The 72089-nt window shown below is 42.0% G+C and overlaps 2 protein-coding genes, 1 long non-coding RNA gene, 2 other non-coding genes and 1 pseudogene across 5 annotated transcripts; 3 read left to right on the forward strand and 3 right to left on the reverse strand.

Annotated features, from left to right (window-relative positions):
- Positions 1-1477: 1477 nt before the first annotated feature.
- Positions 1478-10354, reverse strand: LOC121968084. The gene is made up of 3 exons (XR_006107926.1): positions 9975-10354; positions 9789-9844; positions 1478-1532 (listed from the first exon to the last, which is right to left on the reverse strand). It is a non-coding gene; the product is annotated as an uncharacterized LOC121968084 (long non-coding RNA).
- Positions 10355-12260: 1906 nt separating this feature from the next.
- On the reverse strand, positions 12261-13378 carry LOC121968085 (serine racemase-like). Its single transcript, XM_042518592.1, has 4 exons — positions 13311-13378; positions 12832-13012; positions 12651-12737; positions 12261-12543 (listed from the first exon to the last, which is right to left on the reverse strand). The coding sequence occupies exons 2-4, from the start codon at positions 13005-13007 to the stop codon at positions 12294-12296; spliced, it is 513 nt and encodes a 170-aa protein (XP_042374526.1). The 5' UTR covers positions 13008-13012; positions 13311-13378; the 3' UTR covers positions 12261-12293.
- A 14130-nt stretch (positions 13379-27508) lies between these two features.
- Positions 27509-27594, forward strand: TRNAM-CAU. Its single transcript is given in 2 exon segments — positions 27509-27546; positions 27559-27594. It is a non-coding gene; the product is annotated as a tRNA-Met (tRNA).
- Positions 27595-27604: 10 nt separating this feature from the next.
- On the forward strand, positions 27605-27687 carry LOC121968978. The gene has a single exon (XR_006108479.1). It is a non-coding gene; the product is annotated as a small nucleolar RNA snoR114 (small nucleolar RNA).
- A 145-nt stretch (positions 27688-27832) lies between these two features.
- LOC122055934 lies at positions 27833-48863 on the forward strand (annotated as a pseudogene).
- Positions 48864-51396: 2533 nt separating this feature from the next.
- On the reverse strand, positions 51397-64570 carry LOC122055935 (peptidyl-prolyl cis-trans isomerase CYP18-2). Its single transcript, XM_042617629.1, has 7 exons — positions 64409-64570; positions 64217-64312; positions 64062-64123; positions 63619-63752; positions 59355-59439; positions 51856-51924; positions 51397-51746 (listed from the first exon to the last, which is right to left on the reverse strand). The coding sequence occupies exons 1-6, from the start codon at positions 64478-64480 to the stop codon at positions 51879-51881; spliced, it is 495 nt and encodes a 164-aa protein (XP_042473563.1). The 5' UTR covers positions 64481-64570; the 3' UTR covers positions 51397-51746; positions 51856-51878.
- Between the last annotated feature and the right edge of the window lie 7519 nt (positions 64571-72089).

The following is a 72089-nucleotide window of genomic DNA, read 5'->3' on the forward strand; positions in this document are numbered from 1 at the left end:
CGGGTGGAGAAGCCTCTTACAACGTTTAAGCACAGAAACATAAGCTCAACTCTAAACTTAAAGCACACAAGCGTTGGAATTACAATTCTTGAATTCGTTGAAAAGCTTCTGGACCAAGGCTATATTTATAGCCTTGGTCGGGGCGTCCTAAGGGTTCCGCGCGCCCTGGGGGGGATAAACTTTATCCCCCACAGTTCAGATCGAGTCAAAACTCGATCCGGTCAAAAAGTCAACTCCGGGCGCCCGGACAGCTCCGGGCGCCGGAACAAAAAAGTCAACTATGTTGACTTTTTCTATCCCGGGTCTTCTGCTCCGGCTCTGTTCGCCTTAAACCGAGTCTTCCGCTCGCTTGGGTGATCTCTGCCATTCAGAATAGGGTTCACCCGAACCCAACTTCCGGTCTTCTCGAGCAGGCTTCCGCTCCGACTTTTCGTCCCTCAGAATTGCCGCATGGTTCCTTCTCGTCCGCCAGCGTACTCATCCGTAGTCTTTGTCCCTCAGTCGCACCCCGTGCCGACCTTCTCGCTAGCTGTGTCTCTTGCTCCTCTAGCAGTCTTTCACTCCGGCTTTTCGTCCCTCGGAACCACCGCACGCTTTCTTCTCGTCCGCCAGCGTACTCTTTCGCAACGCCTCATCCCTCGGACGCACCGCGTGTCGTCCTTCTCGCTAGCTGCATCTTCTGCTTGACTACCTGTGCTCCTAAGCCCCTGCACACATAGACACTAGGTTAGAAACACACAGAACCTAACTTAACTTATTGATCACACCAAAACAACCTTGGGGTTTCAACACTCCTGTTCTCTTCCTCCCGAACGGACGGTCTACTTCGCTCGCGTGCGGCTCGGGCAGGGTCGACACTTCTCCTATGGGGTAGCTGGGGTCACTACAACAAAATCGCTCATAGACATCGGTTTTCCACCGGTGTCTATTTGATTTTCGACTGATGTCTATTAAGCCGATGTTAAAAGTCTGCCATTTTAGACATCGGGTTAAAACCGGTGTAGTATCACTTAACGACACCGGTTTTCGAATCGGTTATTAACCGGTGTAGTATCACTTAACGACACCGTTTCATACACGGTGTAAAACCGATGTAATATAGTATGTTAATAACACCAGTTTTGGCAGCGGTAAATGACGGATGTAATATTACTTTATAACACCGGTTTTACATCGGTGGAAAACCGATGTAATATGTATTTTTTCTAACAGCACAGATTTGATTTTAAAACCGACAATAACAAAAAAAAATACACAAATATTCACAAATTGTACAAATATTCTTCATTCAATAATATCCATAAAATACACAAATATTCACAAATTATATAAATAATCTTCTTACAACAATATCCATAAAATACCCAAACATTCTTTTTACATCAAAAGCTAACTAATAGATATCAAAATCAAAGTATAACATTCTGTTAACACATTAAGGTACAACTGTCTCAAATGTAATCTAGCATGCATTCAGCCCACTCGAACCGCACTTCATCAATTTCAACTCTGGAGTACTTGAGATTTGTAAACTGTAAAAACACATAAATAATATATTAGTAAATCAAGACCAAAAATCATAGTTGAAAAAGTAGTAAGAGCACCAGGTAACAAGATGACTAATTTGAATGCTTAAAAAGAGACCTATTCATCATTTATCTCAACCACATCAATGCTTACTTCAATGCTTGCAATAAGGATCTTCAGTGATTCACAAGGTATCAGAAAGTTGAATTTGCAGTTACAAATGAAGTAAAAGAATCATATTCGGCTGTCAAAAGATAACTAGGTCCATGCTCTTAGAGAGAACCATACAAAACAAAATGAAAGGTTTTGAACATAAAAAAAAAAATGTTAGTCATGCCAAGACTGAGATCACTCATCTATCTATCATTTCAACCTAATAAATTAGTTACTTTGGTTTTATAAAGTCTCTCAATTGTGTAGGAAGATCACAGAAGAATATTCCTGATAAAAGTTAACTTTCTTTAGTAGAAACTGTTAGGATCCTTCGTACGGCTAGAGAGGGGGGGTGTGAATAGCCGACCCCAATTCGTTCGATTCTTTCTACAATGTCGAGTTAGCGCAGCGGAAATAAAACAATAGAAGCGACAAGGAAAGAAATCAAACCTCAAACTCGATGGATGTAACGAGGTTCGGAGATTAGGGCTCCTACTCCTCGGCGTGTCCGTAAGGTGGACGAGTCCGGTCAATCCGTCGGTGGATGAGTCCCCGGAGAACCGGCTAATATAAACTCCTTATGGGTGGAGAAACCTCACCACAATCTTTTGCAACAGCAAACAAAGGAGTACAACAATGGAGAAAACAAACAAGAACAATAGAAATTGTAATACACTTGCTTGCCTCTTGTTGTCGACTGGAACCTTGATGAAGCAGCAGCTTCTCGGATCCAGCAGCTAGCAGGAAACTCACGCAGAGCTTCGACGAGTTCAACAGAACTCAGCACAATGAGAGCTCAACCAAAGCTCAGCAGGAAGCAGAAAAGATTCAGCAGAAGAAGAGAGGAAAAACTTTGGCTCGCAGCCGTAGCCCTCCTTTTATAACCTGCGAAAGCGAAGAAAACGAAGAAATCTAGCCGTTGCGGCGATTCAAAGTACTGAATCGATCGGCCGAGACCGATCAGACCTATTCCGATCGGTCCCGCATCGACTTCTTCACGTAAAGCTGCCCACCTTCGGGTTACGATCGGTGCGTGGACCGATCAAAGATAGCTGGATCGGTCTACGCACCGATCCCAACCTCAGCGACATCGTCTCGATCGGTCCCCGCATCGACCAGATATGGCCTCGATCGGTGGACCGATCACCGCGCCTCTCTTCGCCTCTGTTCTGGCCGATCGGTCACTGGCCGTCGACAAGAACGAAACCTGATTGATGTCGATCGGTCACCGCACCGATCGTAGCAAACAATATCACCGGATCGGTGCGGTGACCGATCCGAGCTTGGGTTTGGCCCAAACCAAGTCCCAAGACTTCAAACCAATATCCGGTCAACCTTGACCTATTGGTACTTCATCCCTAACATCCGGTCACTCCCTTGACTGCTAGAACTCCTCGCCAAGTGTCCGGTCAATCCCTTTGACCTACTTGGACTTTCCAACACCAAGTCCGATCATCCCCGATCCATCTGGATTTTCCCTTGCCTTCACTCACTGGGACTTTCACCGGCTTCACTCACCAGATTTCCACACGCCTAACATCCTAGTTAGGACTTTCTCACCTGGCTTCACTCACTGTGGACTTTCCCACCGCTGGCTTCACTCACCAGGACTTTCCACACCGCCTAACATCCCGCTTAGGACTTTCTCATTCACCTAGCTTCACTCACTAGGATTTTCACCGGCTCACTATTTCCAACTGCTCGGCTTCACTCACGGGACTTTCACTGGCTTCACTCACTGGACTTTCCCTTCGCCACTCACCAGGACTTCCCAACCGCCTAACATCCCAGCTAGGACTTTCCACCGCCTGGCTTCACTCACCAGGACTTTCCAACCGCCTAACATCCAGTTAGGACTTTCCACCGCCTGGCTTCACTCGGACTTCTCCGTGCCAAGTCTCCATACTTGGACTTTTCCCGTGCCAAGTCTCCATACTTGGACTTTTCAGTGCCAAGCTCCCTGCTTGGACTTTTCCATACTTGGACTTTTCCAGTGCTAAGCTCCCTGCTTGGACTTTTCCGATGCCAAGTCTCCATACTTGGACTTTTTCCCGAATCAGGTCAACCAGGTCAACCTAGACCTACGGTTACACCAATAATCTCCCAAACATCTATTCTTGTCCCATATCAAGAATAGAACTCCCTCAGTGTCAACATCAACATGCAACTCAACTAGGTCAACCTTGACCTAAAGTTGCATCAACAATCTTCCCAAGTCAAACATCAAAATACAACTCGAGTCAAGTCAACTCGAGTTGGGTCAACCAGTCAACCTTGACCTAAGGTTGCACCAACAATCTCCCCTTTTGATGTTTGACAAAACCATAATCAAGTTAGGTTAATCCGATAACCTAACTTAGGTTTTCAACCATCTTCCAATGTCCATGTTCTTTCCTTGAACATTCTCGGACATTCTCCCTTAGGTTAACCCGATAACCCAACTTGGGTTCTCAATAATTCTCCCCTTTTTGACACACATCAAAAGTATTCCAATGTTCTTCCTCGAACATTCCTTGACATTCTTCCCTAGCTTAGGTTAACCCGATAACCTAACTTGGGTTTTCAATAATTCTCCCCCTTTTTGCCTCCCTTCTGACACACATCAAAAGAAAAAGAGAGTATCAAGGTCAAGAGTTTCTTCCTAATGAAAGTCCCATACCTTTCATTGAAACTCTTAATTTCCCTCGGTACTAAACTCAACAATCAACTTAGCGATAATCCCATATCACTAATCCTCAAAAATCTTAAGTAAAAACTCCCCTAAAAGTCAACTCCCTTGACTAATAGGTAAAACTCCCCTAATGATCAACTCCCCTTGACCATTGCACCAACAATGTCTTGAGAGTTTCAAACCTTCGAAATTGAAACTCAACTTCAAAACTGAAATTTCGACACCTGAAAATCGGAATCAGACGACCGATCGGTCCCGCACCGATCGAACCCCGGATCGGTCCCTAGACCGATCACTTCTCTGGATCGGTCCGGTGACCGATCCAGACCTATAGAGATTTGATTTCCTTCCGAAATTCAGAAACTCCTAATAAATTCCAGAAAATTCGAAAAATTGTGAAATTTTGAGGATACATTCCTCATATCATACACTATCATGGAAAAATAATTTTCTATGAAAATAGTTTCCATTTTCAAATCTTGATACAAAGTTCAAAAACTTTGAAATAGTTCAAGTTTTAACTCAACTTTGTATCACAATGTTCAATGATGAATGCTATCACTAGGAAAGCTTCATCAAGGTTTTCCAAATCAATTTTAAAATGCTTTTAAAACCATTTGAATTTAGGACCATAATCTTAGGGCTAAATGTACATGACTTGTACACAAGCTTTCCCTATGATCCCTCATTTCTTGAATTAGGCTCATCTAGGTACAAGAACTATGCACCTTGATCCTAACTCATGATCCTAATATCTCACACACATCTAAAGTGTATCAAACACATCCATGTCAATTTTGATGTGAGATATGGGTTTAGGTATCTTAGACTAAGGTCTCATGCATTCTCTAAACACCAATTTGATCTCAATATCAAATTATATGTTTGTCCTTAAATCAATTTCATTGATTATAATGCAAGAGATGATGACATGGCATAAAATGATATGAAAACATGTGCCAATGTCATGATGTCATGGCATAAAGTATGAAACTTAACTAAAACATGACATATAGATAACCTAAGCATTATCATGACATTTCAAATGATCATAAATTAAATATGATGTCATGACATGGCATATGGCAAACAATCATGGTAAGTTAACACAAATAAAATACCTAGATTACCTATCTAAGTATCCTTAATTACTTAGCTAACTTAAATTCTAATCCTAGATTGCCCAAAGTGCTCCAAGAAAATGTCAAAACCCAAATTGGCATTTCTTGATCTCTTGTTTGATTTATACCATTTAAGACTCTACAAGAGTAGCACTTCTAAATTAAGGCCCGGATTGCCTTGATTACCTAAGAGAGTATCAAAATCCCAATTTGATATTTCTCTAGGTTTTTCCAAATTGTGCCAATTGAGATTAAAAATGAGATTTCCAATCTTTAGGCACATTTAACTCTTCAAAGGAGTAAATGATAATTCATTTCATTTTCAAAGGTTCACACAAACCTTGAAAATGCTCCTTGAGTGTCAATTTCCTCAAAGTTGGGTTAACTACCCTTCTTATTGGAGTTGACACTCTCTAACCCATCTATGGGGTAGAGAAGATGCTCCTAGGAACCCAATACCTATTAGAGCTCATTGGGTTCACTAAATATTCACTAGGGATAACTTCCCTAGCAACCCTCCTAATGACCCTCTTAGGCTTTAAAGCCTTGGTCATTTGGGACTCATCAAGATCAACTCTAGGGGTGACTCCCCTTGTGACCTTGGTGATGGTCTTCCTAGCCCTAGGTTTTGTTCCATAATCGAATGGAACATTGTGGTAAGTGGGCTTGACCATTTGGGACTTAGATTTGTGACCCAAACCTTTCTTGTCCTTGGGCTTTGAAATTTGACCCTTAAACCCTAGAGATGACTTCTCCAAGTTCTTAAGAGCCTTTTCCAAAGTATCAAGTCTTGACCTCAAGACTTGATTCTCCTTCTCTAATACCTCAAGTGTTGATTTATCATTCTTTCTTGAGGTGTTCCTAGGCATATGTCTAGTTGTCTTGGGGTTTCTACCTAGGTTCTCCTTAGCCTTAGATGAGTTAATCCTAGAGTTGGCCTTCCTAGTATTATCCTTATCTAAGTTAACATGCTTAGCATCTAAACACATGTATTGATTCCTAAGGTTAACATGCTTATCATTATTGACTAATGCAATAAAATTACTAGCATGTATCCTACTAGAATTGCACGAATGAGCCTTAAAAGATACCTTAGGGTTTGCCTTAGCTCCCCCTATCGATGTGCTCGATCTCTTGTCCTTGCGAGGTTTCCTCCCCTTCGGACATTGGCTCCTATAGTGTCCCCGTTGCTTGCATTGAAAGCACACCACGTGCTTCTTGCCTTTGCGTGTTGGGACTCCGGCTTCCTTGACCTTTGGTGCCGGTGGAGTCTTCCTAACTCTCTTTGGACATTTGCTCTTGTAATGTCCACACTCCCTACACTCAAAGCATATTATATGTAACTTATTTGAAATTGAAATGCTTGAGTTACCTAGGTTTGGGCATGGGTGTGAGCTCTCTTCCTCATCCCTTCCGGAGGTAGATGCCTCTTCTTCTTGCTCCGAACTTGAACAAGAGGAACTCTCCTCCTCTTCTTCCTTGGATGTTGAGTAGCCCTCAACTCCCAATTCGCTCCCTCCATGATGTGAGCTACTTGGCTCACTAGGCTCCTCTTCATGACTTGAAGTGGAACTCTCCTCATGGTACTTGGCCAAGTTATCCCACAACTCCTTGGCATTGTTGTATTCACCTATCTTACGCAAAATATTAGTAGGTAATGAAAATTCAATTGTTTTAGTTACCTCATTGTTGACCGTTGATTGATGGACTTGTTCCTTTGTCCACTTGTTCTTCTCTAGAGGCTCTCCTTCTTTATCCATTGGAGGAGTAAACCCTTCTTGTACACAAAACCAGTTCCACATATTAGTCCTAAGAAAATACATCATCCTTACCTTCCAATATGCGAAGTTGTCGTTGTAGAAGGGTGGAATGGTGATGTCTTCTCCGAATTGATCCATCTCTAGCTTGTGCTCCCACGGGTGTGGATCCGATGAAGAGCGGCCTCGCTCTGATACCACTTGTTAGGATCCTTCGTACTCGGCTAGAGAGGGGGGTGTGAATAGCCGACCCCAATTGCTCGATTCTTTCTACAATGTCGAGTTAGCGCAGCGGAAATAAAACAATAGAAGCGACAAGGAAAGAAATCAAACCTCAAACTCGATGGATGTAACGAGGTTCGGAGATTAGGGCTCCTACTCCTGGCGTGTCAGTAAGGTGGACGAGTCCGGTCAATCCGTCGGTGGATGAGTCCCGGAGAACCGGCTAATATAAACTCCTTATGGGTGGAGAAACCTCACCACAATCTTTACAGCAAAACAAAGGAGTACAACAATGGAGAAAACAAACAAGAACAATAGAAATTGTAATACACTTGCTTGCCTCTTGTTGTCGATTGGAACCTTGATGAAGCGGCTTCTCGGATCCAGCTAGAACACCGGGGAAACTCACGCGAGCTTCGACGAGTTCAGCGAACTCGGCAATGAGAGCTCAACCAAAGCTCGGCGAAGCGAAAAGATTCAAGAAGAGAGGAAAAACTTTGGCTCGCAGCCGTAGCCTTTATAACCTGCGAAGAAAGCGAAGAAAACAGAAGAAATCTGGCGGTTGCGGCGCAGCGGCAGGTACTGAATCGGATCGGGAGACCGATCAGGACCTATTCGATCGGTCCCGGACCGATCACTTTCTTCCTGACTGCCCACCTTCAGCGGGTTCGATCGATGCCGGACCGATCGATAGCCGATCGGTCTGCACCGCAACCTGCGACATTGACGACCGATCGGCAATCGGGGCAAGAGACCGATCGAAGCACCTCTCCGTCTGTTGGCAGATCGAAGGCCGATCGGCACCAAGGGGAAGCACCACCCATGCCGATCTCCGTTCATCGGTCTCGATCCAAACCCCCTCGGAGGATCGATCCAGAGCTTGGTTTTGCCCAAACCAAGTCCCAAGACTTCCAAACCAATATCCGGTCAACCTTGACCTATTGGTACTTCATCCCTAACATCTGGTCACTCCCTTGACTGCTAGAACTCCCCGCCAAGTGTCCGGTCAATCCCTTTGACCTACTTGGACTTTCCAACACCGAAGTCCGATCATCCCCGATCCATCTGGATTTTCCCTCGCGGCTTCACTCACGGGACTTTCACCGGCTTCACTCACCACACTGCCTAACATCCTAGTTAGGACTTTCTCCTTGCCTGGCTTCACTCACCAGACTTTCCACGCTTCACTCACCAGGACTTTCCACACCGCCTAACATCCCGCTTAGGACTTTCTCATTCACCTAGCTTCACTCACTAGGATTTTCACCGCCTCTTCACTCACCAGGATTTCCTGGCTTCACTCACGGGACTTTCCCCTGGCTTCACTCACTGGACTTTCCTTGCTAGCTTCACTCACCAGGACTTCCCAACCGCCTAACATCCAGTTAGGACTTTCCACCGCTTCACTCACCGGACTTTCCAACCGCCTAACATCCAGTTAGGACTTTCCAACGCCTCGCTTCACTCACTGGGACTTCTCCGTGCCAAGTCTCCATACTTGGACTTTTCCCGTGCCAAGTCTCCATACTTGGACTTTTCGCGTGCCAAGCTCCCTGCTTGGACTTTTCCAATGCCAAGTCTCCATACTTGGACTTTTCCAGTGCCAAGCTCCCTGCTTGGACTTTTCCGGTGCCAAGTCTCCATACTTGGACTTTTTCCCGAATCAGGTCAACCAGGTCAACCTAGACCTACGGTTACACCAATAATCTCCCAAACATCTATTCTTGTCCCATATCAAGAATAGAACTCCCTCACGAGTGTCAAACATCAACATGCAACTCAACTAGGTCAACCTTGACCTAAAGTTGCATCAACAATCTTCCCAAGTCAAACATCAAAATACAACTCGAGTCAAGTCAACTCGAGTCGGGTCAACCAGGTCAACCTTGACCTAAGGTTGCACCAACAGAAACAACCAATAGCGCTATAACAAATCCAGGAACAGCAACCAACCATTAGTCACTAATATATGAAGAGATTGCAAATGGAAGTGAACTTAAAGAAACAAAAAGAGCAAATAAAAATAAACTAGACAGCAATGGATCCAACATAAAAAATTGTGCAAAAACTAATAAATAATAATAAGGGTTACAAATCACTCCTACACAATCAGCACTACACTTGCTTCCAACTAAGAGAGCCTATAATTAAACAATCAAAAGTGTACCAATAATTCTCCTTTCTGATAAATAGCTGTAATAATAAATCAAAAGCATAGCATGTTGTGCTCATATAGCTAACAATAAAAGTGAAACAAAAAAATATAGCTCTTGGGAATTAACTGACACGTATGGTAAACATGACCACCAAATCAAAGATGAAGTGTGTGAAAAATACCTTTGGTTTCTCTTCCTCCTTTGGTTTCAGTAGCTCTTCCTTTGAAATAGCTTTCCCTGCAGAAAATAATTCAGTCACTCAGCAGTCAGAAACATGCAAATATAAAACTACAAAACCGGTAGAATCTGGGCTTCCAAATGTACATGAAAAAATTTCAAATTCAATGTTGTGTCAGAGAACTCAAACCTTTTGCATCACGATATACTGGTTCTGCACTTTTACCACTCAAACTAGGATCCAAGGATGCAAATCTGGGACAAAAAAACAAAGAATAGTGAACATATATATACCAGTCGTGAAGGCATACTCAGCCGATGTCGTATCCGTTTCCCAGTCCTTCCATCTGTGTATCTGCCCAAGAGAAGATTATCAATGCAAAGTGGATACTGCAACAGCTAAACTAAATCATCCTCAGGCAATGCTATGGAATTATTCAGAATGATACATAATGTAATCCACTACTCTGTCACTGCAGATTCACCTTTGCTCTTCCAAGGACCATTATAAGAGCACTATTTACCACATGAAACTCAGCCAAAAAGAAGATCAGAATGTGCAACTGGTGCAAGCCTATGGCAGTAATCAGTTGCTCCTTTTCCTACAAGTGATCGCAACTGAACATTTTAGTGAAAGCTTCTTAGATTTTGTTTACAATAGATTATTTTCAACCAAACAATCAGAGAATTGGAAGTTGCTGTGCACTACTCACTGGGGGCATTCAACCACTGAATCACCAGCAGCTAAAATCCTGCGCTTCAGGTGTGACTCCGTCAGCACCAGCGCGAGCAACCGCCTTTTATTTCTGCCAGTTGACTCTGCATCAGGGCGACATGGCAGCATAGAATCTGCAATTGCCTTTGGCACGCAGATTTTCGCGATCTGGTCCTGACTAAATGTCAGCAGCAAGGAGATGAAGCCGAGAATCATCAACTCTGCGAAAACCACAATGGATCACAGAGTTACAGTAATTCATCTATTCCGGATACCATGCACGTCGAAAGAGTGCTCCAATTTAGGTATGAACTTTCTGGTTTTACCGGCTTTCACCTTCTCAAGAACTTCAAAAAGAGTTCTCTTTTTCCTCTTGATAAACCACTGACAACGAAGTCAAAGCAGATGTAACTGTCAGTCATATGAGAAAATGATGCTAATGCAGGACAAGATGGAGTAGCATAATTCTTTTGAAATGAAAAAGATAAGCCATTCAAGGATCTGAAGTATGAAATTATCAGGACAATTTCTCACTTGCAGCCCCAGACATTCCAGAAATTGAAAAATGATTAATCTTTAAGATATAAACTGAGGATTTATAAAACCATGCTTCCTCGTGAAACATGACTGATAACTCGTAAAGAAACTGCTTTCGCTTCATTTAATTTCTTGATGTTACTGATAACTCCCAAAGAAAAGCTAAAAGGTCCTGAACTATGGAATTTGTGAATTTTCAGGTCAGTTGCAATAGCATCAACTAATTTACGAAAACAATTTTTTGAAATTTTGTTTAAACAGACAACATCTAGCAAGGCCAAGACAAAAGAAAAGGTAAATATCACGCATTACTAGTACTAACCTCATTGTCAAAATAACAGATCTTAGCTACCAGTGAAATTCCTGATTATGTTTTTCCTGTGTATAGAAATACACATGATAAAAGTGTTAACTTCGAACACAATTTAGCAGCAAAAAACTGAATATTTACAGATAGCACAAGCTTAAATTCTAAACCATTTGTTCAGGAATGCATATAGGGAGGTACAAATACAATGATGATTTCATCAGGGGAAAAAAAATTGAAGCACACTTCTCTAAAAAGAAATGGCAATACAATATATAGATAGCAGACAATAAATAATCAAACAAAGTTCACAAACTTCTAGAGGTAAATTGGAACATACTAGTAACACAGAAATGAAGCATATTATAATTCAATTATAATCAATTTAAATATGTTTGATGGTGTTAGTCAATAGTTCCCCCGAATTATTTGATCTAGGACAACACCAACTTGTGCCACTATGGTAAATGCCAACATCCTCCGCATCTACACATCTGACGGGAGTAGAATGGAAGGGGCTCCCAAAATCTGAGCATTCACTAGCTTTAACTCAGAGCAAACAATATGAAGGCACATAATAGTGAAGACCTTGTCAGAACTATTCTAAATGACCTTGACAATTGAAGTGATTTATAAAATACTACAGTCAACTCAAAAATCTAAAGTCAACCAATGTGAGTAACTATCCCAATGTCTTATCTTAATTGGAAGAGATCACCGATTACATCATGAACCACAAACCAAACTCAAACTATTGCAGCACGCAAAGCGTAGTTCTTTCCTTTCAATTTCTTCATAGTAATAGTAATGGACACAACGGGGCTTGAAATATCAGTAATAGGAGACATTAAGGAGGTAGTCAAAGAGTTTGACTTTTTACCATGTACAAAGTACAAAATACAATGTACAAAATGTGACACCAAAGTTACAATGGAGATTAGATCAAGTGGTCAATGACAAATACAAAACCTGATGGTGAATCTATTGTTGAAAGGATGAACCAAAATTGCACCAGTATCTTGCTGAACTTTCTCAGTAATACTCTCTCTTGATTGGATCGTTGATTCACTCCAGAAGATTTGACCACCATACCGCCTGACATTCTCAACCTTGCATTTTGGAGCATTTTTCGGTATGACAACATATGCTGGGATTCCACGGAGCTTTGCAGCCAAAGCCACTGCTGCAGCATGGTTACCACTGCAATAAAAAACTATATTACCGACCTAAGAAAAAACAAGAATAACAAAAAACAAAGGCATACTAAAAATAAATCATATTATTGTTTGAAATTATATGGAGATAACCTGCTGTGTGTCAAAACGCCTTTGGCAGCTTGATCATCAGAAAGGGAGAATATAGCATTTGAAGCTCCCCTAATCTTAAAGGCTCCTCTGAAATAAAATTGATAAAGTTGCTAACTACTAAATATTCTGATTCTTCATAAATTGTTCGAGATAATTGCCTTATTCAAGATAGGATCTCTACCCTTTTTGAAAGCATTCACACTTGAAATACAACCGTTTGGAAGCTATAGAATCTAAAGACTTCGAGGTAAGCACTGGAGTTTCATGAATATATGGAGCAATACGGACTCTCGCCTCCCTTATGGAAGCAATATCAGCAGCATAGTTATCGTTTTTCACTTGTTTCCCATTGTCCATTAGACCTATCCACAGCAACAAATGCTTCAGTATGTTTTGCACGTATCTATATAGTTAATGGTAAAAATTGCACTTTTTCCAACTATACCGATGAATTTAAACAAGTGGTGAGAAATCCTAATCCACACACAAAAAAACTAGTCAACGATGACAGAAATCTACCGTAGAAAAGCATGTAACCAAAAAAAAAATCTCATTCAGGCATTTCCACAAGTAACCTGCCTACCAAATTGATCCGGAGCTGATATAACGAAAATCGAGAGACGAAATGAAGAACATAGAAAAGAGAGAGGAGCAGTCGACCTCTAAGAGATAAACAGCGATCGTGGTTCTCCGGCGTGAAGTCCAGCGTCGGAGGAGGTTTCGCGGCGAGGAAGGTGCGGTGGCTCGCGGCAAGGAAGGTGGCTGGTCGCGAAGAGGAGCTCGCTCGTGGAGAGGGCGGTGGCTCGCGGAGAGGAAGGTGGCTAGGGCTCGCGAAGAGGAGCTCGCTCGCGGGCGGTGCTTTTTTTGATGCGACGCGACTTTTTTTTTTCTTCTTCCGCGGACTGGACCAACAAAAAAAACAAGCGAGACTGCGAGCAACGTGGCCAAGGTTTCACAACGCGGACGGAGAAGCAAGGGCGTCGATCTAGGAAGAAGAAGAGGCAGATGAGGTTGAGAGAGATGGTCGGAGGTTTAGGTTTAGGTTTAGACGAGAGAGATGGTCGCGTGAGGAAGGGGCGCGATATAGATTTAGGTTTGGAGGGAGCAAATTTTGGCTATGGGAATATTAAAATATTTTATTTTGGTTCATTAACACCGGATTTTAAAAATCGCAGTTAAAATCGGTGTCTATTAACGAAAAAAAAGGCTCTCATAGACATCGCCTAAAAAACCGATGTCTATGAGCTAAAATCTGCGCTCATAGACACCGGTTTTTGAAAAAACCGGTGTAAAATACTCAAAGACATCGGTTTTTGCTTAAAACCGTTGTTGTTCCACTGATGTCTATGAGGGTTTTTGTTGTAGTGGGTGATCCCCTTGCATCCTCTCGTCGCCCAGCATTCTGATGCCCGGGTCGCCGGTCAGGGGAGGGAGACCGTCGACGATAACTTCTGGGCACCGGTTGTGCAACCGAATTGAATCTGCGACAATCGTGGGTATTGTGAGTTGCTGACTAGTGGAAGGAACAAAACATAGGGGTCCATACCTTTCCTTTTGGTTTTGGACGCCCAGAGGCCGCGTGCTGAATGGCGTGTGGCCTTGCTTCTTGGTGTGGCTGTGTCCCTTCAGCTCGGGGTCCCTGCAGCAGCTGATGGCTGATCGGCGGCCTTCGTTCAGTCGACGCCAATGGTTCGGATGGCATTTCCTTTCTTCTCACCGCCTGGGCCTCTTCCACGTTTATGTATTCGTTGGCCTTCTTCAGCATGTGGTCATAATCCCGAGATGGTTTTCGGATGAGCGACCGGAAAAAGTCTCCGTCCACGAGCCCTTGGGTGAATGCATTCATCATGGTCTCTGACGAGACCGATGGGATATCCATAGTTACCTGATTGAAACGTTGGATGTACGCTCGGAGGGACTCTCTGGAACCTTGCTTCATGGAGAACAAGCTAACGCTCGTCTTCTGGTAGCGTCTGCTGCTCATGAAACGGTGTAAGAAAGCCACTCGGAACTCTTTGAAGCTCCTTATTGATCCGTCCAACAACCTTCTGAACCACCGCTGAGCTGAATCGGAGAGCGTTGTAAGGAAGAATCGACACTTCACTCCATCTGTATATTGGTGGAGGGTGGCGACATTATCAATGTTGGTTAGTCCTAAGAAAACGTACCGATTCCACTGTACAAAATTTTTTGTACAAGTGTCGAACCTTTCCTTAAATAACCTATTGTGTTCTTTAGAAGTTAAATTAGGAATCGCAGACGGAACTTAACATCATTGATTCCAAATTTAACTTATCTGTTCTTAATGGTTTAGATTTGAATCGCAAGCGGAACTTAACACTATTGATTCAAATCTACCTAAGTTATTAATTTCATTAAATATTAATTTCCAAAATTGACTTCCAGGACTGCATAGCGAGGTACATGGTCTTCTTGGATATGGGAGCAACCACCACCGCCTAGACAAAGCCTTTTAAGGAAAGCTAATATTTAATTTCCTTAAATAACTCTAGGTTAACCAAAAAGAACAATCGAATCACAAATTCGAAAAAGAAGAAAACACAAACTCGAAAAACTAGATCTAATTGTCTCTTTATTTAGAATTCTTACAAAGAAAATAACTAGTATGATGCGGAAGAAAATTACTAGTTATACCTTCTCTTTGTAAGCTAATGACCTCGAGATTTTCTGCCGTATTCCTCGCCTCACCTTGGACGTCGTGTGAGCGATGATCCTCCAAGATGAACACCAACCAAAAGAGCTTCTTCTCCTTGTAATATTCGGCCACCACCACCACAATAGAAAAGAGAGCAAAAGGGAGAAGAGAGGGAGAGAGGGGTCAGCCACCAAGAGAGTCTCCAAGCCAAAGAATAAGAATTATATATCATGAAGCCCCCACACCCCTTCTTTTATATTACTTGCCCAAGGCAAATAAGGAAAAACTTTTTACAAAAAATAAAATCATCCAAGAGTTTTTCCTTTTCCCTTTTAATTTTTCCTTTTCTTTCCTCTTGATTGAATCAATCACCAATCATTAATTTATGTGATGATTTTTTATTTTTAAATATGGCCGGCCCCTTGCTTGGGCGCCAAGCAAGGTGGCCGGCCACCTCATCAAGAGAAAAGGAAATATATTTTTTAAAATTTTACAAGAAGAAATCTTCTTATAAAATTTACAAACTCTCTTTCCTAAAGTAGGAGTTAAAAAAGGAAAGTTTCTAAAAATTAAAACCATGTTTTAAAATTTAAAAACTCTCTTATAAAATTTCCTTTTTTAACATGATGATAGAAAATTTTAATTTTAAAACTTATCTTCCTTTTTCTTCTTAAACCATGAGGATGGTTAAAAAGGAAAATTTTAAAACTTTTAAAACTCTCTATTAAAACATGTGGCCTAATTCAAATAAGGAAAGTTTTGAAAATTAAAATCTCTCTTTTAAAACTTATAGTTTTTTACAAAGAGAAGATTTTAAAAATTCAAAACAACCCTCCTATTTGAATTAATCTTGGTCGGCCCCTACAAGCTTGGTCACCAAGTAATAGGGTCGGCCCCTATAAGAGGATGTGGTCGGTCATTGCTTGGTCACCAAGCAATGGTCCGGCCCCCTTCTTGGACACCAAAAAGAGCCTTACATTTGGATGTACTTGAGGCTATAATGAGGCTACGACAGGGACCTAGAGGAGAAATTGGTTTTAGCCTTCCAATGAGCTTGAGTATCCCGTGCTCGCCCCGAACACATAACTCAAGTTCATCGATAATAACTCATTCCACTAGAGAGTTATTATCGCACTACCGCACCAATCCCAAATTACATTATGAGTTTCTTCTTATCATGAGTGTGTTAGTCTCCCTGTGTTTAAGATAACAAATGTCCACTAATTAAGTAAGTTACTGACAAGTCACTTAATTAATATTTAGCTTCAAGAGTAGTACCACTCAACTTCATTGTCATGTCGGACTAAGTCCACCTGCAGAGTTTAACATGGCAATCCTTATGAGCTCCCCTTGGGGACATTCTCAACCTAGATAACTAGGACACAAATTCTTTTTATAATCAATAACACACACTATAAGTAATATCATTTCCCAACTTATCGGACATATTGATTTATCGAGCTAAACCTCACCCTTTGATAATTCAAAGAAATAAATATTAAATATATGTGCTTGTTATTATATTAGGATTAAGAGCACACACTTCCATAATAACTAAGGTCTAGTTCTTTTACTAAGTCAGTACAAAAAAACTTACCTAAATGGTCCTACTCAATACACTTAAAGTGTATTAGTGTAATTTATTAGTCAAGATAAACTAATACTTAATTACACTACGACTATTTTGATGGTTTGTTCCTTTCCATCTTAGTCGTGAGTAACTGTTTATAAATTATAGAGAACCGACAACATGATCTTCTGAGTGTGACACCACACTCCATGTTATCTATTATATAAATTAATTGAACAATTACATTTAACAAATAAATACAGATATTTGACCAATGTGATTCTTTTATTTCAAAATTAAATGTTTATAAAAGCTAGGCTTTTAGTATACACTCCAACAGTCAAGCTTTCCCAAGTGGTCGTCCGGGTCGATTGACCCGTTGTATTCCCCGATCGCCAAGGGAGTGTAGTGCCCTAGTAGCGGATCTTGTAGTATCACCTCGGAGAACTGGTGATTGATCTGCTAGGGAGACAAATCAGCTTGGGGCGCTTTTCCTTTTCTCGCATTCCAAACGGGCGCTTCATCTAAAGAAGAGCCCCTCTCCTGATTGTCCTGAGCAATCTCTGAGGGCATTTGAAACAATGTCTGATGGAATGGAATAGGCATGGGTGAAGCCTCTCCATGAGTGTCGGCCGACATTTTATTTTTTCCCCCATATTGAGTACTGCTCCGGTCGATCTTCGTACGCCGCTTGACCTCCCGAAGCTGAGGTCGGTTGCTGTGCTTGTCGATCGACAAGCGCTTACTGCTGCTGTTGTTGCTAGACTATCTTCGCAGCTAGGGCTGTAAATGAACCAAGCGTTCGTGAACAAGCTTGGTGTTTGGCTTGATAAGAGCTTGTTTATGTTCGTTCAATATACATTAGATTAATTAAACAAACAAGCTTGAACAGCTCGTTAAGCTAAACAAACAAACTTGAACATATATGTTTTCAGCTCGTTAACGTTCGTGAACAACGTTCGTGAACAACGTTCGTGAACAATGTTCGTGAACAACGTTCGTGAACAATGTTTATGAACCATATTTATTAATAAAACTCTTTTCAATATGCTAAATAAACAATAAAATAAAATAAAATAAATAAATAAATTTAAATTATCAATCTTAATCACTAATCAAACAATTAAAAGTTTCAAACAATCAAACAAGCTTGAATTAAGAGCTTGATAATATCTAAACGAACCAAGCTCAAACCAAGCTCAACCCAAGCTTGAACCAAGCTCAAGCCAAGCTTGGATTGAGAGCTTGATAACATCTAAATGAACCAAGCTCAAGCCAAACTTCAAACAAGCTCAAGCTCAAAAAAAAATAAACTAAGTCAAGCTTGAACACTCATTTCAAAAGCTTGGTTCATTTTAAGCTCGGCTTGACTCGGCTCGGTTATCTTATCAAACAAGTTTGAACATCCCAAAGCTTGGCTCAGCTTGGCTTGTTTACAGCCCTATTCGCAGCTCGTGCCTGTACGAGCGCATCGAGCTCCTCCTAGGTGAGCGTCACAGCGTGCAATCGTCCAGCTTCTTCCATCTCCTCGTTCCGAATGCAGGTGTGTTCCCACAGACGGCGCCAAATTTGATCCTGTCCGAGAGTCGAGGCGGTGGATGCTAGGGGTGTGGTGCTCACGCTGATTAGGTGTTGACTTCTAACAACTGAGACCTATAATCACAAAACGTCAGTGCCGAGCTAGGGAGGGGTTCCCCGACGTTGGCCCTCCGACGCTCAAGTCAGATCTCCGGCAGAAGCAATAAGGAAGCGAAGGGAAACGAAAGTAGCAAAGTAACAGTAGCTACAGTAGAATCGAATATACCTCTGTCGAAGCTTGGGGTTCCTATATAGGGCTCCCGGGAACGTGTGTGCACGCTTCTTGAGGCGTGCATGCATCTCAAAGATTTCCCTAATAAGACGTGTCAGAAAAATATCCCTAACATCATATCTCAATATCCTGAGTATATCCTGACAAGACAGTGGAAGCTTCTATCGTACGATTCTCTGCCTGATAATGCCGCCCACCATGCTGTCTGTCGGTGGCACGAGTCCCTAAAGGATAACGGTCGATTCTTGTTTTGTCGGTTATTGGGCCGAGCGGGATGGCCGCTCGACTAGCCTTCCGCAGGCTACCTGTCGTTCTGCCCTTCGGCCGAGCGGTGTATCCACTTGACCCACATCCACTGTAATGCTCGTAAATTTCCTCTCTTTTAAAAGAGCAAAAGAAATAGGAGAAGATAAAAGAAATAAAAATAGATTTATAAATGGTCTTGGGCTAAGATTGAACCCAAGACCCTTTATTTAAGATTGGTTAAAGTTTCCATTAGGGTGGTGGTAAGCATCATATAAGCAATATGAAACAATTCATTATATATAGATTATGTGTGAATTGATGCTTCAACTTCCACTTAGTATAAAAGGGGATGGATGAGAGCAAAACCTAATTTTCATTTTTCTCTTCTCCTCTAACAGAAACTTCTTCTTCCTCCTTTCAAGTTTCGGGCAAGAATCCTAGGGCTCCAAGTCTTAAAGCTTTTCAAGGAGGGAATATAAGGGAAAGGTTCCTCCTAAGGAGGTAGTACACGCGGGTAAAGTTTTGGGGAATTAAGGCGTGCAAGAGGGGGGTTGTGTTCCCTACACCTTATCATAGTAAGATCTAGCGAGAGGATGTAAGTACCACTCACCTGCAGTATAAGTTGTTTCGTTGATGCATTTCATAATATCTTTTATGCATGATTTAAAAGATACATGTGGAGATATGCTTTAGATATGTTAAGGAAGAAGCATGTCATGTTATGTAAGATACCCTCTAAAGTTTTGGGGGTTAAGAGCATGTGTAGGGAATCTTGAATTGCTTCCCATTTAGTTTTGGGGCTAAGAAGCAGATTCAAGTGCCCTAAAGTGCTTTCCTATAAGTGTGAGGGGATTAAGCGCACATAAGGTGTTTGTTTAAATGAAAAACAAGTGCAAGTACAAGAAAGAGATATTTAAAAGAAAGTATTTTACTTTAAATGGTATGTACTGGACACAAGGTCCATGGGTGGGCTCCTAGATCGTCCCTAGGTCCCTAGATCGCCTAGTAGTATCTTGATAGGTTCAGGATTAGCTACTCGGATCTTATTAAGGATGCGCGCAAAGTGGTACAATGTCGGGCCCAAAGCAAGTTGTTTATTATTTTCACTAGTTATGTAATATAAAGATTTCAAAATTCATTGTTTGCTTTAGTAGAAGCATTCCTATGGTTGAGAATCTGAGCTATAAAGTACAGTATTGATGAACTCTTTAATATGCCAAGATTCCTATTTTCATTACATTACTAGAATGGTTTGAGTTGATGTTTTGCATGATTAACTTATTTAAAAATGCATGCCATGTATATAATTCTGATTTATGCATTTTAGCGTGAATTACGATCAAATGTAAGTTTTGTGCTTTCCCAAACAGTTTTTAAAGCATGTTTTCTTTAAATGCATCGTTTTGTGAGTAGATGGTACTTACTAAGCATTCGCTTATAGATTTGCATTTCCTTATACTGCAGATAAAGGTAAAGGAAAGCTCGAGTAGGAGGAGGTAGCCGGAACAGTGTTTTGTGTGTGTGTGCAACGGAACAGTGGAAGAAGATCTTGGAATTTGCTATGTTAAACCTTGGTGCTAATGTATTTCCTTATTTCCGCTCTACCTGAAACACTAGTAAGGGTCGTTATGATGAATTTACAGTTTGATAGTAATTTGTATGTCAAAGACTCCTCCTCAAGTAATAGGATAAAATGGTAAGCCAAGGATGAGTACAAAGGGGAGAACAACCTCTTTTATGGAGCAAGATGTGACCTCCGCACGGCCGTGTGGAATCACACGGCCTCCTGCTTCCTCTTCTCGGCCAAGGTGACACGATCGTGCACCTCTTCCTCTCGACCAATGTGACACGACCGTGTGGACCCACACGACCGAGCACCCCTTCCTCTCGGCCAAGGGGACACTGCCATGTGGACTTACACGGCCGTGCACCTCTTGGTTCGGCCAAGGTGACAAGGTCGTGTGACCTTCACACGACCATGCCAAATTGTGGCCTTGACAAGGCTACACAGCTGGTCAGGGTTGCAAATCACGTCCTATCACGGAGCAAGTTTAGAGTAGGTCTCGGTACCGAGCAGTTTATGATATGTAAGAATGTAAGCATAAAATTAGCTATGGAAAGAGTAACCTCCGCCTTGTAAGGTAAGGATATCAAGTATGAAAGGGGTGGGGTGCTACATCCACTGTTCGTGCCGAGCGGGTTGTCCGCTTGGTCTATGCTCTGCTGGTACATAGGTTTTCTGAGCGTCAGAAGCTCAGTTCGGTGGTTGAGCTGTGATACTATCAGGTCAGGTCTTCCGATCGGGCAAATGAGTTGTCCCCCGAGCGGACGATGGTATGAGGGCATTGACTGCTTTGACTTTGACCTTCCATGTGGCCATGACCCCCTGTAGGACGGGGGCTCCACCTTACCACCGGATCAGTTTTTATCCTAAAAATTTCATAGATTGAGACATCGTTGGTATAGAATATGAATTGGTACATTATAAACTTGATGTAATGCATAATTTGAAGGTTTCTACACTTATTGAGTTGTGTTAAAATTGACTAAGAGTGGACGATCAAAGGTTGATGTTATATTGATTAAGTTGATTTATCTTGTTTTGACATTACTTATTTCTATCGCCACTACTGAGCAGAGTTTTTTTTAGCAATGAAGAATGGGAAGATCTTCCCAATAAAATAGAGTTTTTTTGGAAGATTACTTGACATTCTATACTGAACGAGATTTAATTAAGAATATAGATGTAAATTCTATTATAAAAAAGGTATATCCGCTATCTTAGCGACCCCTCTAGTACCGACCCGATGTAAATTCTATTATAAAAGGTAGATCCGCTACCTTAGCGGCCCCCCTAGTGTCGGCCCCACGGATATGGAGGGAGGTTCATGCAGGTACACAGGCCATAGGCGCATGGCGGGGTAAACCCCAGGTCGTCAGTTCCTGAGAATCGACCCCTGACCATTACGCCAGAGATATCATACGTCCACCGTCTGTGCTATATAATGGATTTTCAAGCACATCGCCAATAAGTAATGCAAGATCTCATGCATTGTAATCCATGATTATGAATCTAAATCCGTCTATGGAATATTTTCTTTTCCAATTGAAGTGTTTTCATTCTTGTTAAATAAGAAGTTTTTGTATCTTAATGCATATATTGAATTTAGAGTTATTAGAGCCGGATCCATTTTAAAATTATACGACCAAGATTCATTTTAGAAGAAATATGAGTCGAACGAATAATATGAATATTTTTAGTAGAATATCTTTTATAATATCTGACGAGGTAGTTCGTATTTTAAAAATTAGCATCAATCTAGTCTGCATGAATCCTATAATTATTATGTGTTGATTTTTTAAAATCCAACGTCATTACTAATGTTATCCTTTAAAATTCAGTGACATATTAACTGAAAAGAGGGATAGAATAATAAATAAGTGTATTTAGAAAATCTAAAAGTTAAATGATCTTTTGAGAATTTTACGCCCCTGGTAATTGCTGATGAAAATTTTTATAGAGATTAAATGGGTCAAGACCCATTAAAATAATTTTAAACAGAGCCCTCGTCATTTTATAGCCCCACAATCGCACCTCCATCTTCTTGTATCCTCTCTCTCTCACATCCACGACCTCGGCTACCATCAGTCTTGTTCATGTCTGACAGTCAGGAATTCAGCACGCTGATCCCACTCGAATACGATCAGGAAAAATGGAAGCCTTATCGTTTCCAATCAGTTGTACAATGCGCGGATTAGTTAAGGAGATCAAGGATGAAGAAGCACGTAGGGTAGGGTCGATTCAAGACATAGATCATTAAGATCTATGCCTAGGATCCAATTATATTAGAACTATGATATATTTAAGGAAAAATCTTAATAAAATGTTCAAGGATAGACATATAAATTTATGACTCATCATTTCATTTCTGTGAGTCTCATCATTTTATATGTCTATCGTTGAACATTTCATTGAGATTTTTTCCTTGAGCATATCATTTTTCATTATATTAGGGCCCACCAAATGATATATATATATATATATATATATATATATATATATATATATATATATATATATAAAAGTTTGAATATTAAATATTTAAAATTATAACAAAAATAAAATTTACTCAAGATTTATTTTTATTATTAATTTTATTTTTATAGCCAAATTATATTTGATCAATAATTTTTTATCTTTTAGATTTAACCAATAATTTTTAATTTTTATAGATTAAAGTTAAATTCAATTATTTTTATTTTTTTACTCGTAATAGATTTAATTGATAATTTTATTTTTTTTACTGTTAAAGTTATATTTGGTTGTTAATTTATTTTTATTTTTATTAAAATTTAATTCATAATTTTAAAATTTTTACTAATAAAATTTAATTTACTAATAAAAATTAAGTTTGATTAATAAATTAAAAAAATATTTATTGATTATATTATCTTATAAAAATACTTTTGGAAGTCAAAACATATTTAATATTGCACTATCATTTTCTCTAAATTTTATTGACCTTTCTTTCTTCTCCTTCATTATCAATATTTATACCATTATTATTGTGTCCTTACTTTTTCACGAGGCACACTATTTATTCAGAGCTATAACTTCCATGAGGCCAAAGAGACAACCGCCTCAGGGCCCAACCCAATAAAGGACCTATTTTTTTTAATTATATTAAAAAAAAATGAGAGACATGGACCCTAAATGGCCGTTAAACCTATTCTCACAGCTCTGAGGCACACACCGACGTATGACTCTTCTTTGCATGCAATTGCTTCTCCGGTGTTGCTCTTCTTTGCATGTGATTTCTTCTTCGACATTCTTTCTACCAAGGCACGGATCCACGGAACAAGAGGTAATCATAATCTTCTTCTTCGACCATCTTCTTCGTCTTGCAACACGTGACACTAATTGTAGCCTAATCATGCAACAAGGATCGTTTGTGCGACCTAATCGCGTCGATTCTCATAGTGGCTATCTCACTTGACACAAGCTAGCGGTTGGTCTTTACTCGCGTGACTTAATTGCATAGTACAAGGCTGTAGCACGCTACCTCAGTCGCTTGTGCGAACTACGACCTAATTGCATGGTGGTTACAACTTGTCGTCTTGCTACTGCCTACAGCCACCGCATTGGTCTCAGTGTTATAGGATACACTAAATGGTCTAATAATGTTATTGATTGTGAAAGAAAGAGTTCGACAATTGAATTATGCAGATTTGATAAATGTTTTTATCTCTAAAACAACTAGACGAGTAGTGTTTATATAATTATTTTAAATATTCATTAATTTTTTATTGATGTATGATACGGTGCATGATCATGGGGTTAGGGAGATGACGTGGTCGGAAATCAAGCCTATGGAATGGTCAAAAGTCAAGCGCGCGACGGTCAGAAGTCAAGCCCACGTGGCGGTCAGAAGTCAGGCCTACGTGATGGTCAAAAGTTTGGTCTACATGGAGGTCAAAAGTCCGACCTACGTGGAGTTTAAAGGGCCCGAGCACAAGATGGTCTGAGTCGGGCACAGGTGGCGTTCCGAGGTTAGACCTACGTGTCGAGTAGGAACTCGGAGCCAGGGATACAGTTCAGGATTTATAGCCGGGTGACACAGGATAAGTGGGACCAAAGCATACAGGTCGGGATGTGCCAGCCAAGGATACAGGTCAGGATTTATAGCCTTGAGGCACAGGATACCTGGACCAAAGCGTACAGGTCGAGATGTGTCAACCAAGGATACAAGTCAGGATTTATAGTCTTGCAACACATAATACCTGGACCAAAACGTACAGGTCGGGATGTGCTTACCAAGGATACAGGTCAGGATTTATAGCCTTGTGGCGCAGAACACAGGGACCAAAGCGTACAGGTCACGATGTGCCAACCAAGGATACAGGTAAGGATTTATAGCCTTGCGGCACAGAACGCAGGGACCAAAGTGTACAGGTCGGGATGTGCCAACCAAGGATACATGTCAAGATTTATAGCCTTGCAGCACAAAACACAGGGACAAAAGCGTACAGGTCGGGATATGCCAACCAAGAATACATGTTAGGATTTATAGCCTTGCGGTACAGAACACAGGGACCAAAGTGTACAGGTCGGGATATGCCAACTAAGGATACAGGTTAGGATTTATAGCCTTGTGGCACGGGATACCTGGATCAAAGTGTGCAGGTCGGGATGTGCAAGCTAAGGAAACAGGTCAGGACTTCTGGCACAGAACACAGGGACCAAAACGTGCAGGTCGAGATGGGTCAGCTAAGGATACAGGTCAAGATTTCTGACATAGGACACATGGATTAAGGCGTACAGGTCAGGACAGACAGAATCGAACGGAGGCGTACAGGTCAGAACGGACAGAATCGGGCTAAGGCGTACAGGTCGGGATAGACGGAATCGAATGGAGACGTACAGGTAGGAACAGACGGAATCGGGTTAAGGCGTACAGGTCGGGACAGACGGAATCGGATGGAGGCGTACAGGTCGAGACGCAGGATAAGTGGAACCAAACCAAGGCATACAGGTCACGATACAAGGTAAGGCAGGTCAGGAGTTCACAAGACAGAACACGCAGGACAGGGCTGCGTGTACATATCTGGATTTGTGAAGCGGCAAACGTAGGTTAGGAAACATTGGTCTACACCCCACAAAGCGAGGACGACAAGCATAGGGACCCGGTCTAGGATTAACAGATCGGGGCAAGCATATACTACACGACAAGCAAGTCAGGGAATCGTAACAACTTGTCAAGGAATAATCACTGTCTGTCAAAGAATATGCTAACAGTCTGGTGCTCACCACCCGTTGATTCCCACCTAGACCTATAGGAGGGCACTACGTGTGCCAGACAAAGCCTGACATCCGACATTCCCTTACACCCGTCAGACTCCAGAAGCATCCTTTGTAGTATAAAAAGGGAAGTTTTATCCCTTACGCGGGTACGCTCACTCGTCTTTCACTTTTAGTCCTTTCTCTGTGCTTCTGGGAAAAAAGTATCTGACTTGAGCGTCGGAGGGCCTGACCCGGGGACTTTTTCCCTAATTTCTGATCTCTAACGACTCGTGGGCTCGTCCGAGTGTGCGTAGGACCCTTGTTTCATCATCACCCCTCGTCATCCGCTTGTGTAAGCTTTTCCGGCGGGTGCTAGATCGACCAGCCTTCGCAGCGACTTTCCGTCAACCCCGGCGACAGCGCGACCGACCTCTATCCGACTCAGCTTCTGGACGGGATCAATGTAATATATTTATTTTTAGTTTATTTATATATTTAGTATATATGTTATTTGGCAATTGAACTTTATTATTATTTATCGTAGCAAAATAATCACTTTTTAGTATACGCTTCAGGCCCCATCGAACGCAGATACGACTTTGCTTTTATTTTTAATAAATTATCATTGATGTTTAATAGCTAAATATTTTTAGCTAAATAAATTTGATTAATAATTTATCGAAGTTAAAATTGATAAAAAGATAGTTTGGTTTATGAAGCTCTTATTAATGTGAGATCTAAAAGAAGTGTATCTTGTACGTAATAACTACATCTACTATTCAAACATATTACCTTTAGATCACATAACAATAATTTTATTGAGTTAAGACCTTACTTTATCGATTATTCTTGAGGCCCTAGGAGGGAAAAAAAGTAAGTCTTAATTTTTTTTTAAAAAAATAAATATTAAAAATCTTATTAGTTGTAGCAAAAGGTGAAATTCGTCACCCCATCGATCCACATAGCTGGTCTCATGACCATCTATGAGAAGGTAAATCAAGAAACTGCAATTGATCACTTCGGGGATGATATTTTTCTTAATTTTTTTGAGATTCAACCCCTTGCTCACCCCATAATAGTCAAACTCAACCATGCCCCGGACGACATTTAATTTTATTAGTAAAATTTAAAAAGATAATTTCATAGATTGTTAATGATTATTTTTTACAATTGGAAATAGTGGTCAATTAAGTCATGTTGCAATAATTTTATCTTATACTAATATCATTTTATATTAACTAATTTGATAACGAGTAATAAATTATTATAATACTATTAATATATATATTTTATTTTAATTATTATTTAAAAAATTTATCAATTAATTTTAACTTCAATAAAGTTGCGGATAATATTTTCTAAGGCCTATAAAAAAAACCTTGGACCTAGTAAATATTCAATAATTCTTATATTAATTTAAGGCAGAAAAAGATTTTCTAGTGCTTTTCATTTGCTAACAACTATTTAAGTTATAATCAACTTTCTATCTCTTTTATTTTATTAGTTGTTCAACTCTATTTTAATTTAATTATATTACTAATCTGAGTTAAAAAAAAAAAAAAAAAAGATATTTTTATTTGACAGATAATTTACCTTATTCTTATTAGTCAGCTCCATCACAGAGTATTAGATAAAACAAAAGTTTAGATCAAAACCACTTACTCATTAAACATTTGAATAAGTAAAATCTAAAATTATATTAAAAAAAAGTCCTTTATCCCACCGACTAAAATTTAATGTATATGTGCCTTAATTTACTAAAATATATATTTAAATATTTTAAATCATTCCAACAGGGGTGGTGGCGCAGTTGGCTAGCGCGTAGGTCTCATAGCTTGATGAGTCATCCTGAGGTCGAGAGTTCGAGCCTCTCTCACCCCATACATTCCCTTGGTGATGAGGATTACTGCGCTTCAGTGATGTCAGGGTTCATCACAACCATCTGATTAAGATGTCAAAAGTGCTTCTGAGCCAAGCTTTTTTTACGCTTATAACCTAATTTACTAAAATGTTTTTTTAAAACAAAATCTTTGTTAATCTTTTCACACAAATAAGTGGCCGTCCTCGGTGGGTCCAGGACTCTACTTCTGCAGTTCGACTGCACTTCTGCCATTTTGGCTTGTCAAACAGCGTCACTCTTGGCTGCGAGATCGAGATGAAGGCCGTGGTGATCACGAACCCGGCGGCCCCGAGGTTCTTCAGGTGCAGGAGGTGGACGATCCGGCGGTTGGTGACAACGAGGTCCTCATCCAGGTGGAAGCCTCCGCCCTCAACCGCTCCGATACAGTCCAGAGGGAGGGCTTTTACCCGCTGCCCAAAGGCGCAAGCCCTTACCCAGGCCTCGAATGCTCTGGTAAGATCATCGCAGTAGGCAAGTCCGTTACGCGCTGGAAGGTTGGTGATCAGGTATGTTGACCCTCCCTGGTGGATTGCTGGCTCTGTTGGTCTTCATTTATTTGATTGAATTTTCTTGCAAGAATTCGTTTAATAAGCTAGGTCAGTAGTCAATTTTCAGTTTCTGGCTAAGTTTGGGTTTCTGGCGTAACAAGCCCTTTGTTATTTGTCTCCTTTAGATCTACCTTGATTTTGAATCATAATTTGGGTGCTTTCGGTGTCTATCGTCATTACATTGTCTTATTCTCAGTTTTGGGATCAAAATTTTGATAATGAATTGTGAATAACATATGACCTAGTTCGCTCCATCCTGCAGGTATGTGCCCTCCTAAGTGGAGGAGGATATGCGGAGAAGGTAGCAGTACCTGCTGGGCAGCTACTTCCCATCCCAGAAGGAGTGTCCGTGAGAGATGCAGCTAGTTTTCCTGAAGTTGCATGCACTGTTTGGTCAACTGTATTCATGATGAGCCGATTGTCATCAGGGGAGACCTTATTAGTAAATCTCTCTCAATTCTTTGTTGTATTGTTTTATATATGTAGCCTTTGGTGTGTCCTTGAAGGTTCAATACAAAATATGAAATCTTAGTTGTTTGTTGTTTCTTTAAGCTGATTGGTAGAAATGCATTTGATTGACGGATAGTTAGATTATTATTTAGGAAATAGGTAATATGTTGCTATGTAGGATTCTTGATATTTGGTGTAGTTTAGATGTTATCTCTTATGGTGCTATCCTCAGTTGCTGATTAGATTAGTGAGATATATGTTGAGAAGAGAAGAATACTGACTTCCTACTAAGAAGAATGTCTTGAGAATTAAACAATTGAAAATTTAAGGGCACTAATGCAATAGGTATTGTCTTTAACTTTGGCCAAATCAGCTAATGCTAGTTTGTACTAGGTGGATTTTCTCTAATGCATCCTTCTGGGACCAGACTTAAGTATGCTCCTTTTTGGCATCCAATCAAATTTCTTGTTTCTCCTACTTAAATTTGGGGTCTTAAGGTTCAACTCAGGTTTAATTATATTTACCCCAAAATAAAATCACCTTGTTTTGACCCAAAATCAAATTCAGCTGAGATTTTTTTTTCCAAATGTAACGAGTTAGATAATATAAAAAAAAAATTAGTTTGTAAAAGATTAGTAGATTTGCATGGCCTTTGTTTGGAACTACATTCAATGACTTAATGGTAGTTGATACCTATGAACTATGAAAACCTACTAAATTTGTGTTCTTGTCGGGTTGTTATTCATTTTTCTCCTCATATTGCAGAAGAATTAATTGAATATTTCAAATATTTGAAATTTCAAAATCAAATCACTTTGTTTGCTTGTGTAGCAACTGCATGGAGAAATTTTTTTTAAAAAAGTGACATTATAGTTGTCAAACATGCATAGAAGCAGGTGCTCAGTTTATTTTGTTATCTTTAAAGCACACTTATAAGCGAAAACAAAATCCAAAATATCAAAGGAATCATTGTCTCGATGAACTTGCTTTATAAGTTGTATACAAACTTATCCATCAACATTTGATTATAAGACCACATGAACTATCTGTTAGAAGGTGGAATTGTTATACCTTTATTTTTTTAGCAATGAGAACAAATTTTATCCATAGGCTTTCCCTCTAATATTGTAATCATTTCAATCTCTTGTGACCATGACAGAATTTTTATTAGCTTCATTTGACTACTAGAAGTTGAGTGCTCTTCTTTGTGATAAAGTTCCTCATAATCCTGGAAAAGAACTGTAAACTCTCATGAACTAGGATAAACAGATAAGGTTACACTGATAGTTATCTTTGTATTTCCTTATTACTCATCATATGCAATTGAACTTCCAGATTCATGGTGGATCTAGTGGAATTGGTACCTTTGCTATTCAGATTGCTAAACACCTTGGAATTAAAGTATTTGTCACGGCAGGTACGATAGTGTACAGAGAAAATTTACCTTGTATGAAGGAAATCATATTGTAGCATGAACGTATATGGCAACTGATCCCGTCCGGAAGCTGAGTCGGACGGAGGCCGGTCGCGGTGGACTGGGCGTTGACGGAAAGTCGCGGGCGGTGCAGGCTCCCCACGGGTGGCTGATGCGGCTGCGGGACCCTGCGCACAATCAGACGATCCCCCTCTCTCCCGTTAGAGACCAAAACCCAGGGAAAAAGTCCCCGGATCAGGCCCTCCGACGCTCAAGTCAGGTCCTTTTTCCCCAGAAAAAAGCAGACAGAAGGAGAAAAGGAAAACAGTTGTGGAAAAAAGTGACGGGGGAGTCCGTGTGCGTACCTGCGTACGAGGGATTTCTCCCCTTTTATGCGTCCTCCTGCTAGAACCTGTCCCCCTGTCAGAAAACGTTAGACGCCCGGCTTTGTCCTCTAGTCCTGGACACCTGTCGCGCTGCTATTTGTTGGGAAAGCATCTTTCTGTTTAGGAACCTCCGCCTTCGCACTTGGGTTTTGTCCTGTAATGAGGGACAGCTGGCAGGCTACTACTGGCTATGAGGGCATCTTTTCGTTTCAGGAACCTCCGCCTTCGCCCGCATCGTTGGTATGTAATGATTACCCTTGACGGACCGTTGAGATTCTCCGCTCCCGTATTACTTAGCCCCTCCGATCCCTTGTGTCCCCGCACCAGCCTGCACCTGTGGTTCGCATTTCCAGGCCTCCCACTCGCAGACCTGCAGCCCTAACTGTCTAGACATAGTTACGCTGATCTTCAACCTGTATCCTGCGCTTTGTACTTCATGGCCCTCAACCGCGGGTCTGTAGCTCGGGCTGCTTCTGATTAGCTCTGCCGCTTCCGACCCACTGGCCTATACTTCCAGTTCTTGACCTCTGCTTAGCTCTGCCGATCCCGACTTGCACCCTGCGCTTTGTACTTCCTGGCCCTCAACCGTAGGTCTGTGGATCGAGCTGACTCCGCTCAGCTCTGCCGATCCCGACTTGCATCCTGCGCTTTGTACTTCCTGGCCTTCAACCATAGGTCTGTGGATCGAGCTGACTCCGCTCAGCTCTGCCGATCCCGACTCGCATCCTGCGCTTTGTACTTCCTGGCCCTCAACCGTAGGTCTGTGGATCGAGCTGACTCCGCTCAGCTCTGCCGATCCCGACTTGCATCCTGCGCTTTGTACTTCCTGGCCCTCAACCGTAGGTCTGTGGATCGAGCTGACTCCGCTCAGCTCTGCCGATCCCGACTTGCATCCTGCGCTTTGTACTTCCTGGCCCTCAACCGTAGGTCTGTGGATCGAGCTGACTCCGCTCAGCTCTGCCGATCCCGACTTGCATCCTGCGCTTTGTACTTCCTGGCCCTCAACCGTAGGTCTGTGGATCGAGCTGCCTCCGCTCAGCTCTGCCAATCCTGACTGGCTTCTGCCTATGCTGAGCCCTGACCGCCCTGTCAGCCTGCCTTTTCGACCGCCAAGTTGCCCTGACTATTGACCGCCACTTCCTCGCGACTTTTGACCGCCACATAGCCTGGACTTTTCTAATCCTTTCCTCTTGGGCCCCTCCATCACTAACCGTATCACAAGCCTCCCCCACAAGTCTAGTCGAAGGAGGACGACAGTCTGACTGACTAGACCTCCGCACCTTTCTGTGACCTCGGCATATCTTTGTGATCTCAGCAGATCTCTGTGTATCTACCTCAGCGTATCTCTATGATATCAGCATATCTCTGCGCGCCCTGCTTCCCGCGTCACGCGTCAGCTTTCGTGTCGCGTCGCTTGGGATACCATGCCTTCTTCATTACGTCACCAGTCGCTTGGGGTGGCGCGCCCATGCCTTTGCTTTGACTTGGCCACCCGCCTTCTCTATAAAGAGGCCTTAAGGTTGCTCTTCCATGCTATCCCTTCTCTTTCACGCTGTCTTACCCACGTTTCACCAACCGCTTTTCCGCACGATGCAGTCTCCTCCTTCTTCTTAGGAAGTTGAGCAACCACCCTCTCAAGAGTTGGTAAACGAACTCACCACGCTACTTGTCTCAAGAGAGCGCGAGCTAAATCGCGTGTCTCAGGATCGAGATCGCCAGGTAGCTGCTCTGCGTTCCATGGAAGACCAGTATCGCCTTGCAAAGTACTGCGTGGACGTGGCGAAGACGAGGAAGGAGCAGTGCCAGTCTAGCCTGCAGCGTCAACTTGGTCTCCAGGAACAGTTGCGTCGAGAGCATGAACAGGAGCTCTCCCCCCTCCGCGCGAGCCTCGAGGGTAAGCAACGCACTATCATTCAGCAGCAAGCGGTCATCAGATCTTTGCGCGCGGAGCTGGCTCAAGCTGTGAACGCCCCTGACTCTCCCGACAGGTCTTCGCGTGGGAGTGCTCGTTCCCCAGGGCCAATTCCTTCCACGAGTCAAAGCTGGCCTGGGGAATAGTTGTCTCAGTGGCTCCTTTGTCATACGGCGTCCCTGCTTGTGGCCTTGGCTGTATTACTTTTTTTGCTGGAGTGTGCTACGATGTTTGTACATCTGTCTCCCTTCGACATAGTCTTTCCTGTTCAATTTTCATCTAGCAAGTATTTTTTAGGAACTGGTCCGTATGTAAGAGTCAAAAATTGCTTCATGCTTCTTTTTCATGTATGAATTTTGGATAATAAAACCAACATAGTGCTTAAGACTTAAAACTGTAATGAGCGAGCGAAACCTGATGTCGTAGTTAATGCTGACTCCCTAGGAGTAGGGTAGATGGCGTTCCGTATCCTTCACCCTGCGTATTTGCTGCATATTTGAAATTCGTGCAAAGTAAAGTCAGATGTAGCTGACCTGATTACGGAAAACGCCCTGCTCAAGGTGAGGCACCTCTCTCAAAAAGCTAGTTAGGCATAGGCACCGAGCTCGCTTATGATTTTCGCAGAGGAACTGCTTTCTGATCCCCGCATGGGGCCGACCTGAAAGGTCGTTGGTCGTGAGGACAGAGCTCACTTTTGATTCTCGCATGGGAGCCGACCTAAAAAAGGTCGTTGGGCGTGAGAACAGAGCTCACTTATAACTCGCACTGGGGCGAGAGTCTGGGACTACCGACCTAAAAGGTCGTTGGGCGTGAGCGCAAGGCTCACTTATAATTCTCGCATGGGAGCCGACCTAAAAGGTCGTTGGGCGTGAGAGTAGAGCTCACTTATAACTCGCACTGAGGCGAGAGTCTGGGACTACCGACCTAAAAGGTCGTTGGGCGTGAGCGCAAGGCTCACTTATAATTCTCCCATGGGAGCCGACCTAAAAGGTCGTTGGGCGTGAGAGCAGAGTTCACTTATAACTCGCACTGGGGCGAGAGTCTGGGACTACCGACCTAAAAGGTCGTTGGGCGTGAGCGCAAGGCTCACTTATAATTCTCGCATGGGAGCCGACCTAAAAGGTCGTTGGGCGTGAGAGCAGATCTCACTTATAACTCGCACCGAGGCGAGAGTCTGGGACTACCAACCTAAAAGGTCGTTGGGCGTGAGCGGAAGGCTCACTTATAATTCTCGCATGGGAGCCGACCTAAAAGGTCGTTGGGTGTGAGAGCAAAGCTCACTTATAACTCGCACTGAGGTGAGAGTCTGGGACTACCGACCTAAAAGGTCGTTGGGCGTGAGCGCAAGACTCACTTATAATTCTCGCATGGGAGCCGACCTAAAAGGTCGTTGGGCGTGAGAGCAGAGCTCACTTATAACTCGCACTGAGGCGAGAGTCTGAGACTACCGACCTAAAAGGTCGTTGGGCGTGAGCGCAAGGCTCACTTATAACTCGCACTGAGGCGAGAGTCTGGATACTCCGGTCCGAGACCGGTGGCGATGGCGCTGGTCCGAGACCAGTAATGATACTCCGGTCCGAGACTGGTGGCGATGGCGCTGGTCCGAGACCAGTAATGATACTCCGGTCCGAGACCGGTGGCGATGGCGCTGGTCCGAGACCAGTAATGATACTCCGGTCCGAGACCGGTGGCGATGGCGCTGGTCCGAGACCAGTAATAATACTCCCAAACAGTAAAGGCCTAGATGAGTCACTCTTCTTTGCCTCCCTCGGTGCCGCCTACGCCGGCCTCATTGCTTTAGTTAATCTTGTCGCTATTGCTAGCTTTGGGTGTCCCCATTGGTGTCGCGCTTTCTTCCTTTGGGCCACAACGCCCTTGCATTCTAAGATGATCTTGCAATTCTCGCGACGCGCCTGGTCAGCTGCTTGGATCAGGGCTATTTACGTGGAACTACTCGCTCGGTCGATGAATATCCCCGCAGACCTGCTTGCTACTTTTCTGGCCCGGCAATCGCTTCCGCTGTCCCGTCTTACCCACGGCCCTTTTAAATTGTTTGACTTCTGCAACTTCATGACACTTCCCGCCTAGCCTCGAGCCTTTCACGAAGAATGCTTCTTTCTTTGAGGCCACGCCTCTTCATGATTACCTTACCTTGTCAACCTTTAATGCGTTCCTTCTCGCGATGACACCTGTCTGGCGCCTTTACTGCGCACGCCCCCTGACGTCAGCATCTGAACCCTTTTGCACCCTTCGGCGCTTATTTCCCATCCGACGGCGCTGAGGCACGTTGCCCCAAAAAGATATGCGGCTCCACTCTCGATGTTTCCTAGAAATGAATGGGCTTTATAAACCCTAAAAGCAGTCCACCTTCCTTACCCTGACGCTTCGCCATCTTCCTCCTCCCTTTGTTCTTGGCCGTTTCTAGCAGTGCAACTCCTCGTCTTCCTGCTTACGCCTGACCTGTGACCCTTCTTGTCTTCATCCTCTCTGCCTTTTTGCTCCTCATAGCCATGGATGGTAAGGACCCTCTCTGGTATTCGCATTACATTTCTGATTTAGACCACCATGACCTGTCCGCACTGCAATCCAACCTGGGGGTAGGCCCGGCATATGAGTTTCGCCTTCCTTCGACAGACGAACATCCTTCTTCTCCCCCCGAAGGGTTCATCACAGTCTTTAAGGATCAGGTCGTAGGCGGTCTTCGCTTCCCGCTACATCCTTTTCTTTCTGAGTTGAGCCAGTATTGTGGAATTGGTATTTCTCAGTTTGCCCCCAATGTGTTCCGAGCGGTTTGCGGGACCATCATCTTGTGCCGCATTTACCAACTCCCTTTGACCGCCAGACTATTCCATCACTTTTATTCCTTCCGGCGGGCCGAGGCGGGGGTATTCAACGTTCAGGCCAAGCCGGGCCTCAAGTTTTTTGACGACCTACCTTCTTCCAATAAAGGCTGGAGGTCACGCTTTTTCTTCCTCAAGCCCCCTGCCCCCTTATCGGGGTCTTCTCAATGGCGTTCTTTCCTTGCTTCGGACTTCCCTTCGCATGTCCACGAACCTGCCTGCTCCGCAGCTGCGGACAAGCTAAGAGGTGTTGTGGTTCGCCTGTCTGTGCTGATGCTAGAAGACATCCTACATGTTTTTGGCCTTAGCCCTGTCCCTACCGACATTGGAGCTCCTTTCGGTGAGTCATTATCTTTTTGTATAATGCTCTTCGCTAACTGAAGTGCTTTTTCTTCTTATTTTTGCAGCGGCCGCAATCCTCCGTTCCTTTGCCAGCAAAGAGACACCTGCGGTAGCCGTTCTGCAAGCTCTGAACGAAGAGCTAACACAGGGTCTACCTTCTGCTTCTGCTGTCGCCTCCGATTCACCACTTTCGGAACCCCGGGCTTCTGAGGCAGAGGACGACCTGATGCTTATTGAGTCCCCAGCTCTCATCCTTGCAGACTCAGTCCTGCCCCGCATCGCTGATCAACCCGCGGTCGTGCCATCGCCCGCAGAGCCCGCGTCTTCTCTCCTGCCAACTATGAAGCTGCGCCTTAGGCGCAAAGGCAAGAGAACAGCTCCAGCCCTCGCAACTTCTCCTCCACCTCCTCGTCGCCAGCGTGTGGTGAACATTTCTTCCCCCACCAGGTCTTCGGATACGAGCTCAGTCCAAGAGACAAGCTTGGTCCCGGAGAAGGTCCCTGATCCGGAAGTGGCAGACCTGCCGTTGGACCTGACTGCTTCGGCGCCAATCCAGAGCCTGTTACCTGCCCCGCCTTCGTCCTCCAGCGATCAGCTTCCGTACTTACTGATGCCCTCCGCGTCTCCTTCTCGCGTGCCTCCGAGCTCGGCCATGCCGACCCCGAACTTGCCCTCGACAGACCCAGCCTTCGAAGCGTTGTGGAGGCTTCCTTCGGAGGCCGATCCGGCCTGCACACCTGCTGTTGATTCGTCGCCTATCTTCGGTAGGGTCAACTTCTTTGGGGACCTGGCCGTCTCCTGGCAATCAGCCAGCCAGCAGTTCTGGGAGAGCGGTTCTCCTTTGAGGGAATTCGATCAGATTGCTCGTTCACTGGTCGCGGTAAGTCCCTTCTCCTATGTTCCCTTGTATCCGTGTATCTCTGTAACCTCCTTCCTCTTCTTCCGGCTACTGGCAGACCTGCTCCGCGAGTCTGAGCGCCGTGCAACGAGCGACCGAGCTTCAGCGAGAGAACGCGACGCTCAAGGCACGTCTCCAGGAATTAGAGCATCCTGCGACTTCCTCAGCTCCTCCCGAGCCCCCTTTGGGAAGCTTGGATGCCTACTTGCGGGCCATCGGGGAGTCGGCAGCTTCGGCTCGGACCATCTCCCATGCTGCCTTTGATAAACTTCAACAGTTGGAGGCGGCTTTGAAGACAAGTGAGTCTTCCCTGGCCTCTGAAGTGGAACGCCGTCAAGCGACGACCTCTGAACTGAAAAACCGAGAGGCAGAGTTGCTTGCCCAGTCTAGGGAATTGGCCCTGCTGAAGCAAGGTCGGGAGCTCCTACAAATGGGGCTGGCTGAAGCCCAAACCGTGGCCAATGCCGCTGTGGGTCGGGAAACCACCCTGCGAGCTCAGTGGGAAGCTTGCCAGGCCCAGCTTCAATCTCTGCAGGCGGAGCTTTCGCAGGCCCAGGAGGCAGTGTCTCAGGGCCAGAGTGACCTGAATGCAGCTCGCGCGGAGGCTACCGAGGACAAGGACGCCATGGCAGAGTACCTGGCGGGAGAGCTCGGGCGGCTGAAGACCTACCGCTTGGCCTATGTTCGTTCTTCCTTTTTCCTTCAGAAGTTGGGGCGCTGGATGGTCGTGCTGCTGAGTTACGGGGCCGCTGGCGGGGTGAGACAAGCCTTCGAGCAAGGTTATTTGCGCGCAGTACCCCCCGCCACTTTCTTGGATACTGCTCGCCTGGCCCGGGAATTGCCGCAGGACACCTTCCCCTCCTTCGAGGCGGATGACGGGCTCTTCTTCCAGGCTGCTCCTCCTCCTGCTGCCGCTCCAACCCCCGCAGAGGTGTCTCCCCAGGATCTTCCTGCCGCCATCCCCGAAGCTTCTGAAGCCCTTGCCCCTTCTCCTGCTGAGTCGGCCGACCCGTCACCCCCTCTGTCGGCCTTTGATGACCCGTCTCCTCCTCCGAATGTAGTGTAATTAGAGCTATGTTATGCTGCTTACTTTTTGATGCGTTGACACCGGCTTTTCTTCGGTGGTATTTGTGTAATGGTACCGACCTTGCCTGTTTGTCTTCGCTTTCCCCTACGATCCTACAACTGTGCTGCGTCTCCTTCGCGCACTGATAGCTTGTTTTCTTCGGCAAGTTGTTCGTTGGTTTCGGGCGAGCTCCGATGATCAGATTTCCCTTATCTACTTTCCTTCGCTACGTAGCCTCTCCTCCCATCGCCGCCCTTCTAATGGGCTTGCCTGGGCTAAAGGTTACTTCGTGTGTCCGTGCTGCCCGCGGATTTGACTTATCCGCCTTCTGGTGACCCCTCCATACGCTTTTGTCCTGTTTGACACAATTTCCCAGGGAGGCGCTTCGTATCTCGAACCCTTATCTTTCTCGTAATGCCCTCTGGTTGTCTTCTCGAAGCTCATCGCAGAACGTCCCCCGTCTACTCCAGACCCTGCATCTACCGTCCGTTGTTGACTTACGAAAATGTCCTCCACCCACCATACCTATAAGTATTATCTGACTCTTTCTTTCGCTATCACAGTAAAGCACTCAAGCGTCGCCGTCGCCGACTGATCGTTTCTGAGACTGCGCCTCGCTTCTTCTTTCTTCTCCAAGCTTCCCCTTTTCGTCTGTTCCTTCTGCCGCCTGAGCTAATCTTCCTTGCAATGGCTTCTCCTTCTTGGGCTTCCTTGCTAACGGAGCATTTCCCAAGCGCTTCAACTTTCGCTGAGTTAGGTTGGGATGACCTACGGTACACTTACGAAGTCCCTTCTAGCTTTCGCCCCATCATTCCTACTGGTGTGAACTTGTACTTCGATCCCCCGCCGGGTTCTTGTACTTTCTTTACTGAGCAGTTCGTATCTGGCCTTCGTCTACCCCCGCATCCTTTTTTGTCCGGAGTGTGCTGCTACTTTAAGATTCCCTTAGGTCAGCTATCCCCCAATTCCATAAAAATCTTATGTGGCTCTGTAGTACTCTGCGAAGTTTGTGAGGTTTCTTGGTCAGCTCCCCTTTTTCATTGCTTCTTCACTCTCGTTTGGGGTGTCGATGGTCTCTTTGAATTCCAAGCTCGCAGTCAAACCACTTTCTTTTCCCCTCTTCCTCCTCCCAGTGCTAACTGGAAGAAAAAGTTCTTTTTTCTCCGGTTTCCGGATGAAACTGCCTGGCCCATGCACTGGCAACCTGAACTGCCCCTGACTCCAGCGCTGGACGAATTCCACCTGGACCTCTCCGATGCCACGGCTGCCGATCGACTAGAGGATTGGCGCTTGAATCTGACGAGATTACTATCTGAAGATCTACTTTCTTTCTTCATGCTAAGCCGCTGTACCTCTGACACACCGCGCTCCTTAGGTGAGTCCGTGTGGAATGCCTCCTTTTCGATTCCCTGTAAGAGTGACTTCTTGTGCTGATGCCTTCAGCTGAAGTTTTGTATCGAGCGTCGGAGGTTCTGCCTCTGCCCCTCGATGACCTGGAGATAATGCGGCGCGGTCGGGCAATCTTGGGCAGGAGGCTACTCCCTCACCTGGGGTCTGCCGCAGTCGGGGCAGCGACTCAGCCTGCTCCCAGCCCTGCCCTACACACCGCTTCTCCTTCCTCTGCCGCCTTGAACCAAGGTCGGGGTCGGGGCCTAGCCACTCGCCCGGCCAGAAGTGTCTTCCGAGGAGCCTCGCGATCATCCAGACGTGGTCGCGCGACTCTTCATCGCGCAGGTCCGAGCTCATCCGGACGGGGCGACGCAGACAGGGGTGCGGCGGCCTCTTCCCTGGGTCAGCCTTGCTCTGATGATTCTGACTCTGATAACCAGCCCCTGCTTCACAGGCGGCGCCGTAGACCAGGTCTGACTTCATTAACGCTTGGTCTTGCTTTTTTCTTATGATCATACTGCCTCTTGCTACTGTCGTGACTAGCTCTGACATTACTTCCTTCTTTACATCTGTTTTCCTTATCTGGCAGCTTCCCCTAACCCCTACAGGGGGCGACCAGCTGCGTTCCGCTCCGCTCCTACTGCTACAGAGGGAGACAGCCCCGGCGATCATCAAAACCCGGTGCCCACTGAGCCCGTTCCGGAGCCAACCCCGGCCCCTCCTAGTGCTGACGCCGGCCCTTCTCAACCTTCCTTCTCCGCCCGCCATCGTTACAGGACCACCATCCCCTCTGAAGCTGCTCTAGCTCGGCGGCCTGACGCCCCCGCAAGCCTCCTGATGATGAAAGGCTGTCTCGGCAGTTTGTGGGCAGAGAGCATGGATCAAATGGGTGACGCACCTCCATTGGCCCAGATGGACAGATTCTCAAAGTCCTGGGCTAAAGTAAGTACTCTTCACCTTATGCTGGGTAGTGGTTGGCCTTAACTGAGGGTTATATCTTTCCTCCAGACTCATGCAGAATCCCTAGTGCTGAACCAATCTTTCCACACCCTTCATCATGAAAGCAAAGAACTACAGGAGAGAGTCTCCGAATTAGAGTTGCAATTGAACGACCCCGCCCATGCCAGTTATGCTTTGCGAGCGGAGATTCAGGCCCTAACCAATCAGACCAACCGACAGAAACGGTCCCTGATACAGGTGAAGGATGAGCTCCGAGCTATGAGGGAAGAGAAAGCTGCATCTGAGGCGGGGTTTCAGCAGCAACTAACCCACCAAGCTCAGGAAATACAATCCAAGAATACTCTTCTGCAGGACAAGAACAATAAACTGGAGGTCCAGGCGGCGCAGTTGGAGACTCAGGCAGCTGAATTGCGGGCGCTGAAAGCAGAACTGTCACAGTCCCGAGCGGCGTTAATTGGGGTATCCACCGCCTTAACCGTCTATCAAGGAGGAGAGGAGGACCGCTGCCTACGAAGTCGAGTGTCCTAGCTGACTTCCCCCGAATTCCTGTCCCAGGCTGGGGCACGCTTGGCTACGACTGTGCCCTACACGGCGTCTGGAGTCATCAGGCAACTGCACGCACAGGGCTTCCTGAGCTCTATCCCCCCAGCAAACTTCTTGAATCATGACCAAATCGTTCAAAGCTTTCCGGATGAGATTTTTGCTCCTTTCAAATGATCTGTACTAGCCACTTAAACTGGGAAATCGTTACATGTACATATGTCTTTTCGAGTTTTTATTTGACTATCCTACTGCCTCCTCGCCCCTCGTCTGATCCAGCCTACGTCCATAGAGCCAGCCCCCTCAAACTCGATAGGGCCGTAGGTAGTTGGCACTCCAAGGTCGATCCAACCTCCTTCCTTGAGCGTCTTGTAAATAATAGGCTCCTGATGCCAATCTCTTGATAATCTTGTATGGTCCATCCCATTGAGGAGCCAACTTCGTCACTTCCCCTAAGGGCTTTATCTGCTTCCAGACCAGGTCACCTTCTCCGAAGAACCGAGGGATCACCTTCCTATTATAGTTCTGTCTCATCCTCTGTCTGTAGGCTTCCAACCTGGCAGCTGTTTGCTCACGAATTTCGCTGATGAAATCCAGTTCAGCCAGCTGCCGCTCGGTGTTCTCTCCGTCGTACATCATCCTTCTTACAGAAGGTATCCCGACCTCCAGAGGAACCACCGCTTTATTACCATAGACCAGATGGAAGGGTGTCAGACCTGTGCTCTCTCGGGGCGTCGTACGGTAGGCCCACAAAATGCCTGGGAGCTCGTCCACCCAGCTGCCCCCCATGTGATCCAGCTTGACTTTAAGCCCGCGTACTATCTCCCGATTGACTACCTCGGTCTGACCATTACTTTGAGGATGAGCCACTGAGGTGAAGGCCTGAGTTATGCCGAACCCCTTGCACCAATTCTGTATCCTGTGCCCTTGAAATTGTCTACCATTGTCTGACACCAACTTATGGAGTAAGCCAAATCTGCAAAAGATATTTTTCCATAGGAACTGGATCATCGCATCTTCAGTGATTCTGGCTAGGGCTTCTGCTTCTACCCACTTGGAGAAGTAGTCTACTGCTACCAACAAAAAGCGCCTCTGCCCGGTAGCCATCGGGAAAGGCCCCACGATATCCATACCCCATTGATCGAAAGGGCAGGATACTGTAGAAGTTCTCAGCAGCTCTGTAGGTCTGTGCGTCAGGCTCTGGTAGTTCTGGCATGATAGACAAGTATTCACTCCTTCTGCAAGGTAGGCCAGAAATAACCAGCCAGCAATACCTTCCGAGCCAGCGTTCTTCCCCCAGCGTGATTACCACAGCACCCCGAATGTATCTCTCGCAAGGCCTGGTCCGCTTCCTCCATATTCAGGCACTTGAGCAGAGGTCTGGAGAAAGACCTTTTGTACAGCTGATCCCCAATCATTGCATAAGAGTGGGCTTGCCTCCTGATCATATGCGCTTCCTCGGGGTTGGTGGGCATGTCTCCTTGCTGAAGAAAGCTCATTATGGGCGCTCTCCAATCAATTACTTCTCCCGCGTTATTCTGTAAATCTATCTGGGCCACAAGGAAGGTCTGCGCTATAGATCGGTCGAGCGTCCATGTACTCAGGGAGCTAGCCATTTTAGCCAACTCATCCGCTCTTTCATTTTCAGCCCTAGGAATCTTCGTGACTGTGACCTCCTTGAATTCTCCTTTCATCTTTTCATAAGCCTCCTTATAAACTTGCATCCTCTCGCTATTCACCCCAAATTGCCCGGTTGTCTGCTGCGTTACCAGCTGGGAATCGGAATATATGACGACTCGGCTCGCCCCCACATGCCGAGCTGCTTGTAGGCATGTTAGTAGAGCTTCATATTCTGCCTCATTGTTGGTAGCTCTGAAATTTAACCGCACGACCAACTGCATGATATCTCCCTGTGGGGATATGAGCAGTGCTCCTACACCACTCCCCCGATGGGTAGCCGACCCGTCCACGTAGATTTTCCAGACCTCTTCTGAGTCCGCTGGGTATACTTCTGTCAGGAAATCTGCCAGAGCCTGTGCTTTGATTGCGGTTCGAGGCTGATATTGTATGTCATACTCCCCTAGCTCAGTTGCCCACTTGATAAGCCGACCCGCCATTTCCACCTTGGTGAGAGCTCGGCCCATTGTACTGTTCGTCAAGACGGTAATGGGGTGCGCCAAGAAATACGGTCGGAGACGCCGAGCCATGAGAACAAGTCCATAGACCAACTTTTCCAGGGCCGTATACCGAGACTCGGCCCCCTTCAATAGATGACTGAAAAAATACACCGGCCGTTGTACATTATCCTGCTCCTTAACTAGCACGACCCCCACGGCCTCGGGGGTGGCTGACAAGTAGACCCAAAGGGGCTCTCCCACAACAGGCTTGAACAGTGATGGCAAAGACTCCAGCTACTGCTTCAGCTCTTCAAAGGCCTGTGTGCATTCTTCCGTCCACTGAAACTTGGCCGCTTTCCTGAGCACTTTGAAGAAGGGTGCCGCTCTATCTGCAGATTTGGAGATAAATTGGGACAGGGCTGTTATCCTGCCGACCAGCTTCTGCGTCTCCTTCAGATTCTGAGGGATCTGCATGTTCCGAAGTGTTTGCACCTTCTCAGGGTTGGCCTCTATCCCTCGTTCGGTCACCAGATAGCCCAGAAACTTCCCTCCTTTGGCCCCGAACAGGCATTTCAAGGGATTCAGCTTCACCCCATATTGCCTCAGAGTCCCACAGGTTTCTTCTACATCTTTTATCAGACTGGACGCCAGAGGGGACTTGATCAGGATGTCATCAACGTAAACCTCTACGTTCCGCCCGACCTGAGCCCGAAAGACTTTGTCCATCATCCTTTGGTAGGTAGCTCCAGCGTTCCTGAGTCCGAATGGCATGACGGTATAACAGAAAGTACCGTCAGCCGTTATGAAGCTGACATTCTCCTGGTCTTCCTGGGCTAAGGGTATTTGATGATATCCCTGATAAGCGTCCATCATGCATATCCTTTCACAACCAGCCGTTGAGTCCACCACCTGATCGATACGCGGGAGAGGATAACAGTCTTTGGGAGTGGCTTTGTTGAGGTCGCGAAAGTCTATGCATACCCTCCACTTGTTGTTTGGCTTCTTTACCAACACGACATTAGAGAGCCAAGACGGGAATTGCAACTCTCGGACGTGTCCAGCCTTCAGGAGCTGCTCTACTTCAGCTCGGATAATTTTATTCTGCTCGGCAGGGAAGTTTCTCTTCTTCTGCTTGACTGGCTTAGCCTCGGGTATAATATGCAATTTGTGTTCGGCTACTTCTGGTCTGACCCCGGGCAACTCCTCTGGCGACCAAGCAAAGACGTCTCGGTTGCGGATCAGACACTGTATCAGCTCCGCTTTAAGCTCCGGAGGCAAGTCACTGGCGATGCGAGTGATGCTCTCCGATCTGTCGGGGTGTAGCTGGACCTCCTCCCAAGAGATTTGTTCTTCCGTAATAGGTAACGGTTCCTCTTGGATAGCGTGTACTCCCCCATCTTGCGTCCTCCGGCTTTTGCGCGCCTCTACTCGGACCATGTCTATGTAGCAGCTACGAGACGCTTTCTGCTCCCCCTTGACCTCTCCGACCTGCTCGCCGACCGGGAACTTGATCTTCTGGTGAAAGGTGGAGACGGCAGCCCGGAACTCATGCAGGGCTGGTCTTCCCATGATAACGTTGTAGGAGGAAGGCGAATCCACCATAATGAAAGTGCTCCTCCGCGTGCGCACCAATGGCTCAGTGCCCATGGAAATGGCCAGCTTGATCTGACCCATGGGTTTGACTTCATTACCTGTAAATCCGTACTAGGAAGTGGTTACAGGTTGGAGCTTAGCGGCGTCGATCTGCATCTCCTCAAACGCAGCCCTGAATAAAATGTTGACCGAGCTCCCGGTATCCACAAAAACCCGAGCCACTCGGCTATTAGCAATAACGGCCCTGATTATGAGGGCATCATCGTGGGGCAGCTCTAAACCTTCCAAGTCTTGGGGCCCGAAGCTGAGGACGGGACCAGATGCCTGCTCGTAGCTGCATCCCACGGCCCCCACATATAGTCGCCGGCTATGTGCTTTACGAGCCCGGCCTGAATCCCCGTCAGTGGGCCCTCCTGAAATCATACCAATCTCTCGCACAGCCACGTTGCCCCGATTGTCGAGTTCCCCGACGTCTCTTCGGTCTTCGCCGGGGCCAGCTTGGTTAGGTGGGCCAGCTAGGTCGGGCCGGGCCTGCCGAGCACGTCCAGCTGCAGCCCGTTCTTCCTCCATTCTCTGTATTTGGGGCGCCAGCGCCGGGGGGGGGGGGGCAAGCCTTGCTCCGCAGCTCGCCTGGAATCCCGGGCGAATTGGAAGCAGTTGCTGAGATCGTGTGTCCTGGACCGATGATATGTGCAATATGGTGCTCCCCTTAGTCCAGGCCTGGGCGCTTGTATGGCGGCGACTCGCGGAGCTGGTCTGGCTCCCTGAGCGGGCTGGGGGGCAGGCCTGGGTTGAATGCGCTGGAAGGGCTGGGCTGGCTGTGGTGTTCTTCTTTCAGGTCGGTTGCCTGGTGCCACCGTCTCCTCGGCTTTCCGCCTGGCGGCCTGCGCCTCTTCCACTTTGATGTAGCACGAAGCTTTCTCTACCATATCGTCAAAACTCCGGGCGGGGTTTTTGATGAGATCCCTGAAGAATTCCCCTTCTCGCAATCCGTGGGAGAAGGCGCTCATCAGTATCTCAGAGGTGGCAGAGGGGACGTCGTTGGCTACCTGACTGAATCGATTGATGTAGCTTCGCAGGGGCTCAGTTGACTCCTGCTTGAGAGCAAAAAGACAGTGGTCGGTTTTTTGGTATTTGCGACTGCTGGCGAAACGGCGCAGGAAGGCCGTTTTGAAGTCCCTGAAGTGGCTGATGGATTCTGGGGGCAATCCATCGAACCACTTTTGTGTCGATCCAGACAGAGTGTGCAGGAAGACTCGGCATTTGACGGCATCGCTATATTGATACAATATAGCCGCGTTCTTGAACTTTCTCAGATGCTTTTCTGGGTCCTTGCTCCCATTATACTCTCCAATGTTTGGGGCTCGGTAACCCCTCGGCAGGCTTTCTTTCAAGATCTGGGCAGAGAAAGGTACCTTATCGTCAGGATCTTCGGGCAGATCTTCAGCCATGATCACGGCCTTCCCCTTTCCTGAATCCCGAGGCGGGTGTAGAGAGCTTTCCGCTACTGAGGCTAGCGGCTCCTCCTTCTTTGGACTATGCCCGCGAGGTCCGGACCGATGATAATCACGGCGGGGCTCTCGGAATGAAGCACGCGGAAGTTCTTCCGGCTGTTTCCTCTTTGAGCTCCTGTCGGAAGCGGGAGCTAGTTCTTTGGATGCCTCAGGGGCTAGGCGAGGTCGCGAAACTGTGCCTTGTCTTTCGGAGGCGACCTGCTTCCTAACCTCCTTGAAAAGCTCGTACTCCCCCGCAGTCATAGTTACGTTGATCCTCCGGCTAGAGCTTCGACCGGAGTCCTCCATCTTCACGCTCCGGAACAGGTTCTTGTGTTCCCACAGACGGCGCCAAATTTGATCCCGTCCGGAAGCTGAGTCGGACGGAGGCCGGTCGCGGTGGACTGGGCGTTGACGGAAAGTCGCGGGCGGTGCAGGCTCCCCACGGGTGGCTGATGCGGCTGCGGGACCCTGCGCACATTCAGACGATCCCCCTCTCTCCCGTTAGAGACCAAAACCCAGGGAAAAAGTCCCCGGATCAGGCCCTCCGACGCTCAAGTCAGGTTCTTTTTCCCCAGAAAAAAGCAGATAGAAGGAGAAAAGGAAAACAGTTGTGGAAAAAAGTGACGGGGGAGTCCGTGTGCGTACCTGCGTACGAGGGATTTCTCCCCTTTTATGCGTCCTCCTGCTAGAACCTGCCCCCCTGTCAGAAAACGTTAGACGTCCGGCTTTGTCCTCTAGTCCTGGACACCTGTCGCGCTGCTATTTGTTGGGAAAGCATCTTTCTGTTTAGGAACCTCCGCCTTTGCACTTGGGTTTTGTCCTGTAATGAGGGACAGCTGGCAGGCTACTACTGGCTATGAGGGCATCTTTTCGTTTCAGGAACCTCCGCCTTCGCCCGCATCGTTGGTATGTAATGATTACCCTTGACGGACCGTTGAGATTCTCCGCTCCCGTATTACTTAGCCCCTCCGATCCCTTGTGTCCCCGCACCAGCCTGCACCTGTGGTTCGCATTTCCAGGCCTCCCACTCGCAGACCTGCAGCCCTAACTGTCTAGACATAGCTACGCTGATCTTCAACCTGTATCCTGCGCTTTGTACTTCATGGCCCTCAACCGCGGGTCTGTAGCTCGGGCTGCTTCTGATTAGCTCTGCCGCTTCCGACCCACTGGCCTATACTTCCAGTTCTTGACCTCTGCTTAGCTCTGCCGATCCCGACTTGCACCCTGCGCTTTGTACTTCCTGGCCCTCAACCGTAGGTCTGTGGATCGAGCTGACTCCGCTCAGCTCTGCCGATCCCGACTTGCATCCTGCGCTTTGTACTTCCTGGCCTTCAACCATAGGTCTGTGGATCGAGCTGACTCCGCTCAGCTCTGCCGATCCCGACTCGCATCCTGCGCTTTGTACTTCCTGGCCCTCAACCGTAGGTCTGTGGATCGAGCTGACTCCGCTCAGCTCTGCCGATCCCGACTTGCATCCTGCGCTTTATACTTCCTGGCCCTCAACCGTAGGTCTGTGGATCGAGCTGACTCCGCTCAGCTCTGCCGATCCCGACTTGCATCCTGCGCTTTGTACTTCCTGGCCCTCAACCGTAGGTCTGTGGATCGAGCTGCCTCCGCTCAGCTCTGCCAATCCTGACTGGCTTCTGCCTATGCTGAGCCCTGACCGCTCTGTCAGCCTGCCTTTTCGACCGCCAAGTTGCCCTGACTATTGACCGCCACTTCCTCGCGACTTTTGACCGCCACATAGCCTGGACTTTTCTAATCCTTTCCTCTTGGGCCCCTCCATCACTAACCGTATCAGCAACCATGAAGAAACATCGTGGCATGTATGTATTGACCACCTTTGACAATACTTGGAACAATTTTTTTTTATAGTATTTCACCTAATTATTAATCAGTTTTGATAAGTAAGAAAATAAAATAAAGATGAAGCATAATGGGTTATCTCGTAGAAATATCAAGGAATAAGCTTTGATTCTATTCATGGGGTTGCTGGATTTAGTCTAGAGGTTTGTCTATTTACTGAATTTTAAGAAAATATTCCATGTCCTTCATATGGATTCTAGGTACTGAAGAAAAATTGGCTGCTTGCAAAAATCTTGGCGCTGATGTTTGCATCAATTACAAATCAGAAGATTTTGTTGCAAGGGTGATGGAAGAAACTGGAGGAAAGGGTATGCCATTGATACTACACAAAGCTGCGTTGCAATGCAGCTATCTAAAAACCAGTAAAAATCTGTTATGCAGGTGTAGACGTTATATTGGATAATGTTGGAGGTCCGTACTTGCAGAAAAATCTTGAGAGCTTGGCCATTGATGGCAGACTTTTTATCATTGGTTTCATGGGAGGAGCAGTGACACAAGTAAATCTGTCTTGTCTATTGGCAAAGCGCCTTACCATTCAATGTATCCTCTCTGCCATTTCGTGTCCATTCTCTTATTCTACTTGATTCTTAGGAAGTTTTGGAACTCGTGCACATATAACTTGTCTGTGTGGACTCAAATGAGTATTTTACACTACACCACTACACGAATGTAGATCTAAGTGTCTAACACAACTACTTTGAACAACTGTACACGTGATCAATTGAGTCGCTGAGTGTCCACTCGGAATGTCCGTATCCAAGATAGAGAGAACAGACAAATAGTCCAAGTATTAGAGGAATTTGCCCCTAGTTACCCTTGTTGTCGGTAAATTTTCTCAAAAGCGTATAGAAAGTATATCTACAGCTAATGGCGGACTTGCTCAGGAATAATTTGTTAAATTTTGCTCAACCTTCGAATGTCATTCATAGATCCCGAATCCTGTTAGGAGTTAATATGTTGGTAGCAGATCAGATGCAAGTCTTCACTGTTCATATATGTAATAGGTCTATGCTTGACTAGTGATATTTTCTGGCGGAGGCGATCCAAGTAGCAACCTCAACTATTTTGTAATATATATATAATTTTGTCTTCTATGTTCTTAAAACCATTCGTTTCTAATTCAAACATATGGTTGCTTTACTAACTTATGGGAGAGGCCATGTTCTTAGTTGTCTGACGTGGATTGTTCTTGCTGAGTTTTTTTTTGTTTGAACAGCTGCTGGTCTGCGAAATAGAAGCAGTGAAAATAAAGCCCAGATAGTCTCAGGTGGAGAAGCACGTCTGGCTAGCGCCGCGGGCAAGGTGAAACCTATTGTATGCGAGACCTTTCCACTGTCTGAAGCTGCTGATGCTCACAGGATGATGGAGAGCAGTGCTCAGATTGGCAAGATACTTCTCATTCCATGATCATAACTACCTTAACTCAATAAAATTATTATTATGTGATATAAAGATAATAAATTTGAGTAGACGAGAGTTTCATGAACCAAACTATCAAATTTATTTAGCTAAAAATATTTAGCTATTAAACATCAATGAGCAATTATTAAAAATAAAAGTGTGCCTCATGGAAGAGTAAGGATACGATCGTAATAGTATTAACATTGATAATGAATTTGAAGAAAGAAAGGTATTAACATTGATAATGAAGTTGAAGAAAGAAAGCACAATAAAATTTAAAGAAAATGATAGTATAATATAAAATATGTTTTGACTTCCAAAAATATTTTTTTAAGATAATATCAATTAATTATAACCAACTAATATTTTTAAACTATTAACCAAATTTAATTTTGATTAATAAATTAAATTTTATTAGCAAAAAATTTAAAATTATGAATTAAATTTTAATAAAAAATAAAAATAAATTAACAACCAAATCTAATTTTAACATTAAAAAATTAAAATTCTCAATTAAATCTATTACGAGTAAAAAAATAAAAATAATCAAATTTAATTTTAATCTATAAAAAAATTAAAAATTATTGGTTAAATCTAACAAATTAAAAATTATTGATCAATTATAATTTGACTATAAAAAATAAAATTAATAATACAAATAAATCTGTAATAAACTTTATTTAATTTAGTTATAATTTTAAATATTTAATATTTAAACTCATATATATATATATATATATATATAAAGAATTGATATCCTGCGCGCTCCCACAGTGCGCGTCTGTGCGCGCGTAGGATATCACTGGTTTTAATTTTTTTATTTATTTTTGAATTAAAAAAATAATTAAATATATTTTTAAAAATTTTATTTATAGGGTTCAGGCTTTGGGTTATAGTATCAAAATTATTTTTTTTTAGATTTTAACTCTAGGGTTCAGATTTTAGGTTATAGTATCAAAATTATTTAGGGTTCAGGCTTTGGATTATAGTATCAAAATTTTATTTTTTTTTTAGATTTTACCTCTAGGGTTCAGGCTTTGGGTTATAGTATCAAAGTTATTTTTTTTTAGATTTTACCTCTAGGGTTCAGACTTTGAGTTATAGTATTAAAATTATTTTTTTTTAGATTTTACATATAGGGTTCAGGCTTCCCAATTAGGTTATAGTGTTTGGTTTTAAAAATAAAATAAAATAAAATTAATTTAAGTATTTATTGACTATTGTAATATGTTGAGGGGATATTAATGTATTAGAAATTTATATAAGGAAATATTTATTTTTTTAATTGATTTTCTTAATTTAAAATATTAAAAAAATCAAAAAATTAAAAAAAAACCGATTGATATCCTGGGTGCGCGCACAGTCGCGCACTGTGCGGGCGTGCAGGATATCAATCCTATATATATATATATATATATATATATATATATATATATATATATATATATATGACCTTGTTCGTACCTGCCCTTGCTTTGTTCATCGCTGCTTCATTCCAACATAAACCAAGCATGCACGAATGATAGTGGGAATCGTATATACAACATTTCATCCGATTGATGATGCTCGACGACATGACCATTTTAATAATAATTTTCTAGATTACGTACTTCGTCATTGTTGGCAGAAGAGATGCGAAGGAGATAGAGTTGGAGGCGAATTGATCGGGTTTGTGGTGGTTTATGTGGCAAAAGGCGAAATCGTTCTCCCCCAGCATCCTCGCCGCACCCAACCCCAGGTCATCACGAGAGAGGTAAATCACGGCAACCGAGAGAGCAAGTGGTGGTGGGGTGAGTTGCACAGGGTCCGAGAATTTACGTCCCGATAACCCTGCGGTTCGACCTCAACCGCAACGTTGCCGGCGGTTCAGCTCGGTAGCAGCGTTGTTGGTGGGAGAAGTTTGTCCATCGCCACACCATCTCTGTCATTCAATGATCAAATTAACCACCACTCGATCGGGTCCACTCCTTGTGATTAGTTACTTGATTTGTAGGACGACGATGATGCATGAATTTGGTATCGACTTTCAGATATAAGAGTTACGAAAAAGGGAAAGGAAGGAGAAGAGAGCGGAAGATGGTCAGGGCCATCAAGGTGACTGCATTGCCAAAACGACCATGCAAACAAGTCCAAGGCCGAGCAACCAAGTCGTTCTATAGGGCCACCGCTCGAGAGTGCAAAAGATTTTTTTCTAATAAAAAAACGTTTTTTTTTTTAAAATACACCCTTTGATGAATAATAAAAGTACAATGCATCCGGTAAAAAAAAATTCTAAAATCCAAATGCGTCCCTTTAAGAAAATGTCAAAAAACAAAATCAGTGCCATCGAGAGAGGCTACCACTCAAAATGAGATTTTATTTTTCCGAGATCAAAATATGTCGGGATGGCATAGGACCATGACCCTGTTTACGAAGTACGAAGTGTAAAAGAAAAGTACTGGAACAAAATTGATAAAATTGAGTTCGTTTGCACTGTGTGTCCCGGATGAAGAATACAATAAAACCATAGCCTGGTCTACACTTTCCTCCAAACTAAACAGCAAATTTTTTTGCGCAAATCTATGCTTATTGCTAATCTGTACACGAGCAAAAGAATTACTTCACGTGGATAACAGAGTTACATCAGGAAGGTCTCCATGGAAGAAATAAGACACATGCAAAGGGATAAGACACTGAAAAATTCTCCAAAATCAGTTAGAGTATTCAACATGAGCTAGTATCCGAATGGAAGGGTGAAAATGTGAGACGAGCAGAATTCTCAAGTAAATGGGAAGTCAAACTAGATACGAGAAAATTTTAAAAACAAGTTCTCTAAATAGAATCTCAAGGCTCCATGATTTGGCAACCTTACAAGGCCACTCGTAGCATAGTATCTGGCACATGTTAATGCAGCATAAAATGCTTCTCGGATTTTCCTGATGTACATTACCGGAAAGACAAATGAAATCTCGATGAGAAATTAAGAAATGTAATGTGCAAAATAACAGAGGAGGAATCTCAAGAAACAGAAATGTCTCCCGGTACCTTTGCCTTGCAACTTTAGCACTTCAATCTTCGACTACTGTTCTTAGTATCTTCACATCATGTATTGGCCTGATTTAGCAAAAGATGCACTAAATAAATAAGGAAAAAAAAGGGTATAACAGGCGTTTCATAAAATGGATGTGCATGGTACGAGAGTATTAGTTAGAGACCCTAAATTCTTGATCACATGACAGATGTTCCATAGGATGTGCCACTTTTCTAATAAATTAATCACATTATTAGTGAATTTCAAATCTCCAATGAATGACACCGGTCAACTTACCAATAAGATAATCTGATGAAACTCACAGTTTAATAATAATAAAGAGAAGAGGATCCATGATTTACAAAGTTAGCATATTTGATGCATTCAGATTATGGAACTCATGCACTACATATAAGAAAATAGTATGGTGCCCCGACATTGCTGTGAGTTAGAAAAAGTAAATCCATCCAGTTGTCTGCACTATGACAGGTTAAGGAATGGCTCCTGTTCCAAAAGCTCTCCAGTTAAAATTTCCTAATTTTTGTGCACAATGGGCCAAAATTAGTTCCTTTGGGCCATTCATTCATTGTGTTGATATTAAGCCCCTATGAAATACTTAAAAATATATATATATATCCCCAAGGTTAAGAAAATTGGTGCTTCACAGTCGGTTCTCTAGAACCTTGCTGATTTACCGTTGTCACGGAATAAAATATCATTTCCAACCAGTTGGCATGGGTAAAAGATTTTGTTCTGCCTGCCAACCAGCATGCGGAGCAACTGAAGACCACAAAACCAGTTGGAATCACTTCAGTGGCCAAGGCAGTGCAGTGGACACTTTGCTTGAGGGTCCTAACTTGATTCCATGATGAAGGTGCTTGATGCTTCACTTAAGAATCCTAACCTGATTCTGCGACACAGCAGACCCCTTTGCTTGAGGACCTAACCTCCTTGCTGCCAAAAAAAGAAGGAATCAAAGGCAGCCGGAAGTGAAGAAGAGAAGACGAATCAAGTGAAGTGACTGTTGCCTTCACTTCTTCACTTTCTTGACTAAACCATGACCTCCTTTTCTTCAGGCATCCAGTTGTGTACCTTTTCTTCTTCATGATTTCTTCATTTCCCTTATCTTCTCAACGTCACATTGCTGCTCCCTCTCTTCTTTGCTTTTGTGGCATGAGGCAGCAGCAAGGAAGTTAGGTTAGGTTTTCAATCATTTTCCTCCTTTTCTCTTCCCTGGTTCTTCTTCTTCTTGGTACCTCAGGCATGATGCGTCAGTACATCCAGCATGACACCCTCATCATCTCGTTCCGATCAGGGACCAGAACCCTCACTCAGAATAAGATTTTGAATATTGGCAATCATTATCTCCACCAAGCTATGAGTAAGGTAAGAGATATACCACAATATTAAGAAACGTATAGCAAAGAGAAGATGAATGAAGTTCAAACCTTTAGTCCAAATCTATGAACTTTCCATGCTTGGGTATCAGTTTAAAGTTTCTTCAAACCTAATATTACCATTATTTACTAGGAAAATAAAACAAAAATCAAGGTTTAAAGTTTTTTCCATGCTTGGGTATTGGCCTTTGACCATAATGATACAATTTCAATACTATATCAACACTAGGCACACCTTCGTGCAAGCAATTTTTTGTGGATTGGTCCGAAGTTCAAATTTCTATAGTCAGGGACATTTTGGACCAAGCAAACAGCAAAACTGCACCGCTCGACATATGCATGATCCTCTATCCCTCTCCAACGCAACCAATTCAATTCCCTCTGAAGAAGAAACTGATATTAATTCCAAAAAAATGTTCTACGAAATCCTGTAAGCACTCCTTTATGTCAACGTCATCTCCTTGGATCTTATATATTAAATAACCAATCTTTTCCAAATATTAAATATATACTAGGCAAAAAAGAAAAAGGAAAAAAACCTAACCAAGAAAAGATCATATGGGAGACAACATGCTCCTGATTGGGCCTATTGTACTTCTCTTGATATTGCAAACAGTGTTCTAAATGGCGGTTGAAGCGGCCGCCTAGGCAGGTGCAACCGCTTTGCCTAAGACAGTGCTTTAGGGGATAAACTCACCTCCTTCCGCCACTGCCTAGAACTGCCGCCGCCGCTGCCATTTCGCCACCGCGACGTGTCCGAATGTGTTGCTTGGGTCGTGCAACGAGTCCAAACACGTTGCGTGAGCTTGGAAGTGTCGCCCGAGCCAGGTGACGAGCACAACGACCCGTCCACACGTGTCTCCCGAGCCTGACGACGCTTCTGGAACCGTCGCATAGTGAGGTTCCGGCGACGCGTTAGACTCGTCGCCTAGCTAAAACAAGGTAAGTGTGTAACTTGTAAGTTAGAATTTAATTAAACAACTTTAGGTTAATAATTTTAATCAACTCCTAATTATAATTGAGATAATTTAAATATACGTAATTAAAGTCTAATAAAATTATCTCATTAATATATATATATATATATTATTTTTAAATATTTAGATTAATTTTTAAATTTTTAATTAATATATTTTATTAAAAGTAAATATTATAAAGAATAATGATTATTTATAATATTATGTATAAATAGTGTTGTAAATCGCGGTAGGCGGTGGTGGGGCGGACTGCTTCGACTGTCTAGGCGGTGTCTAGGCGATTGAATTCTTTTATGCATAAATAAGTTTCATCCAATACAATACAATTTATATAAGGTACAAAAAAAATATATAAATGCAACTAACAAGTAATAAAAATTCATCACCATATTAATATTAAAAAGTAATATCGCTATTTATACCAAAAGTCCAAGTTTAAAATTTAAAATTTCAACTCAACGTGACAACGAGCCAACAAGTATTAAACTCAACATAACTAATTTTTAAATCATTTACACATGCACCATCAACTACATCCATGATCCTCTTATCATCAGACTCAAAATCAACATCTTCATTTTCCTCCTCCGATATATCTAAATCCTCATCAAGTTTTCTAATGTAGATGTTCCTGGTGCTTCTCCTTAGTTGTAGTACTTCATCTGCTCGAGGCTCAACCTTCATCACCACCATCAATAAGTCAATCTTGAGCTTCACTAGCTTGAGAGGATAGAAGCAAATCTTTGTCCATTTCTCTTTTACTTTTCTTCTTCATAAGATTGGTGTTGAATTTGACATATACAAGATCATTCAATCTTAAGGTCTCGAGTCTATTCCTCTTCTTAGTATGTATCTAAACAATTAGAAAATTATTAAAAACTAATAAAAAGAAAGAATATATAACATAATTTATGAATTACTACTTATCCGTTCAAATTGGCTCCAATTTCTTTCATACCCCGGTGAACTACTTGTCAAAGAGAGAAATCTCATTGCTATTTTTTGCAAGTTTAGAGTGTCATCACCATAATTAGACCACCATCCCACTTAAACAAGTAAAGATACAAAGAATAATAAATCCAAAAATAGGTAAAAGAGACATGCATGTTAGTGAATCAAAATAAAGGAAAGACTAAAGAGATGTACCCGAATCAAAGTCATGGTACACATCCACCTTCTCATATGCCGTGACTGCCATTGTTCTTCCAAAGTTTCCGAATTTACTCTTATACTTCAACAATTCATCATTAGAAATGGCGAATTGTATGTTCTCGTCGGCGGGAAAAATTCTCTCAACACAATTCAAGAACTCATTCATAACATTGATGTCATTTTGTATGCTTGGATCTTTGAAGCAAAAAATCGGATTCAACAAGCGGCATAATGCAAAGGACTATCAAATCTTTCCTTAAACGTCTCATCAATAAATCTTCAAAATAGGGATGATATTTTCTTCTTTTTTGAAAGTCTTTCTAATCTCTTCCTTGGCTTGTTTAAGTGCACTAAATAAAAAGGTCATTGAGGGCTTTTTGTCATTGTCAACAAGGCGTAAAACTTTCACTAAAAGGGTGAAAGCATTCAAAGCTAAAGAAACACCATTCCAAATAGAGATACTTGTCCCTGTCGCCTCTGCCCTCCGCCACTTTCCCCTTCACACTATTCTTTAATTTTGTGTTGCTCCACTTCTCGGATGTAAACAAAAGTCTCAATTGATCTTTCTTGTCTATGAGACTTTCCAAGGTCAAAAATGAAGTAGCAAATCTAGTCACCTCGAGCATCATAATATCCCTCTTCTTGGTATATTTCCTCATAATAGCCAAAGTTCTATGATGTGCATAGATGAATATTGTTAAGGCCTTTGCTTTCTCAACTATTTCTCTAAACTTGAGTAGTTTTTCAATTGCTTTAAGCATGAGGTTGATTGAATGAGTCGCACAAGAAGTCCAAAAAATTTAAGGTTGTGTAACCTTCAACAACTCCGCAACCACCATATTGTTTGTCGCATTGTCTGTCACTACTTGAACAACATGTTGAAGACCAATTTCATTGATGTATTTTTCCACAAACGTAAAGATGTAAGCCCTGGTGTGTGACTCCATGGATTCTTCAATAAAACCAAGAAATGAAATGCCTAGTTTGCAACAAATACATAAATTTATAATGCTTCTCCTCTTGCAATCCGTCCATGCATCGGTCATATTGAACATCCATTTTTCATCCACCCTTCTTCATATTTTTTCAAAGATAATTTGGTTCTCTTAACTTCCTGTTTCAAAAGTGTTTCTCTTAGAAGATATTAATTTGGAAGTTTGTAGCCCGGACCGAATTGGCCAACTGTCTCTACAAATTGTCTAAACTTTGATTGTCAATTGCATGAAAAGGAATCCCCGCAACATAAATCCATCTTGCAACGTACTCATGCACATCATTTGTAAACTTTAACTTCAATGCATCATTAATGTTTAATTGTGTCTTGCCTTTGTTGAATCGATTGTAGATGTCCACTTATCAGTAGGCCCAAGGTGCTCGACTTGTTTTTAGAAGAATCTCCCTCCACTTGACAATCTTCATCCTCTAAATCAATACCTATATTTACTTCCATCCTTTATTCTTTTAGTTCTTCCACCCTTTCCCACTTCTTATTCTTGCTATTTTCAAGATAAGTTCTTACTCTTTTTTTTTGTCTTCATCAGATGCTTTAGTGCATGCTTCAACTTGTCCTACAATACCCGTAATATGATGCTTCATCCAATCTCTTTTTAATTTGTGATACAACACTCCATAATCTCAAACAATATCACTAGACTTTCGCTTCAATTTCACCTCCAGTTGTTTCTCATTTCCCAACTAAATAAAAGATCAAAAAATTAAAAAACACTTACTAAAAATCTGTTTTAAAATTGTATTTTTAACATATAAAATATTAACAATATATATACTGCATTGGAGGTGCCTTGGAATTTTATTTTAATATTGTTGAGGCGGATCAAATCCAGGTACCTCAATTCTTTATTTCTTTATTTTTTTATTTTTTGCTTATTTTTTTGGGGTATATTTAGAGTTCAAAATTTTAGGATTTAGGAGTTAGGTTTTAATGAGTTTGAGTATTTTCCCTCTAGAGTTCAGACTTCCTTATTGATTTATAGTGTTCAAGATTAACAATTTTAGATGCTCACGAGGTGTATTATATAGATTTAGGATTTAAGATTTTAGGATTTAGGGGTTGAGTTATAATGAGTTTAAGCAAATAAGATTTTCCCTCTAGGGTTCAGGCTTTCCTTTTGGATTATAGTGTTCAAGATTAGAAATTTTAGATGCTTATAGGGTATAGTGTTCCTCTTTAAGAGAATTTTGATTTAAAAAATATATATATATAATGAGTTAAGGCGCCTGGATTGCGCCTCAACTTCGTTAAAAAAAAGAAAACGACTGAAGGTGCCTCCAATGCATTGGAGGCGCCTTCAGTCAAGGTGCGCACGATTCCGCAACCGACGGTAGCAATTCTCTCTCTCTCTCTCTCTCTCTCTCTCTCTATATATATATATATATATAAAAGTTGATCCCATAAAGCTAATTTAACATTTAAAAAGTTGATCCCTGATTTAACAACTCCTCAAAAGCTGATCGCATTTAAAATATATTAACCTGATTTAACATTTAAATAAATGTATATTAAATTTATCTCAATTATAGCTAGGAGTTAATTAATTTTATTAACATAAAGTTCTAAGTTAAAAAAAAGGTTTTTGCTTTGTTGACATCGCGCAGACATTGAAGGTGTCGCGCAACGTGTTGAATTCGTCGCCGAACTCAGGCAAGGCGTCCGGCCAGTGGTAGGGCTCGAGCAACACTTTCGGGCACGACGAGTCTAGACTCGTCATCAAGATAGGTGACGCCTCTGGAGACGTCGCGGCGTGCCAATGCCTCGCATATGTCGTGTCAGTCCAAGCGATATTCTAATCCGAAATATGTAAAAGTCTAACCTAAATGACAGGGGCGGGCGATGACAATGGTGGGAACGACAACAACGGGCGGCAACGGCGGCGGCGGTTGTGACGGTTCAAGGCGGAAGGAGGCGGGTGTTTTGAAATCAAATCCAATGATTTTTTAACCCTAAAACGCCATTAATTCCGCAATTTAACCCGCCCCTTTAACAAAAGAGGGGCGGAATTGGTCCGCCTCGCGCTTAGGCGGCTGCCACATCCGCCTTTTAGAACACCGTGTATAAAAAATAGTAAAAATAAATTCAACCGCCTAGGCGGCCGAGGCGGCAGGCAGTCACTAATCACCCCGCTACCGTCTACCGCCATTTACAACATTGATTGCACAAAGTGCATCTTTTTTAATTTCATATGGAGAAGAGTTTCCCACTAAGTTGCTTGCTATGACCGTCCATATCTTGTCACATACACACACTCTTTGGATTAATATGTAATTTAAGTATATAAGTGTGTTTTAACAAAAAATATATTTGTAATTATATATTCACCCCTCCTTTAGTCGGTCATTTAAATTCTAAAATATTTTGAATTTTAGTTGACATTTATGAGTGTTTGGTTGACACAAGTCCTTGCAGATGACTCTTAGGGCTCCTTAGACTAGAAGCTCTTTCGAGTAACCCCTTCACACCTACAGTTATGGCTTGCAATCTACTAAGGATAATTTCTAGCCATGCAATAGCAGGCACTTCCTTCATTTGAAGAGGAAACTTTTGAATAATAGAAATTGGACATTTAAACTCTAGGTGGTCCCTACAAGTTGTCTATTGACTGACACAAATTGCTATGAATAACCAATAGAAATTATGACTAGTAATTACTATGGATAAATTAGGTGTGATTTCCATTGTCATAGTTTAAAAAATGCATTTCACAGAAGATCTACAAAGCACCAATTTATAAACATCAGCATGTGCAAAAAGTTAAATACTTCATGATTCCATTAAAAACAAAATGCTTGGGTGCTTCAAATTTTTAACAATATGGCAGGAGTCTGAAGACAAAAATAGCTCCTTCAGCTAAAGAGGAAGCAGGATGACAATTAAATGAATATGATTATCAGTATCCACATATATGCTAATGCAAAGTGTGAATTGCAATGAAAATGCAGATTAAATCATTTGGCAAATCTCAGAATCACCTATCACTGTTGTCTGTTTGCACACTTCCAAGACGTTTAATAACTTCCATCCCCCTGCAAACTCTTCCAAAAATTGTATGTTTTCCTATGGAAGCACAAACCATATGAAAAAATAATAAAAATTCAAAACATAAAAGAAATCATCCAAAATAGTAAAGCAAACATAATAACAAACTAAAAAATAAAGAAATAAATAATCATATTAACAAACTTATCAGAGATTCACATTTACAATTTATCAATAAAATTGTTCTAAAAGGCAGAGTGGTTTCAACAAGGGACACTTTCGCCTAGTGGCTAAGCAGCCGCTTTATTAGGTGACCCTTTTATAAAGTGGCTTAGGCCAAGGAACGTTTCTCATAGTAGTTAGGTGGTCCCCTGTTAGGTGACCCTTTTATAAAGCGGCTTAGGCCAAGGACCATTTCTCATAGTAGTTAGGTGATCCCCTGTTAGGTGAGCCTTTTATAAAGTGGCCTAGATGACACAAGCAATTTACTTAAAGGATTTTTTTTATAAGTTGTTTGTCCATTTGATATTAGAAAGTAACCTTAATTTATCCCATCAACCCATCCAACACCCCTTGAGTCGAGCTTCCAAACCCATGTGACTTTAAGGTTCCGCCTCCCATTTTTCACCCACCATCAACAACTTGCAACTATTTTAGTCATCTTTTCCTAGGTCCTAGGTGTGTTTTTCCTCTTCTCTTATCTCTTTTCCTTTTTCATTCATTGTATAATAATGCATTCAATTTTTTTTTAAAAAAAATTTGGATTATGACTATGAATAATATGTTTTATTGTGATTTTTGTTTCCTTGATTGCAATATGAAATGGTTTGTTATCATTATGCAAACATATTTATTAATTGTGACTTCTTTATGGCAATCTTATTTTTTCAATGTCAAGTGCTAGACTCCCACTTACCACTTAGGCAACGAGCCAACTACATACTCCCTGAGAAATCCTTTTAATAGCTTTATCTTTAAGATGGAAATTTGTGATTGGTCAAGAAACAAATTGTGAACACTGATTATAGATATCAGTGTATATGCGAAAAAGCAAATAATCCTCAAAAATATCGTTGCCACCATGAGGCAAGTAATCCATTGCCTAGTTTACACTTCTATTACATATGAGAATAGAGGGAAAGGGTAGCTATTGTCATGTAGCCTAGTTTGGGATTGCATCTGGGGATAAAAGTAGTCAGTTGTTTGCTATTGTGCTGGCCACTTAGCTGTTCCACCAACTGGAGAGATCATGAAATCATGCCAACATGAGGATCTTGTGGCAGCAATTTATTTAGTCAATGTCCTTGACATTTGAAACCCTTTTCTCCCACTTACATATAGTGGTTTTGAGCTTGTTAGCCAGAGAACTCCTCTCTCATGTCTGTTTGTTTAGAAGATAATGAAGCTAAGAAGGGACGAAAGTTAATTTAAGAATTGAAGTATTCTTCCACTACATCCATATATAAAATAAAAAAGGACAGTTCGGTGCACGAAGCTTCAGCCAATGTGGGATCTTAGGGAAGGATCGGACCATATTGAGGCTATTGCATGCAACTTTACCCTTCATTACAAAAGGTTGTTTCTGTAACTTGAACCCATGACCACAGGGTCACACAGAAGCAATTTTACCATTGTGTCAAGGCTCCCCTTCTAAAACAATTGCATGTAGATCCTATAAGACTGTAACAACTATTTGATATTATCCTTAGTTCTCAACTACTTGTAGGTACCAACAAATTGTGGTTGTGTCAACTATGTGGGATTGGCTATATGAATTTTTTCCATTCCACCATTGAACTTTGCATGTATATCATCTCAACATATTTTCTCTTATTTTATCATCTATTGAATCTATTGCTCTAAAATTAGTATTCTTATTTTCAACTTTCTAGTAACTCTGCATATCCAAACTTAGCATTTTCATTTATGCTATATTTACTTTTTGTATATGTTGCTTTCTACCTGCAAACACGATGATCCATAAAGTACAGAAAGCATCTAAGAGTCCCATAAAGTTTACTTTTGAGCCTACGAGGGACATGATGATCTCGCAAGACATTATGATCAACTTAATACCTTTACAACTAAACATTGTTAATTATCAAAATTTTATTCAATTAGTTGACCAAATTATACCATGATCTAATAAATTCCTATAATTTCAATTTGAATATCACCAAGACCTACATTTTGCCTTCATTTTCATTGAAAGTTATTTAATCTCACTTGACCTAATATTAAAACAACACTAGTTTCATATGGTAGTTAATGTAGAATTCCAACATGTATGGACTAAAGAGTGCTCATGAATGTAGGCTTATTTTATGTAGACAATTTTTTGCTATGCTAACTTTCATCACACTAGATGCGCAAAAAAAAACTTACCAAGATATGTTGAGGTTCTTTGCTCTTCATTCTTTTCTAAGTTATATTTACTTGGATATAAGTGCCCAACCCAAACATGGATATGAGTATGGCATGCTCATTCTTGACACATATGATCAACAAGGGTGTTTGGTGTTGTATTGGAATAATTGTCTTTGATACATGTATGAAGGGGAAGAATGAAGAGACCAAGTATCAAAGGTTTGAATCACAAGACAAAATCCATGAAGTTGATAGAAATTTCACAAGGACCCAAAAAACATAGCAACAAGTCATAGCTAGCACAATCAAACATCTCTACTAACAACATTTGAAAATAATTTTTTAGGATTCAAATACACTGGAAGGGCTGAGAAAATGTTGAACTCAAAAAGGAACATCCTTTTAGGGAAGACAATTTTTTAGAGGCAACCAAATTGATATCTTTCTTCAGAAATAATCAACCAAAATATTGATTAACAAGGTCAACACTATAAATTTCAGGATTAGGGTTCAAGTGGCATTTGTTGATGATTATGTTAAATCCCTAAAACTCTGTAATAATGTCTCCAGTTATAACTATTTTTTAAAAAAATATGACTAACATATCTTCTAAGACATAAGATGAGATATTTTAATAAAGTTTCCCAGGATTTCTTGTAGCAATCATATCCTAGATGGCATCAAATACAAGCAAGGATGGATCAAAGTTTGCTTTTGATAACCTCCCAGCTATTTGAATTGAAGGTCTAAGAAAAAGAAGTCTTAAATGCAATGATATTGGATCTGGAAAAAGAACACTAATAACAACATTGACATTTATCTTCATTTCGAAATCGATATTAATATTACTATTTCTAGTACTAATAGTTATTGTGAAAGTCACATTCATAATTCATTTGTAGTGAAAATATGAATAGTACTAAGGATGGTCATTCTAGTACAAAAACTAGTCAAAATATTGATGATTTGGATATTCAAGTAGAAATCAATCATACTGATAGAAATTGCTTGCTGATCATTAGGTTTCTACATAAGAGTTTTATAGTAAAGAAATAATCTGTGTGGTGATGTAGAATCAGAACACTAGTTTAAGTCAGTGAGGTATCATACTAATTGTAACATGTAACAATTATATGGTTGTTAGAATATATAGGTTGAGTTCCTCATTGGATATTATATCATTATGTGCTATGTTAGACAATTTTATCTATTTCTAGTAAGCATGTGAAGGTCATTCAACTGCTACAAAATATATGACTTGACATTTATTTAGCATTCATAAAAAAAGTAAATTATAACAAAAGAGGTAGTTATTTTGAAAAATAGTACTTTTACTCTGTTTCCTGGGGTACAACTATTAAAATTTGAAAGTGTCAATAAATTATAATATTGTAATTATAGGATATACCAAGGGTCAATTCAAGTTCTAATCGTTTGCATTATTCTAGATGAACTTACCATCCAGTCACATTCAAGATAAAACCTACTTAACACTGCAGAATTGGTCAATTCTTTTCACAAGCCTAGTACTGGCTAAGAAATACATAAAATGGGTAGGCCAAATGACCTTTGGCCTAGTCTTTTCTAGAAAAAAATAATTGGAAATTCAGGTGGGAGCATAATAGGAGATTTAAGACAACTCTGCTTATCACAATTAAAAATAACTTAAAATAAGTGAGTATTAGTAGTGATAGAGTCTTCTATAGAGTTTAATGGCCAAAATAAGATATGTATAGTCAATCTCAGAAGTTGGTACTCACTGTTTGTTTCACGTACTTAAAGAATTGAGTACTAAGACTACACATCATTCAAGTAGCATAACATAATACTGAGAAACTATCAGATGTTAGTTTTCCTCTTTGAAAAAAAAATACAAAAGGAAATCATTACCATCCAACGACTGACATGGTGCCAATGTTATAAAAAATTGGCTACCATTTGTGTTAGGACCAGCATTTGCCATTGATAGTATGCCCGCTCCAGTATGCTTCAACTCAGGTTTTATCTCATCGTCAAACTTAGGACTGGTAAGAAGAAAGGGAAACTACTATCAGTTGAGGACTAAGGCAATTGACTACAATAGCGCAATGAAAAGGTATTAGAGACGAAAGACAACTAAAATCCCAATACAATCAAAACGCATCAGCATCACATAGGAGGTGCAGCAATGGACGTCAGATCTCTGCCCAAATCCAAAGGTATTGCTAATTTGCAAAGTCAGACACCGAGTATGCTCAAAATAATTAAATTTCTATCAGATTTTTTCTGGAAACAAATAAAACAGACTCCTTAAATTCCCACTATGTTCACTGCAAAGCGGGACGGTGACTAACCCGTAAATGGATTCACCACCCCTTCCGGTTCCTGTCGGATCACCGCCTTGAACGATAAAATCCTAATAACGTGCACCAAATAATCAGAAAAAAAAAACAACAAAGAGAAGAAAAAGTGCGGTTAGGTCATCAAACTACGAAGGATGAGAAAGCACCTTGATAATCCGATGGAACTTGACGTTGTCGTAATAACCTCTCCTAGAGAGCTCAACAAAGTTCCTGCAAGTCTTCGGAGCGTGCTTGTAATACATCTAAGATCCAACAGAGAAGCGATGTCGGAGAGAAGTCCTAGGGCATAGACGGAACAGAAAGGAAGAAGACGGGTAGCGGGAAGAGGAGGAGAGTACCTCGACTGTGAAAGGTCCCATGGAGGTATCCAAAGTCACCTCCGGTGGGCCGCCGTCGGCGCTTCCCGACATCGTGTAGCTATAGCGCAGATAGTTTTACTGGCTCGACGCCGTTTGATTCCTGAAAATGAATTGAATCCAATGGCTGCTAAATTACCCCTTTGCCATAACATTGACTAATGTAGTTTTTATGCAAAATTAATATATCGAATTTATTATTTTTCATATTATAAAATTTTGATTTGATATACCTAATTTTAAAAAGCAAGCTGTTCTATAACACAGCGGTTAGATTTTTTAAGCGGTTAATCATAAGCGGTTAGATATTTTAAGCGTTAATCATATATTAAGGATCAAATCCTAATTACGATATTTTGTAAAATTTTTCCTTCAGCTAATGTAGTTTTTATGCAAAATTAATATATCGAATTTATTATTTTTCATATTATGTAAAATTTTGATTTGATATACCTAATTTTAAAAAGCAAGCTGTTCTATTACACAGCGGTTAGATTTTTTAAGCGGTTAATCATAAGCGGTTAGATTTGTTAACCGTTAATCATACATTAAGGATCAAATCATAATTACGATATATTGTAAAAAATTTCCTTCGGTAGGATGATAATGTTTAATTTTTATGAGATTAAATTCATCATCTCCCGAATTAATTGATTTAAAGAATTAAATATTTAAATTATCAAAAATAAATAAATAAATAAATAAAATCTGAGGATAATAGTGTAATGATCTAATGCCTTTATAGTTTCTCAAACATCTAAGATTGAATTCCAACCTCAAATAAATTAATAAATAAATTTTCCTTAACGAACGATTAACCTAAAAACGCTAACTAAAAAAATAAAATTTTTTAACCTCTAGGCAATAGTGCAACGATAAAATGTCTTCTCAATTTTCTCAATATTTAAAGATTGAGTCACAACTTAAGCAAATTAACGGATAAGTTTTTTTTAATGATCAGTTGACCTAAATATACTGAGTTGATGAATTATCTACTGCAAAAAATATATGGGATTAGATCCGTCATTCCCAAAATTACTCGTCTACTAGTGCCAACTAAAAATAAAATAAATAATAATAAATCATATTACTTTTTGATTTAATATTACTTTTCTCCACGTCGGTGCCTACACTACGGCGTAGCGATAACGATGCTCAAACATTATGATTCGAATCTAGTGCTACATGATGATTTCTACTAAAACGTTAGCTATTGAATGACAAGATGCTTACACTTCTAAATTTACTGGTGAAAAAGTTTTATGTAGTCGATCGGTTAAATTAATTCGTTCAACAAATTAAATAACTAGATTAAAAAACGACAATTTACTAAAGGGCGCACGTGAAAATCTAAATTTATCAAAAAACATACACTACTTTGGTATTTACCAAAGAGCGCACTTTTTTAAATATATTTCTTATTTTACCCTCTTGATAATTTGACTTTTTCAACTGTTTTTCTTTTCTTCTCTCTCTTCTATGTCAACAGAAGATAGGAATAACATTAGTCAATTTTTAATCACATTTTAATACATTTGAATAAGTCAAAATAAATAATGGACATCATATTTGGACTCCTTGCAATTTTAGAAATCCACAGGAACTGAAATGGGTGCAATCGGAGCTTTCTAGGTCGATCAGTGGATTTCGGTCAAAACCCACTGATGGACTTAGAGAGTTCCGATTGTACTCATTTCAGTTTCTATGGATTTCTAAAATTACAAGGAGTTCAAATATGGTGTCCATTATTTATTTTGGCTTTTTATAGATGTTAACAAGCAAAATCAAAGAATCGGCATAAAAGCCCACGTTGGGCCTGATATGGAATCATATCAGGCCCAACGTGGGCCTGATATCATGTCACGCCTCAGAGGAGTCTCTGTCCGAAGAAATTTCGGCAGCATCTCTCCTCTACGGGTGACAATCTGAAGCATTACTACATACAAAATATACCTCAGCCACACTCGGCTGGAATATATATATAAAATATAAACAACATAACACGTAATTTAATAAGCCTATACGGCTGAACGTAAACACACGGCAGCGGAAGACATAAAACGATAAACCAACAACGACACTAACAAAAATACCTGTCATCACAAACTTGACCCAAAATTCACATCGACTTGTTAGAAAACAAAATACACAAAATCAATATACCACCCCAAACGATAACAAAACCAAAACGAAAACTATCCTCGAGTATGACGTAGGACCCAAGACTGGCAGCCGACATCTCTCCAAGCATCCATGACCCATCTACCTGTTACCTGGCGAAAGAAAATCATTTTGTGGGGTGGTGAGTATTGAAACTCAACGGGTAAGGAAAGAGATAGTGCATGAACATAACATATAAGTAGAGAATGTCAACAGTATACAGCCTCATTAGAAGAATAGCAGATACTATAATAGAACCAAAATAAATGCTCATAACAGAAACCATATCCTATGCTAGGTATAGAAGATCAGAGATGGTACTAATCTGCTACTGTACCACACATAACTACAGAGGTAATAAGCAAGGTATATACAAATTTCCAATGAATAAACCAATGTCTAAACATCTACAATGAGAGTATATCTCAACATAAGACAGCATATCAGCATAAGTGAACAACAGTAAGAAACAACGACAGCATAAATATACCACAACAACATAAGTAAGCAATAACAGCATATGTAGACAGCAGCAACCCAAGCAGGCATAATAACAGCGTATGCACGGATGGTCACCCCGCCCACCTCTCTGCACCACGACCCTTGTATGGTCGAGAGGCCGGATCGATGACAACTGTACCACCCAAAGGCCGCCACTCTCTCGAGTGACTGGATAGACAGGTGCTGAGTAGCTAACTAGCTACACAGCGAAGGGGGTCCCTGCTGCTCGTAACTCCAGCTACCACTCTCCATGAGTGGCCGAGTGCGGTACGACAGGACAAGCGGCATCGACTCCAGCTACCACTCTCTCGAGTGGCCGAGGATGCGGTCCCTTTTTAACGACTCTCTCGACCGCAAGGGAGAATTGGTCGTTGACATGTATGTCATGACAGGATGCGAACAATGCAACATTCATCATATATATATATATAAGCAGAAACAGGTATGCTACATGAAGCCAGCATGCTCAATATCGTACATAAATAAGCAACAGTCAAAGCATACAAGCATGGTATCTAGTATCTGCTATTGATCATGGACAACAACAAGAGACTGTGTAGATATGGAACGAATTTCTCAAAGATTGCGTGGAAGTATCAAGCGTAGGAAAGTAAGAGTGGAGTCAAGGTAAACAATCCTTATCCAAAATAATTCATGCACTAAGGTCAAAGTACTAAAAGAAAACAAAGCAAGAAGTACCCGCCTTAATACATAGATCGTGCCGGAATATTTTCACACCTTAGAGTTCGCTTCAAATCAGAATCAAACCCTACAATATAGGATATATATCATAAGTAGGTTCTACCATACATCAAATAGAAAACCTAATCCCAATCTAATTATGTAACACCAACTAATCCCACACATAAAATAGATCAAATACTACATTTATCTCTAACCAACAGAACAATTGGCTAAACTACCACAACGTAATCATGAAATTGATTACAACTAATTAATTAACTGGAAATCAATCTTATCCCTTGATTAATCCACCTAATTCAATATTACAATTTGATCTCTCTCAATGTAGCAAACAAATCGATTACCAATTCCCTAACCAAATTGATTCAACATCACCGATACAACATGAAACAATCTAATCGGAAACCCCACTTCCCATTTGACAAACACGAATCCAGAAAACCTGAAAGAACCGGATCAAGAAAAGAACCCAGCATTAAAAACCAAATCCATCAACCACCCCTTGCATCCAACTCATATCCCTCTCTCACAGAACTTAGCACAATGAAAAAGAATCGAATATAAGATCACTTGTAACCCTCCTCATCAGCAAATCCAACAAGAAACCAAAAGCTCAACAGATCAAGACTCCTCCAGCAACACCCGAATCCTTATGCTAGCTTACAAAAATAGACACTAATCCATACCTACAAGGGAGAGATCGTCGGCGTGGTGACTCGAGGGGAAAGAGATCGCCGGCTGTGGGGTGCTCGTGCAAGGAGGAAAGGTCGGCTCAGGTGCGAGAACTTGGCAGCTATGGCTCGACGTAGCAGAGAACCGATGACGGCTTGGGGAGAAGAGGCCCGGTGAAGGAGCGGAGGCGACGTCGCGAGGTGAGGCTCGGGGGAAGAAGATGCGGCGGCTGGTGCCTGCGTGAGGGAGAGATCGCCGGCTTGGCTTCGGTGCTCGCGCGCAAGGAAGAAAGATCGGCTGTTGTGCTCGCACGTGAGGGAGAGATCGTCGGCTAGAGACAGGCGGCGGTGGATCGGTCGGAACCGAGAGAAGAAGGGGGAGTCGGCGGTGGATTTTGGGGAGTAGAAGGTCGCGAGAGGGAGGGGTGGCGTCGGGCTTAGGGCACGGGGAAGGGAAAGGAAATTTCGGCGCAGAGAGATTAAGGAAGAATAAGGAACTTAGGCTTTAATAGAAAACCTAGGCCTATTAATCAAATCAACTCCCTAATAAATAGGTATTCCAAACAGACCTTTTCCAAAGTCTATAATTTTATCCCCTCAATATACGCCCTACGGGCTCCGATTAAATCCCCGAAAATTTCTAAAAATTCTGTTACAATTATTCGCCCATTAAACCTTATTATTTAATTATTATTTGGTTCGGTATTTTACATATCATTTCATATCAGGCCCACGTTGGGCCTGATTTGAGCCCATATCAAGCCCAATGTGGGTTTTTTTGTCGATTCTTTAGTTTTGCTTGTTAACATCTATAAAAAGCCAAAATAAATAATGGACACCATATTTGAACTCCTTGTAATTTTAGAAATCCATAGAAACTAAAATGGGTGCAATCGGAGCTCTCTAGGTCCATCAGTGGGTTTTGATCGAAATCCACTGATCGACCGAGAAAGCTCCGATTGTACCCATTTCAGTTTCTATGAATTTCTAAAATTGCAAGGAGTTAAATTATGGTGTCCATTATTATTTTTTGCACTCCTAGTGGTGGACCAGAGGTTTTGAAAACGCTAAATCTCTCTTTATTTTTTTATTATTTTTTTTTTTTGTTGTTACTAGGCCTGATATCTCCCATATCAGGCCCAATGTGGGCCTGATATGGGGAGATATCAGGCCCAACGTGGGCATGATATCTCTTCATATCAGGCCTAAACAAAAAAAAGGAAAAAAAAGAAAGAGAGATTTAGGATTTTTCAAAACCTTTGGTCCACCACTAGGAATGCCAAAAATAATAATGGACACCATATTTGGACTTCTTGCAATTCTAGAAATACACAGGAACTGAAATGAGTGCAATCGGAGCTTTTTAGGTCGATCGTGAGTTTCGGTCAAAATCCACTGATGGACCTAGAGAGCTCCGATTGCACTCATTTCAGTTTCTATGAATTTCTAAAATTACAAGGAGTTCAAATATGATGTCCATTATTTATTTTGGCTTTTTATAGATGTTAACAAGCAAAATCAAAGAATCGTCATAAAAGCCCACGTTGGGCCTGATATGGAAGGAGTTAAAATTGCAAAGAGTTAAATTATGGTGCCCATTATTATTTTTGGCACTCCTAGTGGTGGACCAGAGGTTTTGAAAACGCTAAATCTCTCTTTATTTATTTTTTATTTTTTTATTTTTTTATTTTTTTATTTTTTGTTGTTACTAGGCCTGATATCTCCCATATCAGGCCCACATTGGGCCTGATATGGGGAGATATCAGGCCCAACGTGGGCATGATATCTCTTCATATCAGGCCTAAACAAAAAAAAAAGAAAAAAAAGAAAGAGATATTTAGGGTTTTTCAAAACCTCTGGTCCACCACTAGGAATGCCAAAAATAATAATTGACACCATATTTGGACTCCTTGCAATTTTAGAAATACACAGGAACTGAAATGAGTGCAATCGGAGCTTTTTAGGTCGATCGTGGGTTTCGGTCAAAACCCACTAATGGACCTAGAGAGCTCCGATTGTACCAATTTCAGTTTCTGTGAATTTCTAAAATTGCAAGGAGTTCAAATATGATGTCCATTATTTATTTTGACTTTTTATAGATGTTAACAAGCAAAATCAAAGAATCGTCATAAAAGCCCACGTTAGGCCTGATATGGGCCTGATATGAGAGATATCAGGCCTAGTAACAAAAAAAATAAAAAAAATAAAGAGAGATTTAGGATTTTCAAAACTTCTGGTCCACTACTAGGAGTGCCAAAAATAATAATGGACACCATATTTTAACTCCTTGCAATTTTAGAAATTCATAGAAACTGAAATGGGTGCAATCGGAGCTTTCTAGGTCGATCAGTGGGTTTGGGAGATTTTAAGGATCATTCCATTCATGATTTAAAAGGAGTTCAAATATGGTGTCCATTATTTATTTTGACTTTTATAGATGTTAACAAGTAAAACTAAAGAATCGACAAAAAGTCCACATTGGGCGATATGTAATCAGTCAGAATCACCAAAATTCTCCACGTTGGGCTGATATGATTCCATATCAGGTCCTTTTTATGCCGATTCTTTGATTTTTTTGTTAACATCTATAAAAATAAATAATGGACACCATATTTGAACTCCTTGTAATTTTAGAAATCCATAGAAACTGAAATGAGTGCAATCGGAGCTCTCTAGGTCCATCAGTGGATTTTGACCGAAACCCACTGATCGACCTAGAAAGCTCCGATTGTACCCATTTAAGTTCCTGTGGATTTCTAAAATTGCAAGGAGTCCAAATATGGTGTCCATTATTTATTTGAGCTTCTTCAAATGTATTAAAATATGATTAAAAATTGACTAATGTTATTTCTAGAGAAGAGAGAGAAGAAAAGAAAAATAGTAGAAAAAGTCAAATTATCAGATGGATAAAATAGGAAATGTATTTAAAAAAGTATGCTCTTTGGTAAATACCAAAGTAGTATATGTCTTTTGATAAATTTAGATTTTCATGTGCGTCCTTTGTTAAATTGGCGTTAAAAAAAACATTGGAATTGCAATTTAAAACTTATTCCACAATTTCTTTTATTTTTTATTATGTAAAACGACTGTGAAAGAAAACAAAATATTGTCAATAAATATATTTTATCATCACAAATAAAACAGAGTTAAAATTTAAACGGTAATAAAGTATCCAACGAGCATCTTACTATACAGAGAAATAATAAATTTATTTTTCTCGCTCTCAGGTACATCTGGTGTAAAATTGAGTTAAATTTGATTGGGTTTAAACTTCGTTTTTATAAATCATGTTAACCTTTCCTATATAAATGATTGTTATATAGGATAAAAATATTTATCACGATTTATATATCTATATTTAGTTGGTGGACCGACAATATTAGATTATTTAGAATGAATATTATCATTTTTACTCCAATATTCAATCTAATTTAGCTCTCAAATAGTATATCAATAGACAATAGTTCAAATTACAATTGTGATAAATAACTCTCTCACTTAGGATGATATACCTAATTTACCTTCTTTATATCACCGTGGGACACAGAAGATAAAAGCGTTTAGTGTAAATATTATCATATTTGCACGAATGTTCAATCTAATTTTTATTAAAAAATCTCATTAAG

The sequence above is a fragment of the Zingiber officinale genome, chromosome 3B (assembly GCF_018446385.1).
Source record: "Zingiber officinale cultivar Zhangliang chromosome 3B, Zo_v1.1, whole genome shotgun sequence".
Classification (NCBI taxonomy): Eukaryota; Viridiplantae; Streptophyta; class Magnoliopsida; order Zingiberales; family Zingiberaceae; genus Zingiber; species Zingiber officinale.

What these genes read in the sequence shown, in the direction of transcription:
- LOC122055935 (XM_042617629.1), bottom strand. Translation starts at nt 64,480, where the DNA reads ATGTCGGGAAGCGCCGACGGCGGCCCACCGGAGGTGACTTTGGATACC. An exon ending in TGGGACCTTTCACAGTCGAG is followed by an intron (nt 64,313 to 64,408) that starts GTACTCTCCTCC and finishes GTTGGATCTTAG; the next exon opens with ATGTATTACAAGCACGCTCC. An exon ending in ACCATGTCAGTCGTTGGATG is followed by an intron (nt 59,440 to 63,618) that starts GTAATGATTTCC and finishes GTGCTTCCATAG; the next exon opens with GAAAACATACAATTTTTGGA.
- LOC121968085 (XM_042518592.1), bottom strand. Translation starts at nt 13,007, where the DNA reads ATGGACAATGGGAAACAAGTGAAAAACGATAACTATGCTGCTGATATT. An exon ending in TGTGAATGCTTTCAAAAAGG is followed by an intron (nt 12,738 to 12,831) that starts GTAGAGATCCTA and finishes ATTTTATTTCAG; the next exon opens with AGGAGCCTTTAAGATTAGGG. An exon ending in GGCGTTTTGACACACAGCAG is followed by an intron (nt 12,544 to 12,650) that starts GTTATCTCCATA and finishes TTTTTATTGCAG; the next exon opens with TGGTAACCATGCTGCAGCAG.